We start from the raw sequence: 51,504 nt of genomic DNA on the forward strand, positions 1-51,504 counted from the left end.
GTGTGGATCCTTGGATTAGTCACCTCTTGTGAGGTGGATACCAAGTAAAATCCTAGTGTTAGCGTTTTGTGTTTGTTTCTGTATTTTCCGCTGCACATCCAAGAAGAAACAAGCAACGCCAAGCAACAAAGCGCACCGAGCGAACGCGACGAGCTATTCACCCCCCCTCTAGCTACTTTTGGTCCTAACAAGTGGTATCAGAGCGAGGCCGCTCTTCACCGGAATCATCGCCGGAAGGGTCAAGCATATCAAGAAAAGCTAGAGGGTGAAGAAGTTGGAGCAAATTCTTCAAGTTCAAGACTTTATCAAGCTCAACTTCAAGATGCAATTCCAAGATGGACTTGGATTTGACACAAGGGTGGCTCCACCATACACTTCTACGAGTTTCGATTCTTGGAAATCAAGAATCGAAAATTTTCTTATGATGGAGATAGAGCAATGGTTTGCTCTAATGGAAGGCTTCAAGGCTCCAAGAAATTCAAAGGGTAAAGTTCTCAAGAGGAGCAAGTGGAGCCAAGAGCAAGTCCAAAGGTGCGAGGCTAATGACAAAGTGACCAAGCTTTTGGTCAATTTACTGCCAAGCACCATCCTTTGCAAAATTGGAGAATTTGAATATGCAAAGGAATTATGGAGCAAATTGGACAAGCTTCATAAAGAGATCCCCTCCACTGTACAAGATCATGAAGAATCCAGAGAGGGTGACTCTTTGGAGCAAGATCAAGAGGAGGACTCCGAGGTTGAGAGATGCTCAACCTCCGAAGAAGAGGAAATCCAAGAAGCTTCATCCTCAAGGGAATGCAACGAAGGGAACAAGGAGGGAGCATACTCCTTGTTTCATATTCAAGATGATGAAGCCTCCACCTCTAGGATTGAGGGGGAGCAATCCTTGGTGACACCGGATCAAGAAGAAGGAGAAGCTTCTACATCCGGGTCAAGAGAAGAAGAGGAGGAAGAAGCTTATACCTCCACAAGTCAAGAAAAATCAAATGGAGGAGAATCAAGGTCCGATCAAGAGGAAGCTTCTACCTCCGGATCCAAAGAAAAAGATGCCGCCCCTACAAGCAAAGGTATAAATGTTTCAATTAATAATAAAAATCATATTATATGCTTTGAATGTAGGGAACATGGGCACTACAAGAGCAAGTGCCCTAAATTAGCCAAGAAGAAGGGCCAAGTGGCACAAAAGGGCAAGGTGAAGCCCAAGGAGACCATCCTGAACAAAGAAGAGCAAGGAGCATATTATATGCTTCTCTTGCAATAAAAAGGGGCATTACCGGAGTCAATGCCTCAAGGGGAAGAAGATGGTCAAGGCTCAAGGAGGCATTAGTCAAGGGGGAGTCTCCAAGGTAAAGAAGAAGGTAACATTTATTGAGCCTACTCCTTTAAATTATGGTAAAAAGCATGATAGTTCTAATTTTTATCATTTTAATGCGATTTACCATAAGAATAGGAAGCATGAGGGCTTTAAGGAAAAGCATGTGGCCCTACATGCCAAAACTACTACACCTAAGGCTAGGAATGTAGGTAAAAGTCTAGGCAAGAACTCTAAGGATTGTAGATACAAGCCTAGAAACAAAAATGCTCATGGACTTAATGAAAAACCAAATTCTAAGGATTTAATGATAGAAAATCAAGTCTTGAGATCAAGACTTGATAAAATTGAAAAGACCCTAAAAAGGATGGAAAATATCCTAAAAGGGCAAAATGAGCAAAACCTAGGGCTAGGAAAGTCAAAGCCATCAAATAGCCATAGAGGTTTGGGATACAAACCAAAGGCTAAGAAGGATGTGCCTAGTTATCATAGGGTTCCATATAGTTATGGAACAAACCCTAGGTTTAGTGGTCAAGTCAAGAATACTAGGGAAGTCATCCCTAAGAGTATTTTTGCAACCAAAGTGACTAAGACTTCTAAGAAGTCTAAGAAAGTCACTAACAAGGTCACAAGGGAGGCTATCCCTAGGGTTGACCTAGAAAATGTGACCAAGGCTTCTAAGAAGCCCAACAAGGTCACTAGGAAGGTATCTAGGGAAGTTATCCCTAGTGAGTACCTAGAGCACCCAAGGAGCACCAATAGGTGTTGGGTTCCTAGGAGCATTTTCTCTACCCCATAAATGGGTTAGAGAGTGTCAACTCCGATTAGAAGGGTAGTTAACCCAACTTTGAGGAAATTGACACTCAAGGAGCATTTTCAAGGTTTTTGTTAACCTTTGAAAATGAAATGGGACTATTATTTACTCCTTGAAAGAGTAAAATGTGCCTAGTGGTGAAAAAGTGATTTAATCTTTAAATGGCACATATTGGGAAATTCATAAGAACTACCAAGTTGGGATTTTGGTATGTTCTTAGAAAATTTAAGGCAATCCGGGCCTTAATATAAAAGTGCTACTCTTGTGGAAAAATGAAATATGCCAACATTTGAGGAATATGCTTAATTTCAATTGGCATAAATTAATCAAGGGAATTAGAAATGCCAATTTAGGTTTTGGCATTTTCTTGAAGCACTTTAGGGCAATCTAGGTTTAAGTTGTAAGTTTAGCTAATGGTTTAAGGATACTTAGATAGTTAATCTAGGTATATTTTATTTATGCTAAATCTTGCCATGATTGTTTGCCCATCATATGCCATGACATCATGTCTATTTTTGCATTCATGACTTATTATGAAAAAGACAAAAATACCATGTCATGACATTCATACATCATGTAGCTATAGGATATCTTTCTTTTGAAAGTTATTTTATTTTGATGTATGCCATAACATTATCATGCATTAAGTTTAATTCCTTGTAATTAAGGACAAATGGCATTTAACAACACTTATTAACAAGTGACATCCTTGGTGGATGTCTAATATATATCTAAAATGCCTAGATAGATATGCATGATCCCTAGATTAGGGCAAAACTAAAATCTACATCTCACAAGACCTATAAGATGACTTGTATGTGTTTTAGTGCACATTAGATACAAGTGAGATGTTAGGATGATGAACAAAACTCAAGATGTTGATTTAGTGCATTCTTTTGAGTTTTAGGTTCATCAAAACACATAGTTATGTGTTTTTCCCATCATTGGGAAAGCTAATGTACAAGTCATGTGCATTAAGCCCAAGGAATATGGTGGGATATTGGTTTTGAAAATGTTTTCAAAATGATTTTGGAAAACCTTGGTGAAGGCTATCTTTTGATAGTAATCACCATTGAATAGTTAGACACAAACTTGAAGAAAACACTAAAGTTTTTGGAAGTTTTCAAGTTTGTGTCAATCTTTGAAAATATGATGTATTTTCATAGAAAACTATTTTTCCTTGATAGTATATGCCCTAACTAAAGTCTACACGAAATTTCATAATTTTTGGATTTTTGTAGAATTTTCTAGGGGTTTCTGAAGTTGACTGAAATGGAATTTCAGCAACTATCAGAGCTCCGATCGATCCATGGATCGATTCAGAAGGCAGTTCTCGCGAGCAGTAGCTCGCTGGATCGATCAGTCGATCGATCCAGGGTAGTCTGAATCGATCCGTGGATCGATTCAGAAGGCATTTCCTGCGACCAGAAGCTCGCTGGATCGATCAGCCGGTCGATCCAGGTAGTTTGAATCGATCAGTGGATCGATTCAGCCAGGTTCAATCGATTGGAACCCAACTCCAATCGATCCAAGTTGCTGATTTTGGCTGGGAAAGCCTGATTTCAGCACTTTGAACCTATTTTAGTCAATGTAACCTTTCCAAACCCCTAAATATACATTTGTATACATAAGGAGGGTGTTTTCATGTGAAAACAAGGATGGATTGGTTAAGGAAGGCTAAGTTGAAGTTTAGGTTGAGGTTTGTTTCAAATTTTGAATATTTGAACCTCAAAACTTCTACAATTGGGTTTCCTAAAGATTTAGGGATTCCAAGTCATTGTTGGTGCAATGACAGAAGTTACCACCATGTCTTTAGGGGGAGGTACTCTTTAAAGACATGAAAAATTATTTTTCATGAACCTTGGAAGGTGGTTTACCTTCTGTTTAAAATATGCTCAAGGTTGAGCATGGGTTGAACTTGAATGAGGAGTGTATATCCTCATTGTTCAGTGATTTCATTGGATAATGCTCAAGGATGGGCATTTGCCTACATTTGGGGAGAATGTAGGGGTAAGAATAATGAAGGGTATGGGACCTTCAGTATTGAGTTGATCACAATGAGTGAAATTGTGATCACGATGAGCAACTCTTCAGGGGGAGAGTCTTCAACAAATGGAGTTGTTGAAGTGTGCCCAAAATTGGAGCATAGGTTGATGTGTGTCCAAAGACGGGTTGATGTGTTTTATTAGTAGGGGGTTGATGTGTGTCCAAAGACGGGTTGATGTGTTTTATTAGTAGGGGGTTGATGTGTGCCAATAGGGGGAGAATGAAAGGAAGTAAGTTAGGTTTTCATTACCTAGAGGGAGTTTGCCCTCTTAGGGGGAGAATGAAAAGCTTAACTTATGTGTTCATTACCTAGTGGCATGAAGAAGAAGGCTATAGGATTAGCCTAACTTACATGTGGGATTGTAAGTGTTATTGTGGTATTGTCAAACATAAAAAAGGGGGAGATTGTTGGTGCAAAATCCCTCAGGTCAAGGTTGACCTGATTAACCAAGCTGAGTCTTGGTTTGAGTTTAGATGTTTGACAATAAGATATTGATCGAAGAAGAGTCAAGTAGGTCAAGGTTGACCGGATACTTGACTAGGAAGTCCTAGTGAGTGAAGCTAGGCAGAAGGAAATCCTAGTGAGTGAAGCTAGGTGGAAATCCTGGTGAGTGAAGCCAGGTGAAAGTCCTAGTGAGTGAAGCTAGGCAGAAGGAAGTCCTAGTGAGTGAAGCTAGGCAGAAGGAAATCCTAGTGAGTGAAGCTAGGTGAAAGTCCTGGTGAGTGAAGCCAGGTGAAAGTCCTAGTGAGTGAAGCTAGGCAGATGGAAAACCCTAGTGAGTGAAGCTAGGTAAACGTCCTGGTGAGTGAAGCCAGGCAAGGAAGGAAATCCAGATGGATCAAGGATGATCGGACATCTGGTGTTGGGAAGTCCAAGTAGGTCAAAGGATTGACTGGATACTTGGCAAGGAAGGAAGTCCAGATGGGTCAAGGTTGACCAGACATCTGGTGGAAGTCCAAGTAGGTCAATGGAGTGACCGGATACTTGGCACGACGAGTAAAAGTCCAAGTAGGTCAATGGAGTAACCGGATACTTGGCACGACGAGTAAAAGTCCAAGTAGGTCAATGGAGTAACCGGATACTTGGCACGACGAGTAAAAGTCCAAGTGGGTCAAAGGGATTGACCGGACACTTGGTGGGGAGTCCTAGCAGGTCAAGGGAGTGACCAGATGCGAGGCATGATGTACCAACAGGTCAAGGTTGACCGGATGTTGGTTAGGGAGGTTTGGGACTTGGTTTTGGGCAAAAACCAAGTTCTGGATCGATCCGTGGATCGATCCAGGCTGTGGATCGATCAGTGGATCGATCCAGATTCTTCCCAGCGAACAGAAAGCTTCTGGATCGATCCGTGGATCGATCCAGAGGTCCCGATCGATCAGCCGATCGATCGGGACGATGCTGCTTCGCATGATAAGCGCTGGATCGATCCGTGGATCGATCCAGGCGCGTTTCCTGAGCACAGAGGCGCTCTGAATCGATCCGTGGATCGATTCAAAGCCTCCCCGATCGATTCGGAACATTCGAATCGATCGGGATCCGACCGTTGCGTCGGGTTTAAAGCCGCAGGCGAGCGTGGTCTTCGGCATCTCTTTTACGAGCTCTTCTCAGATTCATTCCAGCTCCTCCACAGCTCTCTACAAGCACGTGATCGCCAGTTCTTGAAGGTTCTTGGAGGCTTTCCAAGTCAAGAGGCGGATCTATTGCAAGAGGAAGAAGTTAGGGTTAGGGTTTTTACGGCACATCTTGTAAGCTTTTGCTTAACTTGTATTTCCCTTTCTTCTTCTTGTATTGAGAGTGTTGTAGGGCTTCTCCGCCTTTGGTAGTTACCATAAAGGAGTGTTATTCATAGTGGAGGGTGTGTGTGTTGGTGTGGATCCTTGGATTAGTCACCTCTTGTGAGGTGGATACCAAGTAAAATCCTAGTGTTAGCGTTTTGTGTTTGTTTCTGTATTTTCCGCTGCACATCCAAGAAGAAACAAGCAACGCCAAGCAACAAAGCGCACCGAGCGAACGCGACGAGCTATTCACCCCCCCTCTAGCTACTTTTGGTCCTAACAGAAAAAACAATTCATATGCATTGTGCTTAGTCAAATATTAGTGTTGATCTCGATTTTTTTTTTCTTTTTTCAATCGATTAAAACGAATTCAATCGATTAAGTTATTGTACATCTCGACAGTTAAAAACACATTCAATCGATTGATGAATCGATTAAGTCACTGTGCCATGAACTTAATCGATTTAATTTCCTTCTCAATCGATTCAAATGCATGAATCGATTGAGTTATCGATTAAAATGAAAAAAAACTGTGCACTGTTCATCTTCTATCTCACGACAAACGTGATTCTTCCCATGGCCGACTTTCACCGGTATTTAAACACGGTCGCCAACACTCCTCTACCGCGACTTTATGCCGCCGAGGACTATACGATTTCCATGTATCAAGGTGGAAATCACGATTCGGCATGTGATTCTGACATAGATCGCTGAAATCACAACGTCGCGATTTCTCCATGCTTTCAAACACAGTACTTTGATACCATTGTTGGTTCTTTTTGACAGCATAGAACAAACACAAAAACAAAGCGGTAACCACTCACAGTGATCTCCCGAAGAAATCGATGATGTTGTCGGGTGCCACTGTTGTCGGAAGCACGATCACAAGTAACTAGAAAGTACTTCAAGGTTCACGAGCCAAATCCCCAGCCTCTCGGATGTTCTTCTTTGCTTGATGCACCTCCGATCACCGTCGCCTCTGCCTTCACCTTATGCTCTTCCTCTTCCCATGGCTTGGACGCACCATTTATAAGAAGATTGAGGAAGACGAAGGGGAAAGGACGCCTCTTCGTTTCCTTGGTGTTTGTCACAAAGAGAGATGTTTGCAGCAATGATACAAATGAAGGGGAAACTCTGTGCCCCTTCATCTCCTGCAACACCCAACATAAAGTCCCAAGGGGCATAATGCTCAAAGTGTCGAAGAACATGGTGATCGAAGCCCTCAAAGACGTGGCAGTCAAACTTTTGAGGGTCGTGGTAGTCAAAGTCCTAAGGTGATTAACTTAAATGGTTGGGCGTGATTCTTAGAGGCTCAGTTGAATATTTGTAAAAAGCCTCTCGGAGAGACCCGGATTAGTTCTCTTGAAAGACTTCGAGCGGGCGTTTTCCGAGACTTCATAACCAAGAAGATGGATTAAATTGGTAAAAGTTAACTCAGCCACATAGATGCTTAGCCCCCGTGTATATCCGATCGAACTCGATTGGGACCGAGGTCTGATTGGATATCATTAAGTCTGCTATAGAAATATCATTAGGGCCCATCAAGGCTTGGAAGCCCTGGAAGACCTGTCATAATGAAATAATAATTCACAATCCGTTAATCCACTAATTCCTTTAATGTTATGTGTAATCGTTGTTAGGGAATTATTAGAAAAGTTATGTGCAACCTGTACAGTGGAGGTTTCTATCCTACAGATTTAGTTGGTACAATTGAGGAAAAATGACATATTGTTAATATTGTAGGTCTTCTCATTTGGCTTGAGTTTCTTGGAATTCGTCCTTTAGCTTATCTATTGACGTTATCCTTTTCCCTTATCCTCTCTACGTGGCTTCGAACTCACTTCCAAGATCTTCCTGTGATCAACAAATAAGTCACCTCATCAGCAATCCATCTACTACGAACAGAATCATTTATCAATTGTCTATTAAGCTCATATTGCTTCAACAAAAATGTGTGACTCCACCTTCACTTAAATCATTTAGAAATTATATGATCTGTTACACTATTTCTATCTATACTTTTCATTTGCATTCACTCAAAAGCCATAGAAAATGATTCCGAGCAAGCTAAGGGAATTCTTCTATTTTAATTCCTCTTCAAAAGGGTTTTATTGCTGTCGAAAATGATTCCGAGCAAGCTAAGGGAATTCTTCTATTTTAATTCCTATTCAAAAGGGTTTTATTGCTGTCGTCATCATAGAAAAAATGGAGACATATACATTTTTGAATGAATAAATAAATAAACTAATCTAAGTTACTTTTCGGAATAAATTAAGAACAATAAACTCCAGCTAAATACTAATTAAATTCCTTATGAATTTTCTGCGATCGTGTCAATTATTCTTCCGGAGATTGAAATTGACCTCGGGAACCCAGGCCGTGGAAGAGCGCATCCAGAGGGCGCATCGCCGGTGGAAGGCCGACGACGGAGGCAAGGCTGCAGGTTCCGAGGAGCTGCCGTCGCTGTTTCTGTTTCTGTTCCTGTTCCTGTTCCTGATCGAGGATCAACTTCTGACGTCGGAGCTCGAGCACCTTCCGGTGGGAGTTAGAGTGATGCGATCCCACGAAGGTGGGGCTGGAGGCCGGGCGGTACTCCGGCACCAAGCGGCCGGACTTGAACCGCATCCCGCAGGCGTTGCAGAGCGTTTTGGGGCCCTCCGGTCCGGAGCGCCACTGCGGTGTCTTGTCGGTCTGGCAGTGTAGGCACCTGCGCCCTTCTGACGCCGCCGCCGCTGCCCCGCATGCCGCTTTTCTTTTCTTTAGCGTCGTCATAATATTCGCTGCCTTGCTATTCTCATATTGGACACCGAGTTCCCAATCCAACGTCGATATGGGGGAGTCATCGTTGCGGCGCTTGCTGCCTGGTTTTCTAATGCCAAGTTCGGGGTGAGAGACCTCCGATTCGGCAGCTTGCGACCTGGAGTCTGAGTTTTCATCGACGCCGGCGGAGATGGTGGGAGTCTTTTGGATGTTTTCGCCACTGAAGAAGGAAGCTTCATCAAAGATACTAGAAATCCACTGCAAATCATCGTTAGGCACGTCGAGTCCACCGCTGATGGCATCCTGCTAAAGGTCTGAAGTTCATTATATGTCATTATAGGTCTGAAGGTCCTGCTAAAGGTATGAGTGTTTTATATGTCATTCAAAGGTTAAAGGTCTGAAGTTCATTATAAGTAGTTCATTATAATCCGACATATGAAGACAAGGGCGTAGCTCGACTGTTAGGGAAAGGTATTAGTGATATCATAGGGACGTGGATCAAATATAAGACTGAATGGGAAAGATCAAAATTAGTAGTGTCTTAAATTTCTTTCACTAAAAGAGAATATGATGAATCTATTAAAGCTTAAACTAGTTTACTCTCTATGTTTCTTGAAACTTTTTTAGACAGATATTAGCTATTATGAAAAGGAAAAAAACTACAAGAATTACTCATCCAACATGGATGAAACTTGACTTTTTATGATCTCATAGTGCTCAAAAGTCTTCGGTCATTAGAATTTACTTATTGAAAAGTCGGCACAAACATTTAGTTAAAATTAAATTATCTAAATCAAATTTGATAAAATCAAACTCCTTGAATTTTTTTGATCAATCAAACCGATCAATTCTTATTATTATAATTAAATAAATCCAACCAATACAAATCGATCAATTCAATTGGTACTGAACTAATTTAATTGAAATAATTGATATATTTTTTTTTAAAAAAATTAACCTTTTGAATTAATTCGGTTTCATTAGTTATTTGATCGAATTGAAAATTTACTTAGTTCAACTTAGATCTGTAGCTTACCCTAATCACAACTAGCAACTTCCTTTCCAAGCTCGGCCGTAGCACTAATAATTTGGTTCATTAGTTATTTTGATTGAATTAAAATTTTATTCAATCCTATTTAAAGCTCAACTTAGATTTGCAGCTTTCCTTAATCACAACTAGCAACACTTCCTTTCCAAGCTCGGCCGTAGCACTAATAATTCGATTCCATTAGTTATTTGGATTGAATCAAAATTTTACTCACCCCTATTTAAAGCTCAAAATATATCTGCAACTTGCCTTAATCACAACTAGCAACTTCCTTTCCAAGTTCGGCCACAACACTAATAATTCGGTTCCATTAGTTATTTGGATTGAATCAAAATTTTACTCATCCCTATTTAAAGCTCAACTTAGATCTGCAGTTTGCCTTAATCACAACTAACAACTTCCTTTCCAAATTCGATCTAGATCTAGTAGCACTAATAACTTCTATTAGAGTTGCCTTCATTTCTTTTGTAAGAAGTCACTCACTCATAACGGAGTAAAAGAAATAATAAATAATAAGAAGATAAGATTTAAATTTCAAATAGGACAAATATTTTAGAGATTGATTTCAATGTGCATAATATGTACTACTAATTTATCTATTAATTAATCACCTTCATAGATCTTAGCCATCTTAGCTTTAGCTCACTGAGACACCATCCATTTTCTCAATTGTGGCTGAACCTGATGGGTCCCGTATGCACCCATAGTTGTGACTAACTCAACACAAAAAATTAATGTTAGAAATATGTAGAGCTTGGATTAATATTGGATGGAAATATATGCATTCAGAGGCACACATACAAAATGTTAAGAAAAATAAATACACAAGAAAAAATTTAGATGTTGTTACCAAATGAAATTTAGTTAGGTAGATGGGATCATCGGAATATCTAGTTATTTAAATTAAAACAAAATTTTATTCATCCTTTTTAAAAGTTAAGAATCACCTTCATAGATAAATCAAAATGATCTCCAGAAAAATTAGCCTTGAGTGAGGCTCGACACTCTGCGGCGACCATCGACGAATAATCCATCTGATTATATAGCACTGAACTGGGTGGCGTGTAGTCGTCGGTCAAAAATGTCCCGACGTCGTCTAACAAGAAATCGCTGAAGCTGTCCTCGCCGGTGGCCGAGAAAAAGTCCGTCGAGTTGCAGGCGGCGGCGAGCCCCGGCGCCTTCTCTGCCTCCTCGTTCAAAAACTCGTCGAGCAGCTCATCGATGACGGAATTATCCCCTGCTTCTAACGCTCTGTCGCCGGCCAACATCCCCGGCTTAAATATAACGTGAATAAATAGCAATATTGCACTGAAATCATATCCTTAGGGTTTATATAGAAAAGGTGAATAAAGGAGATAACGAAGCAATATTAATTTAGTTTATAATTTTACAGTGCAACCTAAAAACTTGAGAACGTGTTCCCGTAAAATATTCAGAACGCTTGGTCAAATGGGAATTCTTAAATAATTATCACGCTATATTATTTTCAATAAAAAAACAATTGTTTATCACCAATTCTGACGTTAAGATATAATCATTTTGTAAAATGGAGAATAAATTAAAACTAAATAATATTTTTTTAATTTCCAAAGGCATAAAACAAATGTTAATTTATTTAGGTATATTTATATTTAATTCGACAATTTGATAAATACTACTGCAGCTGCACGCAGTTTTATATTTATAAATGGATATTCCTGAAAAATCGTATTGTGACCTCAAAGCAAAGCGCTGGACCAATTTTTGTGCGGAATCAAAATTAAAAAAAAAATCATCAAAGAATTTTCGTTTAAAAGTCATATCAAATTTATTTTTAATTATTTATTTAATTTTGTCTTTTTCATTGGTCCTTATCGTCGCTGCCCCTCTTTCGGCGATCCGTATAGCGAACACAAATTGCGCAGCCGCCACCGAAAATTCTGAGCAAAGTATGTCTCACAAGGTCGTCTCCGTCGCCGCCGGAGAAGCTCACACTCTCGTTCTTACTGGTATCCTCACCTCTCTCCCCCAAACATACAGTTCATCCCCTCGATCAGTAGTCTTGTATCTTCTATGTAATTTTCGTTTTGCTTCAGCGGATGGAAGCTTGTTCTCTTGGGGAAGGGGGACATTTGGGCGGCTCGGCACCAGTAAGGAAGACGACGAGCTCTTTCCGGTTCCAATTGCATCTTCTGATAGTTCCAACGTGTCACAAGCCAACTACATAGGGATTGCTACTGGGGCTTACCACAATCTTGGCTTACGAGGTCCGATCGATATCTCTTATGTTTAATTGTTTCAGCTCCTTTGAGATTAGGGTGCTTCTCAGTTTCCCCCTTTGTGTTGACACTTATTCTAGTGTTTGTACGACCATTATACTATGAAATCGGATTCTATTCTAGTGTTTGAGGGGGCGTTTTACTGTGATTCCTTTCTTGTTTTTGTCTGATACTAAGACATTGCATCAGAAGTTGTAGCTATGTATAAATGCAACAGCAGCTTTATTTATTATTTATATATTTTTCTACAGCATGAACACGGGCTACATTCGTTGAAGCTTCTGAATTATAACTTTGGTCCATTGATTTTTGAGCAAATTAAATATCTTCTCCATGTGCTTCAAGCTCCACCTACAGAAATTAATCCCGTGTGTTGTTTTTACTTCATTTTATTGTTAATATGGGACTTAGTTCCAGTTGTCTGGCAAGAAAAGGATGTTTGGTAATGAAGGTTGCCATAACATTTTGAGGGCCATTTTTTTTTCTAGCCGATAGTATATTTCGATATGTCTGTAACTACTAAGTGTGCAATATAATCAAAATGATTTCAAGCACAGAACCACACCTTTGTCTTGCAACCTATACAAATTGAATTAATCAAATGCTAAAGTAGATTGTTCCTTCACTATTTAAGATATTATTTATTCTTCTAACCTGTTTGTTGATTTCTGCATTCACTCGTTACTTTGTCAGTTACCCATAATTAAACATGGAAAATGTGAATATAGACGTTTAATTCTCTTCTGCAATTGTAATGTAAACTTAAAGTAGCAGGGCCCTTTTCCATCAAACATTATGGGTAATTCCAAACTACAGTCTTGTTAATAATCTTTTTCCCATTTCTAGATGACGGTTCTGTCTGGTCCTGGGGCTACAATGTCTGTATCCTTTGCAATGAAATCTTTTGATGGTGGATGTGAAGTCATATCCTTGTGGTTTCTGATTTGTCATATCCTTTGTGCCTTGACTATTTCATGGATGGTCAGCTTGGTCATGACAAGGAAAATTGCTCAATTCCTTGCTTGGTTGAACACTTCAAGGGACTTGACAGTCCGGATTCTTTGCCTGATGCATCAAATGCAGCTAGCACTGATGCTTCATTAAAGGTAGTTAACCTGGCTGATTTCAAATTCCAGTAAACTCAAATATTAGAAGCATTTTTTTGATTGTCTATGTTGTTTAACCAAATACATATGATGACTACTTGAATTTATTAGCTGTGGGTTCTAAAGTGAAGACCGAGTCATTTCATATTTAATTTTGGGGTTTAGTTTGATGGTGATGATGGCTGTTGAAGATAGTAAGTTGAGATTTGTCATTTTCATAATATTTATGTTCTACTAATGTTTGTCTGATCAGACTTAAGATGGTAATAGAGTTGAAGAGAACCTCCTGTATTTGAATCACAGTGTCTTTCCAATAACATACTCTTATTTAAGACAGTGTAAGGATTGGGCTTTTCAGTAATTAAGCCATCGGGTAATAGTCATTCATTCAAGATCAACATACATGATTGAGAAGCTTTTACTTACATAAAACCAAATGAAGAAGTGCCCACACTCTCCGACAATGGTTTCGGTTTGATTTCAGTTTCATTTGAATTTTCTTTCTAACCAATAAATTGAACTGTTTTAGTTTGATGCAGTGCGGATTTATCAAACCCAATTATACTCCTATTTGGTTTCGATTACTCTCATCAAACTATATACTTAACCATAATCACCCCTATATAAAAGAAATTACCAGGTAAATAAAAGGCATGGATGTCATCTAATTAAGTCGTATATATGACCACATGATATGTAATCATATTATCAGGCTACAGATTGGTTGCTGCTCACGGGAGCCAACACACATGCCTTAAAGGACGTAACACACTGATTTCCAGACTTCAGAATTTGAGATTGTGTATTGCCATATCATGCAGTAATAGTATGAGTATTTTGTTTGATCTAATTTGGTTGTCTTGGATGCAGATCTGTACTGTCAAGGCAGGAGGAATGATGTCTCTTGCAATAGACAATCATGGGTCTCTATGGATTTGGGGAAACTCTCCACAGGCCACCGAACATGGGCAGTTTTGCCTCTCAAACAGTGTTGTTCCTCTTCCTGTGTGGCACTTCCATGGTCATACTGTTGTCAAAGTAGCCTGCGGAAATGAACATGTTGTTGCTGTAGTAAGTACTGGAGAAACATACAACGGAGGCAATGGTGACCTTGTATGCTACGCTTGGGGCAACAATAAACATGGTCAACTGGGATTAGGTGACAAGGAAAGCCGGTCGCAACCCGAAATCGTATCAACATTTGATGAGGAATCACCTTGGGTTGTCTATGAAGTTGCTTGTGGAGCATACCATACAGCAATTCTTGCTAATAAGAAGTCATATGACCAGGAGATTGAATCCAAGTGTTGGACATGTGGTCTTGGTGAAAATGGTCAACTTGGTCACGGGACTACTCAAAGCTCATGTGTGCCGAGGCCTTTAGATTCTTTACCGCAAGATGCTTTCTTGATTTCTCTCGATTGCGGCTTGTTTCATACTTCCGTTGTGTCTTCGACTGGTGAAGTGTGGTCTTGGGGAATGGAGAAGGGCCTCGGACTGTGCCCAGATGCTAGTTTCACTGGAACTGATGCTGGGGATGCACACCTTCCTTTGAGAATACGGGCTCCTGAAGTGAATGGCATAAGGTTTACTGGCCCCGTACAAGTTGCTTGTGGTGCAGCCCATACGGTTCTTGTTTCGGACAATGGTTATAAACTCTGGGCATGGGGTAGAGGAAGAAGTGGTGTCCTCGGCACCGGCTTGACCACCGACAGTTATGCTCCTTCACCTGTATTATGGCCTCCTGTTGAAATGACAGCCAAGAAAGGAAGCAATAGTAGAGATTCAATGCCGAAAACCAGAGACAATGAAGTTGGAAAGCTCCAAGAAACAGACCAAAAGTTGTCTGCTGCGACGGAAGAATTGAACTTTTTAAGGACAAAACTGACTCTGATGGAGCGATACGCCAATCTCCTACACATATCAATATTCAGGAAGCCACTGGACGAGCGAAGGCTATCCCAGTCACTGCAAGAGTCTGGTGTTTTTGACATCAGAAAGGAATTGGAGGGTGTTCTTGAAAAGGCAGATGATGAGGAGCTCACTCGAATGGAGATGTTCTATCGTGGTATGCTTTCTACCGTGAAGGAGAAGCTGATGAAGAGAAGAGTGAAAGAACTTGTGAAGGAATGCCTCAGTGAACTGGCTACTGGCAGGCAACACTCTTCCTCGTGAATTAAATTTCCCCCATGCCTACCAAGATTACGGGCTAATCATTAGTTTGCTGTTTTCGGGGTGATATTTGTTGATTTGCTCATGGTATTTTATTTAGAATATGGGGTGTTTAAGTTGGATTTAGGGATGTAAAAGCTGAAGAAGAGCTTACTTATGTTGGTTTGAAACTGAAAATATAAAAATAAATAAATAAACTTGAGCATTAATGAATAATAACTTTTTTTTCTTCAGGGATACAATATGACTTATTAATATTCAATAAAAACCTTTAAATAATTCAAGAATTTATATTTTTTAATTATAATTGTGCTTGTTTAGTTTTGTTCATATAAATAATGTGTTATATTATGATATATCTATTGTTTTAAATTATCTATGATATATTGACTATTACATATAAATGTCACTTAATTGGATTAATATGGTATATATAGGTTAATCATAAAATCTTAAACCTAATAAGCCATAAAGTGCTATAGGTCTACACTTGTTAACTTTCTCTTTATTCTCTTCATGTGAATGAGGAGATGACTTAAGAATACTGATCATTTAGATGAATTTTTATTAAAGTTTTTTTGATTATTACGATGATTAATAAAATTTTTAAATCAGAATTAATCGGTTTAAAGAATTATCCTGGATTATTTTTTTTTTAAAAGGGGTTATCTGCCAACAAAAATACTACGCGAGGCCTCGACCAAAATCGATCTGCTCACCGCTCCACGCCCCAACCTTTCAATCCCAACGGATGGGAGTGATACTTTTATTTGATTACGTGTCGATCATCCGAACGCCTTGTTTGGAAGAGTCCGACGGCAATACCAACGGCGGAGATATATAAGAGGACTTTGGAGTGGGATCTCTTTCATGAATCCCAAACCCTGAAGAAGTCTTCGTTGGGGTCTCCAGTCTCCTCTTGCCTCCCACTGTCTGCCCCCGTGCTTGATCCAGCCATCAATGGTGGATCCCTCCGAAGCCAAAGGGGAAGGTTCCCTGCGGAAGGCCTTCGGGGGCGTTCTCGGATTCTTCATTCTACTCCTGATCGGAACCCTAGCCTTCTCGATCCGCCTCTTCTCGGTAAGACGTCCTTCTCATAGATCGATCACCTCCAATCTAGATCTGCAATGGGAATACAATACTGAACTGGAGGCATGCAGTTATTTTTGAGCTACTAATGGGTGATGATGTTTTCTTTCATCTTCTAGGTCATCAAGTACGAGAGTGTGATTCACGAGTTTGATCCATATTTCAACTATAGAGTCACTCAGGTTTGTTTCTTTTCATGTTTTGTTTATATTACTCTCATATCTCCTCTCGCTCGCATTATTTTGTTAAAAAAGAGATAATAATAGATCTCCTCTTTAACAATCCTATCGTGTTTATAGTCAGATATTTTTTTTTAATTTTTTTTTGTATAAGATTTTCTTGGTTGTCAGTCTTAAATATGACTGATCGTGAGATTAAAAATATCCAGTTAGAGTTCTATTATTTGACCACTGGAAGTTTGGACTTTATGACTACTATAATATATTTATATTCCCCTAGTACACTTTCTGAAATCTTGCTCATTTACTTTATGGAAATGACATCTTGTCAGGTTGCGACATTTGATATCAATATAATATTAGCTATTATATTTGCAAACTAGAAAGCATTGCAGTTGATGCACTAAGCATGTCGCCTTTTCTCCTGAATTGCTTGTCAAATTCTCTCTGTTTTAGAATATACATCTTATACACTCATCACATGAACCATTTTTCAGTTTCTCACAAAGAATGGAATATACGACTTTTGGAATTGGTTTGATGACCGAACCTGGTACTATCTCAGAGTACATGTCAACTTGTTTTAGAAACTTCAAGCTTGATATTGGTTTTGAACTAATGTTCCTAGTATGATTTGACAGGTATCCCCTTGGTCGTGTAATTGGTGGTACAGTTTACCCTGGTTTGACATTAACAGCAGGTTCCATATGGTGGTATGTCTGCCAGATATTGTTAATTGTGACAAGCTATAATCTGTCAGAATCTATTTAAATAATAGTTTAAATAGTGCATTTCTTGCTTCATGATCGCAGGCTGCTGAATAACTTGAACATCCCTCTGTCTGTGGAGACTGTCTGTGTATTCACAGCTCCTATTTTCTCAGCAAATGCAGCATGGGCTACATACCTTCTCACAAAGGCACCTGCTCATCTATTTGTTTCTTCTTGTTTTTCTTATTGATATTCATTGAAATTTTGATAATCAGTTGTTTTTCTATCCTTCTGGCATGAATTGCAGGAAGTTAAGGGAACTGGAGCTGGTTTGACTGCAGCAGTCTTATTGGCGATGGTAATCTTGTTCTTACTTGTGTTCCTGTTGATTAGTGATAACCAGAATGTATGTGTGAGAAGAATGCACAACTTATACCATGTGTTCTTATAGCCTTGCTGAAATAGATATGGTTCTTCATGTTTCAGATAATAGTGTCATGAATTCGTGGTCTCATTCATCATATTTTTTTTATATAAGAAAGAAAAGTTAGTCATCTTGTAAATTTTGCTTTCTGGTCAGGTTTTTGAAGGGCAATTTCTTCTATATGTTGCATTTTCACATGTATTCTTTATGTGACAGTTTCTTTTAATCTCAGAAAAACAATTATATCTTTCTCCTCTATGTACAGGTCCCTTCATACATTTCACGGTCTGTGGCTGGAAGCTATGACAATGAAGCTGTTGCAATATTTGCCTTAATTTTCACTTTTTATCTCTATATCAAGGTATAAATCTGGTTATGTTATGTGTTGTGAATTCATGTTCCTCTTGCTTTATGTAAAAAACAGATGGCTTAATTATCCAATTATTGGCCAAATGTTAGTTATTGTTTGCGACATTTTGTTTTACAAGTCTTCTGATCTCAAGAATTATACGCAGACACTGAATACTGGATCCCTCTTTTATGCTACTCTGAATGCTCTATCATATTTCTACATGGTAAAGCATGCTCTGTCTATTGTTCATCAACTCATCTTCCGAGTAGAAATTACAGTAGTATCTTGTTCTTTGCAGGTGTGCTCTTGGGGAGGCTATACATTTATTATCAACCTTATTCCAATGCATGTCCTTTTGTGCATTGTAACTGGTCGTTACTCGTCGCGTTTGTACATTGCCTATGCTCCTCTTGTAAGTGTTTGCAGTTGCATATAACTGTTTGCTTTAAGGCATCATCTAGTTCTAATACATCAAATGTTTTGTTTTTAATAAAGAAGTACCACTTTTGTCACATAAAATTTCTGTGCCTTTGCAGGTGGTTTTTGGAACACTGTTAGCTTCCTTGGTGCCTGTAGTTGGTTTCAACGCAGTGATGACATCTGAGCATTTTGCTTCCTTTTTGGTTTGTCATTCAATATCAAATCTCATGACATGCCATTTTTCTATGCTTTATGGGAGTTCTATGACTTGAGGACCAAAACTTTGTTGGTACTTGCTTCATTCTGCATGATGCATGTCTGATGTTAAGTTCCCTTAAGAAATTGCTACTATTTAGTATAAACAGTTACCGTCTACATTCTAATTGTATCATGTTTACATAACATAATCTATAATCTTGTTAAGGTAAATACCATAGGTAAGGGGAAAAGGCACACATAAATTTGGACCTTGGATATTTTTATATATTTTGAATTCTAGTACCTTCAAGATTGGATTTCATTAGTTTTGTCATAGTATGGTAGAAAACCTTAAAGTATGTCTGCATTTCTTAGTAACACCGAACCTATTGCTAGTGGCTAGAATCCAATATGCTTTTATATTGACTCACCCTCAAATTTGCAGGTTTTCATAATCATTCACGTGGTTGCTCTAGTTTATTATATCAAAGGAATATTATCTCCTAAGATGTTTAAAGTGGCTATGACACTTATCGTTACAATTGGCATGTAAGCTTTCATTATGTTTATGGCAACTCATTTTTTTGTACTATAGTTTTATGTATGTTTAGTTGCATGAATGTGTTTTCCATTTACTGTTTCTTTCCCTTCAGTGCTGTTTGTGGTGCAGTTTTAGCTATTCTTATAGCACTGGTTGCTTCTAGCCCAACAAAAGGTTGGAGTGGACGTAGCTTAAGTCTTCTTGATCCGTAAGCATCTTCTCATGAAGTTAATTGATAATAATGTTAATAATATTCTCTTTGGTATCAATGTTTGGTAAATCCTTAAATAGTTTGAACTTGTTGCTTGCTTGTAATTGTTAAATCCTTAAGATCATCGTTATGAGGAACTATACAGCACAAGCATTTGGTAATCTTATTGAGATATATTTTTCATAATCAAGAAAGAAAAAACCAAAGAAGACTTAATTGGCAACAATAAAACAGGATAAATTTTATTTAAATATACATGATGATATAGTAGGGGATCGAGCCCAATATTGTAAGAGGATCCATATAGTCGACTCCACTTAATTGGATAAAGATTTGGTTGTTATATTTGTGCTAAATATTTAAATGGTTGCTATTTGTGATATAGTTCTGAAAGTACAAATATGATTTATTGCAGAAGTTAGTGATGAATGCTAGTTGTCTAGGCCTAAATCATGATAAAATGTTCCTTAACTAAGGACAATTTTTTTTTTGAGGCACCACTGAATGTAATAAAGTTTATAGACTGTTAGAGCTTATTGCTATCTATCCTTTTTTTTGGGAAAGGTAAATGTTTTATAAATGTCTCAAGAGAGTACCATTAAGAGTTTACAATCAAAACCATATTATCATGAGCTACAATCGCCCACAAGTCGATACACATGTATCTGTAGCTTGTGGAACATCCTATCAACATTGGGAGCAAGATCCTCAAAACGATATCTATTAGTGTCTTCTCACAATACATAGATCATGCTCGAAACAACAAGATGCCTTGCTTTTATGATGTTGCTTCTGCTTTTGTAGTGTTGGCCGAAAATCTGGAATAACTCTTCAATTGTTTGGATCTCATATCTGATGTTTATCCATCTCTTTATCTTGTCCCATAGAGCCCGAGTGATGGGGCAATCAAACAAGATGTGCGCATTTGATTCATCTTGCAGTCGACATAGCACAAACCTTATTTGTCTCATATGGTAACCCGTCGTCCGTAGCTTCCCATGTGCAAGTATCCACATAAAAAACGGGTGCTTTGGCATGAGTTCTAGCTTCCAAACCACCGATGTCCAAGCTGCCATAGGCCCCCTTGGCTTGAAAAATTCACAAGCATTGGCAGCCCCACTTTTGCCCATGCAAACCACTCCAGCAGTGCCATATTCGCTGCCCCTTGCCTGTGTAGCCTCTGAACTCTCTGATCTCTAATGTCCACCAACTGCTTGATCAAAGGGGAGTCCAAGGCCTTGACCTTCCATTGCCAAAGGTTAACTCCCTTGATGTAATGTTGATGAACCCATCTTATCCATAGAGAATCCGTCTTGGATTGAATATTCCATAGCGTCTTACTTAGTAGAGCATTATTTCATGTATGGAGGTCCCAAAGTCCATAGCCTTCCTCTTGTTTGGAAAGACAAATCGTGGCCCATGATATCAGGGGATGCTTGGAGGACCAACCAAACATCCGGCATATAGCATGAATCTTCTCAATCACTCCACTGGGTATGGGAAGCATGGATAACCAATAGCATTCAACTCCTTGGAGTACTAATTGCGGAAGAGGTTTTGGTCCACCAATAACATGGAATGGAGCATCAAGTTTGGAGGTCATTGAGAGGATAGTCCTGGTGATTATGGAGGCAGTACCAATAGATCATAGTTCCAGCAAACAACCACTTGTGGGTAGCACACCAGAAACCGAACAGAACCAAGGAGAGGTCAGAGTAGGCTCCTCCAGCTGGTAACAAAAAGGAATCAAGACAGTTGCTGCAGTGCCAGAATAATCTGATTGCAATTTGTCTCTTATGGTCACCTTGGGTATGGAGGACACGGCTGATATAAGCACGGGAAGTTCAGTCTCGGCATCAACATATTCTGGAAGTCAAACAAGCAATTCAGAGGGTATTTCCAGGCCTACACAATCACATGGAGGTGGCCATCAAAGTGTCCAGCAAAGTGTTCAAAGTGTACAACAAAGTGGTCAACAATTAAGGGTCCGAGCAGCCCGTACATCATGTGGTCAATGAAGATAACCTCATGGAATATTAGGGGTTTTCATAAGTCCCTTAAACATAAGGGGTTCAACACCTTCTCAAGCACAAAAATCTGCAAGTATTGGTGCTTTTAGAAACTAAACTCGATGAAGCTGCTCTTGACCTGATATTACGCTGGAAATTCACATTTATGGGCACTGCAAATAATTTCAGCTATTCTAATCATAGACGTATATTGCTTCTTTGGGATCTACAGCGGGTTGTCGTGGACATTATTATGGCTACGGATCCGTGCATGCACTGCCATATTAAATGTCGAATTGCTGGGAGGGGTTTCTTGGTTACGTTCATTTATGAATTTCATGCTATAGTCACTCGAAGATCGTTATGGGAGGGACTACTTAGCTTGGCGAGAACATAAGGAGCCGTGGTTTCTCATGGGGGATTTCAACGCATTGATATCTATTCATGAAAACGAAGGGGGGCTTCCGATCACAAACGATGAAATGAGAGATCTTCAACATTTTGTTCAAATGTGTGATTTGGTGGATCTTCGGTCTATAGGTTGTAGGCTCACTTGGACTAATGGTACGGTCTCGTGTAAATTGGATAGAGCTTTGGTAAATTCACATTGGATGTTGGCCACTCATGCAGCATTGTGCACACCCTAGTCCGAGATCGAGCCCCTAACCGACCCTTAAGTTCTTCAATATGTGGGCACTACATGGGGATTTCCAAAAATGGTGGCAGACTCGTGGGTAGACCCGACTATAGGGAATGCACAGTTTGTGCTAAGGCGAAACTTTCTCGGTTGAAGGAAATGAATAAAGAGCATTTTGAGCACATCTTGGAGAAGGCGCGGCGGGCAAAAACAGATTTGGAGGAAGTACAACAGGAATTCTAGCAAGAGGTGCTATTCCTAAGGATTATAGGCATACGGAAGCATGCCACTCTACTTGCTAAGGCAGAAAAGTAATTCTATAAACAAAGAGTGAATATTGCCTATCTTAAGAACTCGGATAGATGCACCAGATTTTTTTTATGATGTGGTGAAGAGGAACAACAAAATGAATGCTACAGTTACACTCACCAAATGAAATGGAGGCCAAACAACAAGCTTGGATTAGGTGGCAGAGGATTTTGTGGGTTTCTTTCACTTTTTGCTTGGACAAACGACCCATGGACAGTGCTCAGATAGGATAGCGACTAACTAATGGTCAAGCAATGAATTTAATCAAGCCAATAGACAAAGAAGAGATCCGGGCAGTCCTAAATGGCAGTGGGAGTGGTAAGGCCCCGGGACCGGATGGATATGATGCCAAATTCTTTATCTCCACTTGGGATACAACTGGAATAAATTTTATAACAGCAGCTCAAGAGTTCTTTCAGTCTGGGAAGTTGCTAAAGCAATGAAATTACTCCTTGATTGTCTTAATTCTAAAGACGGATCATACTTCGGGAGTAGTGGACTACCAGCCAATCTCTTGCTGTAACATTTTCTATAAGGTAATAGCCAAGGTGTTGGCCTGCCAGTTAACACCAGTTTTGGGCAGCTTGTTGGATCTGGCACAAGCGGCCTTCATGTAAGGGCGTTCGATAGGAGACAACGTTAATCTAGCACCAAAACTGCTTTGGAAGTATGCACGCAAATTTTTTTTGCCAAGATGTATGATTAAGGTGGATTTACAGAAGACATTTGATATGGTTGACTAGGGCTTCCTCAAATCGACACTTGTTGGTTTTGGGTTTTCCTAATAATTCCGAGAATGGATCCAGGAGTGTGTCGCCACGGTCACATATTCTGTCTCTCTGAATGGCGGGATTCATGGATTTTTCAGTGGGAGGCGTGGTTTAAGGCAAGTGACCACTTATCACCCCTATTATTTGGTTTGTGCCTTGAGGGATTATCAAGAAGGATTCAGGTAGCCTCATTGTTGCCCACTGTTCATTTTCATCCCAAGTATAAGGAAATTCGGATCACACATCTTGCATATGCCGATGACTTATTGTTATTTGCTTGAGTGGATGAAACCTCCATTTCGGTAATACCGGACTATCAAGCAATTTGGAGATAAAGTTGGGCTTAAGGAAAATCCTTTGAAGTCCAACATGTATATGACTGGAAGAGTTGATAGAATATGTCACGCCCCCTGAGGAGTCCTTGCCAGAAGAAATTTCGGCAGCATCTTCCCTGTACGAGTGACAATCTGAAGCATTACTACATACAAAAATATACATCAGCCACACTCGGCTGGAATATATATACCATGGAAACAACATAACCACGCAGTTTAATATACTCAGCCTACTCGGCTGGACAAAAGATAAAATAAGCACAGCGGAAAGAAAATGAAGAGAAAACCCACAAATTGCAAGGTTATCAAAACATCACTAATACCAAGTCCACACAACAAGTATCAAAACATAGTTCTCACAACACCAAATCCAACGAATACGAAAAGTAAAGAGAAACAGAACCAAAAATCAATTTTCGAATATGACGCGGGTCCCAGGACTGGCAGCCGGCATCTCTCTAAGCATCCATGACTCATCTATCTGTTACCTGGCGAAAGAAAATCATTTTACAGGGTGGTGAGTATTGGAACTCAGCGGGTAAGGAAAGAGATAGTGCATGAACATAATCAACCAATAAAGAATACCCAAAAGGAATACAGTCTCATAAGAGAATAGCAGATACAAAAAATAAAACCATGATAAAGGTTCCTACTTGTAACGATATCCTAGGCTAGATATAGAAAGTCAGAAATGGTACTAATCTGCTACAGTACTGCTCATAACTACAGAGGTAATGGGTAAGGTATATAAACATTTCCAATTACTAAACCAAGGTTTAACCACCTACAACGTGAGCATATCTTAACATAAGACAGCATGTCAGCATAAGTGAACAACAGCAAGAAGCAACGGCAACATAAATATACCACAGCAGCATAAGTAAACAATAACAACATAAGTAAACAGCAGCAGCCAAAGCAGGCATAATAACAGCGTATGCACGGATGGTCACCCCGCCCACCTCTCTGCACCATGACCCCTGTATGGTCGAGAGGCCGGATCAATGACAACTGTACCACCCAAAGGCCGCCACTCCCGCGAGTGACCGGATGGACAGGTGCTGAGTAGCTAACTAGCTACACAGCGAAGGGGGTCCCTGCTGCTCGTACTCCAGCTACCACTCACACGAGTGGCCGAGTGCGGCACGACAGGACAAGCGACATCAACTCCAGCTACCACTCTCTCGAGTGGCCGAGGATGCGGCATGCATGCAATGACATGATGCAAACAATGCAACAGTCATCATATATATACATAAGCAGAAACAGGTATGCTACATGAAGCCAGCATGCTCAATACGGTACATGAACAAATAATAGTTAAAGTATACAAATATGATATTTAGTATCTGCTACGGATCATGGACAACAAGAAGAGACTGTAGGGATATAGAAACGAATTTCTCAAAGATTGCGTGGAAGTATCAAGTGCAGGAAAGTAAGAGTGGAGTCAAGGTAAACAGTCATTTTCCAAAATAATTCATGCACTTAGGTCAAAGTACTAAAAGAAAACAAAGCAAGAAGTACCCGCCTCAATAGAAGATCAAATCAAGAAATCCTCCGTCGAGATGCCCGACTTGAATCAAAGTCCTGTAACGCATAATATACAGATTTAGCTAATTACATAAATTAATTAGCTAAACAAATCGCCAGTTAAAATCTACATCCATTGATTATCTAGGGTTAACTTCGGTAAACCCAAATTGTTCCACTAATCGATTAGATTAAAATCCAACCTAACCTTAAATCAAATTAAAACAACCTATCCCTAACTTAACCACAAGTTAACCTAACTACATATGCACAACCAACTACTTAAAGAAGCAAACATATCCAAACAAACTCACCCAAATTGATATCCTAGCCTGCGCTTCACCACCGCAGAAAAAATCGTTGCCAAAATCTGGTGGCCAAAATTACATTGAAGTTGCTGCCGGAACACAATGGAGCTGCTGGAACCTGTGGCTTATGTGGCAGCAACACAGACAATTGCCAATCTCCAGAACATCCAAGCACCAAGAACTAGGGCACGAGAGGAAGAAGGTTACCTGAGCTAGGGCAGAATGAACAACTGTTGCCGGCGGTCTCTCTGTGGCGATCAGCGTCGAGGACAACTAGGGTTTGGTTGGCCGGCGCTAGGGCAGAGGGAAGGGTCGGCTGTTGGCGCGGTGAGGACCTCCCTTCCAGCGACGGTTGGACCCAGCGATGTTAGGGCGACGCCGTGAGATAAAGAGGAGACGGCCGGCGGAGGAGGAGAAGAGTTCAGGCGACGCGACTCGGGAGAGAAGGGAAGAAGCTCCGAAGGAAGGAAGCGGCGTCGAGCTCAACGAAGAGGGAAGAGGGGTCGGCGGTGTTTTGGGCAGGGGATCGCGAGCGGGAGAGGGAGAGGGGCGCGTGTGAGGATGCTAGGGCACGACTATTTAGGTTTTTATAATATAAACTTAGGTTTAGATAAATTAAAACCTAAGTTTATTCCTCAATCAACCGCCATAATTAGGTATTCCAAACGGACCTTTTCCAAAACTTATAATTTTATCCCCTCAAAATACGCCCTACGGGCTCTGATTAAATCCCAGAAAATTTCTAAAATTTCCTAAAAATTCTAATAAGATTATTTGGCAAAAAAAAACTTATTATTTAAATATTATTTGGGTACTATATTTTACAGAAGACACAATTACTTCAGATTATTGGATTCGAGGAGGGTTTCCCTTTCGGTATTTGGGTATTCCTCTTTCGGTGGAGAAGTTGCAGATTGCAAACTATGGGCCCCTACATGATGCGATAACAAGAAAGATAAATACATGGCCAAAACAAACCTTATCATATTGTTATCTATCTTTATGTCTATGCTAAGTATTCACACTCCATGCACTAGATGATGAATGATTTTGGTTTCATTTTGCATAGCCTTTGAACTTGTCAATTTTGTTTCTGGTTAGGTTCATTTAGCTTCCTGTAAATTGACCTTCTTGATCCTCCTTTTCACATGAACAGAACTTATGCAAGCAAGTACATACCCATCATTGCTAGTGTTAGCGAACATCAGCCACCAACATGGCCTTCTTATTTCATGGACATCAATGTGTTGGCGTTCTTGGTTCCAGCTGGCATTGTTGTAAGTTTCTTCCTATTATTTTATTTTTCTTTTATCTTCAGCTATATTGTTATTTTGGAATGTCTACTAGGCCATTTCTAGTTCGTTTTAATTATATATTTTATCCATTTTTACATCTAAGTGATATGTCTTTCTGGAAAAATATTTTATATTGCACTGTCCATGTTTGTTATTGTTTTTCAACCACTTAATGAATTCTTGTATACTTGCAAAGTTGTGATTCGCTGTCTAAAATTAAAACAGTTCATAAAGAAATTTCATTGGTTCAATTGATTCAAGTGAATTGTGATAAGATCTTGCTCTATCCGACAATTTGTCGTTATATCTTTTAGAGCAATCAGACTTATTAAGTTAATGAACCATCTCAATTTTACTTCCACCATTTTTATCGGCTAGGTAGAACCTACAAAGTTTCACTAGCTATCAACTGCAAATTTAATTATATAATTATATGGTATTATTGGCAATCTTCACCTTTTTTCTATTAATTTTTCTAAACAACTCCGCTTTATTTAATGTCTTGCAGGCTTGCTTTTTACCTCTTTCTGATGCTAGCTCATTTGTGATTTTGTATATAACGACATCAGTATATTTTTCTGGAGTTATGGTACGTGGCACAATTTCTTCTTGTCAATGATACTTGTAGAATTTTGCCACCTTTCTTATTATTTGCAAATCTTTCATCAGGTACGTCTTATGCTTGTTTTGGCTCCTGCTGCATGCATAATGTCTGGCATTGCTCTGTCTGAAGCCTTTGATGTCTTCACACGATCTATTAAATTTCAACTTCCTAAATTATTTGAAACTCCACCTTCTGATGTATGGCAACTAATTGGTCTCTTCTTTTGATTAATCAAAAATTACTTATGTCTGTTTTACTATAATGTGTCAATTATGGTACAAATTTGAAGGCAGGGGATACTAACAATGGAACTCAAGATGAACTAGCAAAGGTTGATAGCAAGATTCCAACAGAAAAATCTGAAACTACAGTCAAAGAAAGACCTTCAAAGAAGAATAGGAAGAAGGAAAAGGAAATCTTGGAGAAAGGAAAAGAAATCAAGGAGAAAGGAAAAGAAAACGTGGAGAAGGTGTCTGATAAACGTCAAAATGCAAAAAAACTTCTTGTATTGCCTTTGGAGGCATCTGCAGTTGCCATTCTCTTACTCATCATTCTTGGAGCCTTTTATGTGGTATGAAAATCGCTTGTTTTATTTGTAATATGATGAATAAGGACACGAACCTCACCCTGAGAAACAATTGCCACAAGGTTAATACAAATTGAAAATTGTATCAATTAAAAGATTAAAAAATTATAAGATTTTGGACTTCTTTTATAGATTCAGCAATAAGCAGGAGAAATAAATATTTTTAATTAGGAAAGTTAGCTTAGGCTTACTTGGGATTATAAATATTCCTTGATTATTACGGAAATAGAAGTGCTAATTCACTCCAAATTATTAAACGACAAAAAATGAATTTAAGATTTGTGCTGAACATACCATATCATGGATGTGCCTATCTCAAATCACTGTCCAATTATTCTCTTCAACTATTTTCTTTTCGGTGACAATTTATTTCCTCCTATGCTTTACTATCACGAAGGATCTAAATTTACATCAGAAGTTTTGGATGACTGTTATGTTAAACAACTTGCCGTTGCACTATTCTTTCAGAAGTGAGGAAACAAGTTAGTGATCGCCGACAATATAAAATCTAGTGCTTTATTTGTGAATTCTATTGTTTATTTCTCGGTTTGAAAAGCAAGAAGTCGATGAAATTGAAATGAATAGTGACACTTAATCTAAGTGGTATACAGCCATTGAAGAATATGTTGTGTTGGATATTTCATCTATTTTGTATGTATACATTGTACTCTATTTCTGGTGCTGTCTTATTTGGGTGTTTCAACTTGACTGAATCTTTTTGTTGGCTATTGCAGGTTCATTGTGTCTGGGCAGCAGCAGAAGCCTACTCTGCACCATCGATTGTCCTAACATCTCATTCCCATGATGGCTTGCATGTTTTTGATGATTTTCGTGAAGCATATGCGTGGCTGAAGCATAATACTGATGTAGATGATAAGGTTATTTCTCATTTTCTCCTTTCTATTTCCTTGCACAATTTCTGGGATGTTTATGCCTTATTGCTTAAGATAATCTTATAAAAGGAATTTGGTTGTGGTTTTTGATTGAAACAGAATTGCATAATTGTTTTTTTTTAATTTTATCTTTTTATAATTGTTTGTAAATCAAATGTGTTACTTCACATCAGTGTCTGGTTTTGTATCATTTAGAATCTAAAGGGAGATGGAGAGACATGTTTATAGAGTTAATTAGAAAAAGGAGGTGATGGATAGACAGAAGTCACTTGTGATCCTGATAATGAATGTGGTGGACTTGAAGTAGTCACTTGTTTCTATATGGAGCCATACTTATGTCTTATTGATGGATAGACAGAAGTTGATATGCACTTAATTTAGCCTGATAAAATTTGAACTGCAATAGTCAGTGTGGTTAATATATTATTATATCCTTCAGTAGCTTACAGTTTAGCTTCGTACATAAGTATTTTGATTGACTTCTATTGAGGTAAGATTTGCTATATTTATTTGAAATTTTAATATCATAGTATCATTCTAACTTATCTTTTATGCACAATATTATGCAAACTTCTTGTTCCTTTTTATGCTCGAGGGAAAAAAATTTTGTCGATAATATTTTGTTTATTTCTGTGTTTTTTTTTAAAACCCGAGAGATTCTTGTGTTACTGATAGAGATGCATTGCACAAAAGAAATACTAAGAAATTCAGATTATGATAAAAACTGTGTTAAATACACAAGATATGGCTGTGGTCAAGGATTCTTTCTCTGGTATTGAAGTCAGGATGTTCTCAGCAGCCAAGCTGTTCCATTTTTACACCTTTTGTTTATATTTTTTATTCAGTCTTGATTTTGAGAGCAAGATTAAAAGGCTACCTAAAACTAGATTGATGAAATGAAATACAGGGAAAATGACAACTATATACTCTTGGAATGGCACGATGGCAGTATGAAGAATCTTTGAAAGCAATTTCACTTTTACCCTTTATTTTATTTTTTTAGTTACTTTTGTTTTTTAGTGGAAGGGCAAATACCTACCTACAATTTGATCCAATTAAAAGAGAAACACGAAAAATGTTATGGCTTAATCAAGAGTTGGTCAAACCATAAAGCAAGCATTTCAACAAAGCCAATTACACAACTATACACCAGATAAAGATTGGCAACTGTTTCAAAGATCTTGTTGTTTTGCTCTGTTCAAATGGCTCAAGCCCAGCCCAGGATTGAAGCTCCCTTCAATCTTTTCTCAGTTCTATATTTTATTTGATTATATGACTTAAAAAAAGAACAGCCAATTCATTTGGTACGGAAGAAGCAAAGAGACTTCTGTGTTTGTATACCTAATTTCTAGAAAGTTAGGGATGCATTCTGATGTAGATCTAATTCTAAATGATAACATAGATGATATTTGAGCTCCATAATTTTTGAAGCCATCTGAGTATCTTATTTATCAACCATCTGAAAGTTGTGCTACTTTGTAGTGCATGCCCAATGTGTGTTCTTGAGCTTTCATATATATTAACAGCAATTGGCTGTGGAGAGGATCTAGATAATGGTTAAACAACTATGATAGCAAATTGTACCGTCATTGTTGACAATGTACCCGGAATAATACTCAGTGAAACTTTTGAGATTGCACATTTCAAAAGTTCCTAAGTTTTTAAAAATTACATTATTTTACAGGTAGCTTCTTGGTGGGACTATGGTTATCAAACCACTGCGATGGCAAATCGAACTGTCATTGTTGACAATAATACCTGGAATAACACTCACATTGCAACTGTTGGTACTGCTATGTCTTCACCTGAGAAGCCAGCTTGGGAAATCTTCAATTCCCTGGATGTCAAATATGTTCTTGTTGTATTTGGAGGTTTGTGCTCTCAAGTGAGATCCCCTTGATCATTTCAAACTTGCGTCTTTAAATTTCTAAATTTTCTAGCTTTTTGTTTAAATGAACAGGTTTTGTGGGCTACCCAAGTGATGACATCAACAAATTCTTGTGGATGGTTCGAATTGGAGGAGGTGTCTTTCCACATATCAGGGAGCCTGATTATCTTGTGAGTGTCTGACTTCTATCTTGCACTGTCATGCAGTACATCACTTATTGTTCTCTTAGAGCATCCACACCAGCTTCCTTAAACACAGAATTTATTTAAATTTTACATTTTACGTAAAAAAAATATTTACATCAACTATCCTATCCATTCTCTAAATTTTAGATTTCATGAATAGTATTTTTCTAAATTTAGAGAATGAAATTCATTCCTTATCATTTAATTTGGGAGAGAAGAAAAAATAAAGGGAATGGATTGGGTAATGGAAAGTAGATATTATATAGGGAGAGAGAGAAAATAATAAAAAAGTGAAAGAGAGAAGAAAGTAATAAAAAAATAAAGATAATGGAAATTTTTGGATAGCTGATATAGCGTGTAATGAAAAATGATTGTCTAAATTTAATAAAGTGGATGATTTATTCTAAATTTTAGAGATTATAGAGAAATTGATATGAATGTTCTTACATTATTTTTGAAAAGATTGAGAGATTATGCATAAGATATATTACTATATTGTAACCGAGTCATAGCAGGTGAAATGTAAATTTATCAATTTCAATAATGAGTGTTACCTCTAAATTCCCTACCTTCGCTCTCAAAAGTGTGGTACATCATATAAGGCGTCAATCCATTGAACTTCAATAACTGTCTATGCTATGTATTCTTATAGATAGTTAAAGTTGGTTCAGAAATATATGAGCTACTTTTTTCTTGAAGAGAAACTTTATTAAGTGTTTATTTTGTCAATCTAGAGGGATGGCCAGTATCGTATTGATGCACAAGCTACCCCAACTATGCTCAATTGCCTAATGTACAAGTTGTCATACTACAGGTTTGCAAATCCTTTCTTATCTAGGAACCTGATGCTGTTATAGTTAGAGTATCCTTTCATACTATTTTATTTTTTTAGGTTTGTGGAAACAGATGGTAAAGGCTTTGATAGAGTCAGGAGGACAGAAATAGGGAAAAAACATTTCAAGCTAACACACTTCGAGGAGGTAAAACATTTTTTTTATTAATTCTCTGTTGTAGTGTTTCAGTGTAATAGTTATATTTTCCTATTCTATTTAGTTTATTGTTTGAGTTTTGTGGAGGATAGGTCTACTTTTTTGTTGAGCATAATGAATGCGTTAAGAATCATACTATATTTTTTTTCCACACTTTTTTGATCAGGTGTTTACTACACACCACTGGATGGTGCGAATATACAAATTGAAACCACCCAAGAATATGACACGTGGAAAATCGAAGAAAAAAATAGTAAGTCAAATTGCACTCGTGTTGGAGTTTGAGCAAATCCTTTTCTCATCACTCGGTTGATTATTGCAGAATCCTAAAACGAGAACCAAGATCAGTTACCAAAAGAAGAGGAACAAGAATCCTTGGCAGTGAAGTAGAATACTTTTAGCAAATGCATGCCTTGACGTTCTTTTTAAGTTTTTATTTTTATATCAAGAGGAGAAGACTGCAATTTTTGTTAGGAGATACCGTTTATATTTAATCAATTTTATGTCTTGTATTAACTTTGTACAATATGGTGGATTCAGAAATGCAATTTCGAATTTTCCTGGTTACATTACGAATTTGCATTCTTTATCCGTAACTTGCCTCGGAAGCTTTTCCATAGAAATTTAAGATTACTTGATCTGTAAATTTACAAAGGGACCTCCCTCGGGGTATTGTTATAAAATAAACCTATAAGGCATTCGCTTTCTTGCGATTTCCAAAATTAAATATATTCGATGGCGTGAAAACAAAAAACTGCTCGAGCGAAATCCATGTAAATAATCAATTTTCGCAGACGATTTATTCATGAATTTGTTATTTACAACGAATAATTAAATTGTCAATATTCCCTCACGAAATTAATAGAACATTGCAATTTGCACTCGAGAATAATTGGTCCTGCCTAGCTTTTAAGAACTTTCGAAAATATAAGAATAAATCGAAACAAAAATTGTCATAAATTTCCACCGATGACTCTCGGATGGCGTCGTCGTGAACTGGATCTCTTATCCCTACCACGCCTCGCGGGCGTTTTCCCAGGCAGCTTCCTCAACGGCGGTGCTTTTGTGTCTTTGTCACGTGTCACTGCAGCAGGAGGCGGGTGGACCGGGTGGTGCATCGCGGCAAGTGCTTTTCGCTGTTCCAACAGGTCTCTGTGGTATGCCTGCACAATCATCATCATGATTCAAACTAAATAAGCACAACGAAATTAAGTCATTCGATTTGATGGATAACAAAGTTAGAGAGATCATGATGAAACGTTGATTTACCTGGACAACAAAGTTGCGCCTTTCGCAGTCCATAAACATGTTAATCGTCCAATCTACTTGGGACATGATTTTATCCCTTACAGTACTGAAACTGATTTGGTCCCTGGAGGTAAAACGATCGACTTCATTGAACCACAGACAAGTGAATAGATCAGTAATCGGTATGTGTTCTCTGATGATCACGCATCCCTCTGGTACGTCTGGCGTACAAAAAAACATACAAATTTAATACATGTGTTGTAAGAGCAATCTATTCACAAATGAATCAACTCGTAAAACCTAGCACTCACCACTTGTAATTGGAAGCTTAGATAAAGAATAAGGTATCAGCCCCTCTTTCTTGTAAAATTCAATTTGATAATCTATGGACGCATTGTCGTATTTTCCAGCAGCTTTGTTAGCCTCTGCTTCCTCAAATACATCAAAGCGCCTGTAGTGCCTAGATATTGCAAATGTGTAGTTTTCCCTCCACAAGAATCTGATGGTGGATATAAACGCATGTCAGCGTATATGAACTAATTTTACAGACAATGAAGTAGAGTTTCAAGGATCAGATTTGAACACAAATGCTTTGCTTGGTCATTCGTATATAAAATATATAAACCATGTAGATGATTGACTATTCATACAAAAAAAAGCTAAGGTCAGTTACTACTAACTACCACACAACAACTATACCTTCAGCAACGCTAGTTAAATATATCGATATTTCTTGAAATAAAGTCGCAACATTTGATATAAGAGTGTACCTGGTTGTGCAACTAAATGTTCACTTCAAACAATTCCATTGAATCAAAAAGAAGAAAGGGGTAAATTATAAGAATAAATTAAACGACTCCAATTATATAGGAGAAACATTGTCTTCAAAGAGACTATTTTGACAATTTGAGTTAAGAACAACATTATTTTGCCACAAAAAGTTCAACTATCTACTAAAGTAATATAAATACGCAAATAATTTGCTACGCTATTTAATAGCAAAGAACTACATTCAGCATAGAGATAAAAGTGTACCCACTCAAAAAAATTGGGGGCAAGACCTTCATCCAAGTATACCTCTCAAGAATTTGGTAGGGATCCACAACGAGTTGCAGTTTTCCATCAATCCAAATAGAAAATTGAGCGTTTGGGAAAAGCCTATGGAGCAAAAGTTTGGGAACCTGCTAATGTTATTAAAAAAAACTCTTGTTTAATAGATCGCCTCAAATAGAAAAGGGATTACTGCTAAAAGAATTTTAAAAATAAAAACAATAATAATATAAATGCAAACTAGAAATGACATACAAATTACAAAAGAATATGGAGAGACATGACTGCAGGAAGTGTAAATGTGTATCACAGTAAGCTTATTCACAAAATCATGAGAGCGTACAGCCATTTACTTCATACAAATGCATTTTAAATTGGTTCGAGAGCTAAGCTTACATAAATACTGATTTCAAGTAATAATCTAATTTTATTATTTCTCCCATACTCTTTTATCACTGTGCTTAAGTTACCCCTTTCAGAACCTATTCTATGAACAACTATACTCATCAAACTTGGTTATTTCTTCTTACTATTCATTTTCATATTTTTGTAAGTTGTTCAATTTCTATTTTATACGTTACGAAGTTGTTATTCTTGTTAAATGTTGCATTCAACAATAACCTTAATGCCAAGCTTGTTGTCTTCTAGCATTTTTTCCATGGAACATGAAGAGAAATACTATTGATAAATGTTACACTCTAAAGATATATCCTTCTAGGCAAACAAACAAAGCATACAATAGTAGGCATTAGATATATAACATATATCAAAGATGAAAATGCCTTCCACAAAATTCCAAAAGCTGAAACACATTCATTTGGATAATCAAAAGTGAATCATGTGTGAAGAAATCAAGAATCTTGGATGGGAGTTGAGGTCACCTCTTTAATGCTTTTGATATTGAAGAAGATCAATTTGTTTTTGGTAGTCTTATATGCCCTTTCAGTGAATGTAATTTAATTGATAGCTTTAAGAGCTTATTATGCCAATATACAGTCAGGAAGGTAACATTATTTAGAAACAAGTTCAAGATAAAGAATATGTTCAAAAAATCCGATGATGAAGCAATGAGCTAGGTGTAATGGTATAGAAGGTGAAAAAAATATGCATGTTTATTTTACATTTACTTTTCTTCCATTATGAAATGCTAATAGAATATGATGAACAGTTACAGAACTGAAACGGAGAATTGACTTGGCCTAGTTGTTGTGCATATTGCAAGGTCATATCTAAATGTAAAATGTTACTAATTGTAGCTAATATGAATCAATAGTAGTGTAGAGTAAACTGTACCTTCCCATTGCGCCTTGAATCCTCGTATGGAAGATTTCGAACCAGCACCACTCTCCAGAGACCAACTCTTTTGGAATCATCTAGACCACTAGAATTTCTCATATAGGCTTCAGTTTTTTCATCAATAAACATGTAAAAGCATGCATTCTTCTTCGTATGGTCACTAATGTTCTTGGGTTGTTGCATTAAATCATAATTTCCTAGTTAACAAGACAAACAACAAATCAATCTAAATGGGCAAAGAGAACATGGAGAAGCAACAAGGAATGAGAGGGGAAAAAAATAAGTAGAAAAAAACAAAGGAATTAGCATTATATTCATACCAAATATAGCAGAGGCTACTACAACATTATAGCATTCTTCCATTTCGAGAAGGATATCATCATCAATATTGAATCCAGTTCCTTGACCAGGTTTCCTTCCATTTGCAAAGCTGATGGCAGAGTAGAAAGACTAATTAAACTGTGACTTAGAAATCATACACATTGAAGACTGCAGATTTATGCTATTACAAATGCATTTGTAATTTATCCAATAATATTTATGGATTAGTAGGAAGGATGATGAAAAATACCCACAGTGCACAGTCATTGATTCTTTTATGGTGAAAGATTCATTTCTCTGCATCAAAGACGGATGCCCGCCAAAAATAGAGCCCCCATTTGGCTCATAAGAGATTAAACTAGCTTCTGAAAAATAATGTAGATTCTTAAGGACAGGTGATGGAGATGGTGAATATGGCATGTGAAACAGAGCCTGCTCTACGGGAATGTAACAAACAGGACATGCTGCAAAACACACATGAGATAGTCAGTGTGATAGAGAAGTCAGTATAATAGATAATCCAAAAGTTGTTAAGCATATAGCTAAGAGATCATCACTTACGACGTGGACCAGTGTGCCTCTTATCCATTGGTGGAGAAGGAATAGGGAACTTTTCACATGGATGTTGTGTTCCATGATGAGAGGGAAGAGAAATATGATTTGTACTATGTCTAGTTGAGGACTCTTCAAGTGGAACAATAAATGGGGAGTTGAAACTTTTTCTTGAAGGATTTTCCGAATGCATATGTGTTGTAGCACCTAATAACGAATCTTCATCTAAAATAGCAACAGAAGTTTATCATATACCATGATGATGCATAATGAAAAAACTAATATATCAAAGCTGCAGACAAGAAGGTTTACTAGGGGTATAAAGGAAACATATTTAGAGCTACAAGGATGATCCATGAAGGAAAACTGCACCCAAAAAAGCAATATTTTTTTTACAATATCCAAGATTTGGATTTTGTAAAAGGATGGAAGGGTTGATGGAGATGTTTCACATAGGATATAAGGAGGATGGCTGAAATGGAGAAGGGCGTCAAATGTTTTTTTTGTGACCGTAAGATACCTCTAAAATTTAAAGGGAAGTTTTACAAAACGACGATTAGACATGCTTTGTTGCATGGATCTAAATGTTGGGTTATGAATTGTGCACATGAGTAGAAGATGAGAGTCGTATAGATGATAATGTTAAGGTGGAAATGAGAATATACGAGAATCAACATGATAAGAAATAAGACCATTAGAGAAAAAGTAGGAGTTACGCCTGAGGAAAAACTCCAAGAGATGCGTTTAAGATGGTCTAAACAAGTACTTTGGTGACCAATAAATTCCCTACTTAGGCGATGAGAGATTATAGCAAACACACACATTAATCGAGAAAGAGGGACCAAATAAGATTTGGTTAGCAATAATAATATATGATAAAATTCATTTAAATATAGATAAGGATATAATAGAGTAACGAGTCCAATGAAACAGGATGATCTATGTAGCCGACCCAACTTAGTGGGATAAAAGGCTTGGTTATTGTTATTATTATTGTATTGGGGTTATGGGATTTGTTGGTACTTTAAATTAGCATGATGGAAAATCTTATTCATCTGATAGAAACTCATGATAAAGAAATTTTATCAGGATACACAACCCACAACTCATACTGATACCGCCGCCGATGACTATAGCTCCTGAAAAATATAAATTTAGTGCAAACTTCTACAACAATCAAGAGTACACTGCTCCAAATGGAACACTACCTTATATGACACACCTAACAAAACTGTTGAGCTCTCTGTCAAGTCTTGATCTAAAATTCAGTCGGGTTATGCCTCTAAAATTAGTACAAGCAAATTTGTATTGGTCAACTTGTCTAATACTAAATTTTCACCCATAAATGATCAAAAGAGAACGGGAAATTAGAATATGGCATAACAAAAGATTGAAAAGATTAGACTGTTCCTACTAGGACAATAAGAATCCATCCAAAGTTCCAAACTTATAGAAGTATAATTTACTAGATATTAATCATGATTGAAATAACATACCTTCAATTCACTAGAAAATTCATAAACTCATAGAAGCATATTCACTATATATTACTCACGAATGAAATAACCTAGTACAATTCAGCATCAAATTCACGGAAGTGTGGTGTAATTGATATTATTTATGAATGAAATGACCTACCTACAATTCAATAACAAATCCATGCCTGGAAATACCGAAAATAGTAACTAACCTCTACTAATAACCGAAACAAACGACAGTAATGCAGCTGAAATCATGAGCATCAGTAGAATTCCGACCTTCCTCCTCCCAACAAACTTGTAAATCCTAGGCAAGACCTTCTCCCTTTCTCGTACTCCGGAAAAGGATCTTGCAGCCCTTCGAAGTAGGATTGGTTGAGTTGCCGGAAAAGCACCATCCTGTAGCTGTTGATGCAATGATCCGTAGCTTCCCGACCGAAGACCCAATGACGCTGCAGCCATCGTCCCTCCCTCCGGAAGGTAGACCCACTCATCTCCCCGACCCTTTACAAAATCCTATCATCAAATGAATCAAAATCTGCAAATCCTCACTTCCTGAAACCAGCGGACCTAAATCCAAGACGAGATCTACTTGTTCTAGCACGGAAAATCTCCAGACTTCTCCGGAATATATCCCTTACATGAAATTCTTATCTCCAGAAAAAGATGACGATTAGTCTCCTTCGTCACCGGTCCAGGGGAGCGATTACAATGCAAGTAAATAATAATAATAATAACAAAAAGAGGAATAGATTGGGAATGGTGCGAAGGATCTCTTCTCTTCTGACTCTGCAATTGTTCGCGATCAATCCGTCGATTATGTCCTCGGCTGCAGATTGCTCCGGTGAATCCGTGTATTAGGGTTTCGGCGGAAGGATTCGCCGATCGAAACCCACGCGGAGGTGTTCGAGCGTCGGGCTCGAAGAAGTTGAAAATACGAAAGAGGCGAGGAAAACAAACATCAATTAAGCCGACGCGTCTCGTTAAAAGTTAGAACTGAGAAGATATAGACAAATTTATATTTTTAAAAAATAAAAATAAAAAACACCAATTTTGTTTTAGAAGTAATTAAAAAATGTAAGCGAGCGAAGAAAAAAAAAACACGGTTTGTCATTCTGTATCAAAAATAATTTTAATTTTATATTTTAAGAAAACTCCAATTGCATAATTAAAAGCAAAATTTTGAAATCCAAAATAAAATTTATTATATATATATTAATTAGCCCAAAGTCTAATTGCATAACTGCAGTCTCTCAGACGTATAAAATGGTTGCATAACAGAGGTCTCGTGGATGAGCAGAGGTCCTCTGATTTGTAATTTGATTGGTGAGTTATGATGAAACTCATCTGTTTAACAGATGAGATCTATTAAAATGGACCAATATATATCATGGATCATCCTCTTATCCATAAATTAGGAACTAGAAGATCCGTGTTCACGAGGTCCACAAATTGCGGACGCATTTATATCATGGACATCCTCTGATATTTATCGTTGTGTAGCTTGGGATGGCTGAGAACACTGATGGTGCCAAGGCCACTCTGTCTAACATTGATAGTCTTTGAAGCTCAACTGGGCTTCTTTCCTTCTACAGTCCTTTTTAAAATTTCTCAGATTGCAATCTCTCTTGTTCAGATTATAGCACAAAGCACAAACTGCATAATCGATCGATCTGAATCCAGATATTCTCATTAGTTCTCTCTTTGCTCGTTTAGGACAAGCCAAGAATAAAATCTGAACAAGAGGCAGAATTCAGTCAGAAAACTTCTTGGCAGAGAGGCAGAATTCCTCCATCAGCATTGGTCTTGGAATGACATAGTCGTTCTGTGCAGACCTGCACATGACTGACTCTTCGACACCTATACAGGTATACTCATAAGCACCTTAAGCGATTAGTGCCTGCTCAGATTTTGGAGGTATGATCATTGTCGCTTTAATTAGTACGTAATTATGTTTAACAACATCTTCTATATACCGGCAATCCATTTCTCTATAGCTAGAGTCATCTGTATTACGTCTCGCAAAGCAGTAACATGGCTTTGTTCCTGGAACATTCATAAAGCCAATGCTCCAGTCAACTGATTCCTCCTCCTGTCTCTTTTCCACAGTCCTAGTTAATGTAAAATGGTTGCCTCCTAATTTAAAAAAGAGACAACTTAAACACTAGCTCGAATATTATGCATGTGATGCATGTGGATCTAGACGATGAGATTGAATTAATAATGATACAACAAATCACAAGCATCACCCCATGCAAAAAATGATTTGAGCGGGCACATGTATTACTGAACGAATAGATTTCACGTCTTCCAGCCAACCATGTGGCCATTGACTATTCGATTAATTTGATTCTTCCGTGTCTCATAAAGGTGCTTTAATTTTATCTATTCTTTTCACAAGGCATGCCGTGTGACTACTTGACTTGGTCACGCAAGGTCTACCTAATTTAGATATTCCTGTGGTTTAAAAAAAGGCTTCAATTATAGGCGTAGTTTTTTCCCCCTCTAATGCGACGTATGTTCATGGGGTCAGTAAGATAATATGGTTAGAAGTCAAGATCACAGGATGGTCAGAAGTCAAGTCTCCGTGGCTGGTCAGAAGTTAGGCTCACGTGGAGGTCAGAAGTCCAGCCTCCGTGGCTGGTCAAAAGTCAAGTTTACATGACCAGGGTCAAAGTCTTAGCTGACGGGGCGGTCAAAGTATAGGATTATAAGTCGGACAAGTGCCAGCCCTGATAGCGGTCAAGGACCGGGCCCACGGGCCAGGTACAGCTGAGGACTGAGCCCACAAGCCAGGTAAAGGTAAAGGAAAGAGGGCCCCTGACATAGAACAAACTGGGCGTACAGGTCGGAACGTACAGGTCATGGATAATAGCGGACAGATGCAGGTTGGGATACAGACCTGGCGTACAGGTCGGAACGTACAGGCCATGGATAATAGCGGACAGATGCAGGTCGGGATACAGACCTGGCGTACACAAGTCGGAACGCACAAGCCATGGAGAATAGCGGACAAAAGCAGGTCAGGATACAGATCTAGGCATGTAGGTCAGAATGTACAAACCATGGATAACAACATACAGAGACAGGTTGGAATACAGACCGCGGAGTATAAACCTAGCGTCCAAGCACTACAGGACAAACAAGTCAGGGAATCGCAACTGCCTGTTAGAGAATGCCAGAGAATAATCAGTGTGTCAGGGAATATGCGAATAGTTGGGGCTCATTACCCCTTTTTGATTCCATTGCCAGCCTATAAGAAGGTGCCACGTGTCATTCACCGCCAGACAAAGTCTGACAACCGACATTCCCTGACACCCGTCAGACCCAGAAACTTCCGTTGCAGTATAAAAAGGGATGCTTTGTCCCTTATGCAGGTACGCTCACTCGTCATTTCTCACTAGTCTTTATTTTTCGTCCTTTTTATGTGTTTTCTGGGGAAAAAGTACTTGACTTGAGCGTCGGAGAGCCTGACCCGGGGACTTTTTTCATGGTTTTTGGTCTCTAACGACTCGTGGGCTCGTCTGAGTGTGCACAGAGCCGCAGTGTCATCGTCCTGGTCATCTTCTTTCGTCAGCCACCCGTGCGAACCTTTCCAGGAGGTGCCAGGTAGATCAGACGCCTCAGCGACTTTCCGTCAATTTCCAGTACATCGAGGCTTGCCTTCATCCGACTCAGCTTCCGGACGGGATCACCCTCCATTTAATAGAACATTTGGTAAGGTGATATACAACATGTTGTTGGAGATTTATGAATAGAGAAGAGGTAGAGGAGATATGGAACTTTATTATTAATGAGATTTTAGTCTCATATTGGGAGCTCTAAGGTAATGAGGTTGGTTTATATTGATTCATATGTATTGAGGATGTAAATAAATATATGGGGAGAGACTCTCTCTCATGCATGCGTGGGTGCACAGGGGGTGCAAATCCAGAGCTCGGATTGCACTGAACCATGTTGACTCATATGCAGGCACGACCCGCGTACGCCGAATGCCAGACCAATCAAGACAAAATTTGTCCAAGTGATAAAGAAAGAGTAATGCAACCGAGTGAAATGGATGCATTAAAGAAAGATTAATGCAGTCGACTAAAACGTTGGTGTTACATAACTGGTAAATAATGATCATTAACACTGTCATTAGTCTGAGCTCTTACATAAGGAGACTGCGACTACAAACAAAAGGTTACGCACATAGAAAAGTAGTAGGAGCTCTCCGCCTACTCTCCCTCCTTCTCTGTTGTGCAACTTTTACTTGGTGGAGTGCCCGTGATAGTTTGGGTATCGCTCAATTTGTCGTGACCAGTACTTGGTAGAATCATGGTTCATTATTGTATTTTATGAAACAGACGTCTTAAGTTCATATTGAGCGTTGTAAGATGCTTCATAGGTTGCATGGATAGATACCTAGTCATTTATGTCAAAGTTCATATTGACTTTAGAAATGGATGAATTTGATGGTGTAGAAGGAATATAATAAAAGTCATGGTGTTTGTTACCTCTCTAAATCAATCATCTTCTTTGTTGACAAGTCTTGTCATGTAAAAGACAAAAATCAAGAAATAAATTGATCAAGTAATTTAAAGACTTAGTTATTTTACTAACGGATAATAAGTTGACATGAAAGGATGGAACAACAAAAGACATATGTGATAGTAAGATTTTAACTAAGTTTTGCATATGCAATGGAAGTAACTTGTACTTAATTTCTATTAGGTAATCTAACATATGAATATAAAGGTATGTTTGTATCTAGTAATAACTTAGATGATAGCATCACTATCAACAAACCAATTCCTAGGAGTTTTCAAATTAATATAGCATGAAGAACAAAATGGAATGATTGAACCTATAACATTTGCCTTGGGTTGAGTTTCACCATTGTTTAAAAGAGTAAAGAGTTATTGATATTGTTCATGTGTGAAGCTTGGAGTATCTGACTGATAATTATTTGCAAAAGATTTTTTTTTCCCTGCATTCTTCTTATATCTCACAGGAAAATCATGCTAATAGTAAAAGTTGATAATCTTAATTTCATTTACTATTCCTAGGATGGTCAATATGATCCTATAAAAGTTTTCGATTGACCATCAAGATAAATCGGAAAGTGTATGCGGTGATCAGTCGAGAAACCCAGTATCCTTTGGTTGTACCCTCCATTTGAAGGAAAAATTTATACAAATACGTCATAGCTGGAGATCAAATTAAACCGTGGATACCTATGTGACAATCTGGATGTCCTACCGCCGTGTCGTAACCCTGAGGAAAAAAAATTGATAAATCAAGTTAGCCTCATTGACTATCCCTGGGGTTACCTGTAGAAAATATGTTCTAAATGCATGATAGACGAATTAATTAAATGCGATAAAAACTTACAGCGATCTCCCGCAGATCCGCAATCGGCAATGACGAAGCTCGCTATCGGAAGAGCGATCACAGGATCGGAAAGCCCTCCGCAATTCCACAAACCAAATCCCGCCGCTTTGGATGTTCTCCTCTTACTCTCGTCACACGATCGCGATTTCACACACCACCTGAGTCTTGGACGGACCCCCTTTATATAGGGAAATACACTAGGGGCATAATGGACTTTTCCATTATGGGTAGTGGGGAACATGGGCCACGTTCCCCACTATCCCCATTTCCAACATCTCCCACTCGTCCAAGGTAAGTCACTAAGACTAGTTCATTCAGGTAAGTCACAAAGACTTAATAAGTCACATAGACTATTAGAGAGTTTAGTCACATAGACCATATGAGAACATCCAATACATACTTAGAGAAAATGGTTCGTGCGACAGCAAGCACACTGAGCGATAGTTGCTAAGAAGATTGTTACACCTTGACTTAGCCGCTCGTTGAGCAATCAATGCTAATAAAGTTGTTACACTTTGCTTAGCTGCTCAAATAAATTAGAGACACACTCTTTATGGCACTTAGCCACTTTCCTGGTGGCACATAACCTTTATCCAGGATTCATCCAATCTTCAAATGACACACAGCCATTATCTTGAAGATATCCATGTCTTGCTATTTACCCAGATTAAATAATTTTTCATTTACATCGATATGAACATCTCTAATCTCTTATAATGACCATTATGTCAAGAGCATGTTCCATATCCAATATTCACATTCATTTCTATACAAAACAGAAACGGGTCGACTAGTGAATAACAACAAAAGATGTAAATATATTTAATCTTCCTTTTTAGCTAGAATCAATTCATTTTAATCAGTCGCTTTCCTAGTTATGCTCCATAGACCGAATCATCCATAACCATAGGATACACGCTAAAGTAGCAGTCACTGATTAAAACTTCAAGTAAACAGCTAAATAGTCACTAAGGCAAAAATTGAGATTAACATATAATCTCAAAGGTCTCACATAGTAAAGAAACAGGGATTCATTCTCCTACTACCTTTATTGTCGCAATAGCACATGTGGTATGAATCACATGCTACTATGTTATTCTCTTTACTAAAAAGAGTGCATGTTGTCTTCAAATTTAACATCGTACAGATTTCGATCTAGACATACCTAACGTCTAATCCTGAATTCAACATATGAATTCTAATCTGGCTTTCAACAGGTTCAGTAAATGGTGGGTTCATTTACTTCGATCATTATTTATACATAAATGATCTCATCTTGACACAATTATCAAGGCGACCTCAACTTATGAATCTGTCTCTAATTTCATAATTTCAGCTACGTAAGCTGTTTCATAAGTAACGGTCTTATCCCTATTTGTACTTAACAAACAGAGATGATTGTCCATGTGAGTGGACCAATCTCCACCTGCCAACATGCTCACCGAGATCTTACATGAATGTAACAAATACAACATATACACTGAATAAATTATGGCAAATGACACAATCATAACACAAAATCTGATTGTTCTTTCAATATTGTTACATTCTACGAAGTCCCAAAGACTTTACATGTTCTTTAAATGACTCTTTAGTCATTGGCTTAGTAAAAGGATCTGCAAGCATAACATGTGTGGGGACATACTCAAGAATGACTTTTCTTTTAGCCACAATATCCCTTACAAAATTATATTTAATTTCTATATGCTTGCCTTTGCTATGATATTTGAGATCCTTGGAAAAAGCTATTGCAGCTTGACTGTCACAGTAGACAGTTACTGGACTCCCACTATCCTCAGTAATTTTCAGATGCTTCAGAAACCTTTTCAACCAGACTGCTTCTTGCACAGCTGCTGAACATGCCACATATTCAGCGTCCATAGTCGACAAAGCTACACAAGCTTGTTTCTTGCTGTTCCAGGAGATAACGCCACCATTCAGCAAGAATGCATAGCCTGATGTGGATTTTCTATCATCCAGGTCTCCAGCCCAATCTGCATCTGAATAACCTTTCAGACTCATATCTGATCCTTGAAAACAGAGACAATAATCTGTTGTCGCATTCAGATATCTGAATATCCTTTTTACTGCCTTCCAGTGTCTCGGTCCTGGGTTTGACTGGAAGCGACTGACCAAGCCCACAACATAGCTGATATCGGGACGTGTACACAACATAGTGTACATCAAACTACCAATAGCACTGGCATATGATTTTTTATTCATCTCAGCTATTTCCTCTGGAGTTTTAGGACACATACTCTTGCTCAACACAGTACCTTTCACAATAGGTGTATGTTCTATGTTGCAATTAGACATGCTGAAGTGATGTAACATTTTATTTATATAAGACTCTTGTGACAGACCCAAAAGTCTTTTAGGACGATCTCTTATGATCTTCACCCTTAAGATGTATTCAGCTTCTCCCATATCTGTTGTATCAAATTGTGATGACAGCCACTTCTTGACTTCATTCACATATCCTATGTCATTTCCAGCTATCAGCATATCATCAACATATAATGATAAAATGACATACTTTCCTTTTTCCTGTTTCAGGAAAACACAATGATCCTCATTGATTATTTCAAAACCATAAGATAAAACGACTTCATTAAATCTTATGTTCCATTGTCTTGACGTTTGCTTTAGCCCATATATAGACTTTCTAAGTCTACATACTTTTTGCTCTTGGCCTTCAGCAATGAAACATTCTGGTTGAACCATATAGATTTCTTCGTCAAGATCACCGTTAAGGAAAGCGGTTTTTATATCCATTTGATGTAATTCAAAGTCATAATGTGCCACCAAGGTCAAAATAACTCTTATTGATACAAATTTCACTACGGGAGAAAATGTCTCTTCAAAGTCAATACCCTCCATTTGGGTATATCCTTTTGCAACTAAACGAGCTTTGTATCTGTTAATCGATCCATCTGCTTTCCTCTTTATTTTGAGAATCCATTTATTCCCAATAGCCCTTCGGCCCGGAGGAAGATCGACTAAGTCCCAAACATGATTTTGAATCATGGACTCCATCTCTTCAACCATTGCAGCTTTCCATTTTTCTCTAACTCTACATCCCAATGCATCCTCAATGGATTGAGGCTCGTCGTCGTCAATTGGAAGTGTAACCAATGCCTCATTCTCAATATCAAACCTCTTCTTAGGTTTGATCTTACGAACACTTCTCCGTAAGTTGGGTTGTTGAGAAGTCAACTCATGACTCGACATATCACTCCCACTCGGTTGACTAGACTCAGGTATCCCTTTTGACACCTCTCTTGTTGATAATATCTCATCCTCCTCAAATAGAGGAACATTTTTATCAACATCACCTCTGATTGAGAACTCTGTTTCGAGAAAAGTCGCATCTCTCGAGTCTATTTCGGAGATGGTTCCATCTAGTTGCTCACCTATGAAAACATAACCTTTGGAGGTCTCATGATATCTTATAAAGATACATTTCTTACCTCTAGGCCCCAGTTTTCCATACTTGTGAGAACAATCATGAACATAAGCAGCTGACCTCAGATTACTCAAATCTGGTTTTCTGCCTGTCCAACGTTCATATGGGGTAGATGGAACTGACTTTGAAGGCACTTTGTTAAGTATATAGGCTGCAGTTAATAATGCATCTCCCCAATAGGAAATTGGCAAATTAGCTTGCGCCATCATAGACCTAACCATTTCAAGAAGAGTCCTATTTCTTCTTTCAGCTACCCCATTTTGCTGTGGAGTTCCAGGGATTGTCAGCTGTCTAATAATCCCTCTATCATTACATATTGTCTTGAACATATCAGACAAATACTCCCCACCACGGTCAGTGCGTAAAGTCTTAACTTTACGTTCCGTTTGATTTTCAACTTCGTTCATATAACGAATGAAGCAATCTAATGCTTCGGATTTGTGAGAAATCAAATACACATGACCGAACCTAGAGAAATCATCAATAAATGTAATGAAATAGGAAGCTCCATGTCTAGCCTTCACATTCATTGGACCACAAATGTCCGAATGAATTAACTGCAATGTTGATTCAGATCTAATAGCCTTACCAAATGGTTTCCTAGTTGCTTTTCCAGCAAGACAATGCTCACATATAGACAATTGAATCTTAGCTCGAGTGCCCAATAGACCCTCTTTAGCTAATCGATTCATACGTTCTTGTCCTATGTGTCCTAATCTAGCATGCCAAACCTCATCAGTTATATCTGCATCACTAGTTAAAGCAATGTTTGAAAAACAACCATCAATAGCATAATTGACATCTGGTTCTACATCAAGAACCATAAAACCATTTGTTAAAAAACCATATCCGATTGACATCGAGTCAATCTTAAGTTCAACAGACCACCATAAAAATTAAAACAATACCCAAATCAAGAAGACATGTTACAAAAATCAAATTCTGTTGAATTTTAGTAGCATAAAGGATATCATATAGAAACAAAGTATATTCACCACATAGTTTGCATGTGTCAACTCCTTTGATTTCAATTCTTACATTATTTCCCACATATATCCACTTATTATCAATCGGTATCGGATAGTATTCCACGAATGTAGCTCGTAAATGAGCTACATAGTTTGTTGCTCTGAATTTATAGTTCATAAAGAATAAGAATCAATTAACAACACTATACTAGCAACATAATGTTCATAAATAGAAGATAAACATGGATTTACCTTTTTCGGCTCAATACATTTACAAGCAAAGTGACTCTTCTTGCCCTAATTATAGCAAGTTAATTTTCTTTTAGGTTTCTGTCCATACTTCTTCCCTTTGAATTTCTTCTTGTTTGGGCCCAACCCAGTAGCAACAGTATCAACTTTCTTTCCCCTTCCCTTCTTGAACCATTTCTTCTTACTCTTGGATCCTGCAGAACCTACAGCCACATAGGCTTGTCCAGAAATCCTTGCGGATTCAACTCTCTCCGCCTCCAATTCTACATGGCGTGATACGTCAGCGAAAGTCTTGATACTCTCACTGTGAGTTAAGGTCTGCTTCATGGTCTCCCAAGAATCTGGAAGTGAACGAATAACTGCTTGAACCTGTTGTTCATCAGTCAACTCATGACCAGCAGTTTTAAGCTCCCGAATCATGTTCGACATCTCCCTGAGGTGTTGAACCATTGACACATTTGGACGCTTTTTATAGCTGTCAAATTTAATTGTCAGCTGTCGAAGCTTGCTCAGACTTACTCCACTGTATTTTTCTTTAAGGGCAACCCAGACTTCATGAGTCGTCAGATATGACTCATATTCAAAAACTAGATCATCTACCATTGAACTAATCAATATACCCTTTGCAGTGGAGTCCTTTTTCTTCCATGCCTTATAGGCATCAAGATCTCGTCTGTGTTGTGCAGTGGGACCATCAACAGGTACTTCCATAACCTGATTTACAGCCTCTAGAACTTCTTGTTCCTCAAGTACATATTGTATCTTGAGGTGCCAGATCTTGTAGTTATCCCCATTAAGTTTTTCACCTTTGTTGAGTTCAGTTATTATGTTTTTGGTTGCCATAATCTATCATAAATAAACAAATTATTTAGTATTCAGTGTATATCATATGTATGCAATTTATGATTGACTTAATATTACTTTGAGTTGGTTTACAAAATCAAGTGACAACTATGTTTTCACTCATCATCCGTATGATCAATCAAATTAATATTAATCAATTCTATTACATACATCCCAACAAATGAACTAATCATTTATAATATCATGAATTCATTAATTAAATGAACTAATCATTTAATATATCATGTTTTTTTTTAAATTAAATGAACTAATCATTTAATACATCATGAACTAATCATGCATCATGTCAAGCAAACAGCATAAATAAATGAACATATCATTAATATAAAATTATGCTGCAAATTGTTAACATATAACCAACTGACATGAATGAAATGGACTAACTATTGTTCATACAAAACGACAATAAAAATAACAGAACTCTAATAAACTAGATAGGCAACTACCACTCCCACTAGGACAGACACTAGTGCAGTGGCTAATATAATCTCTCTCAGCCTGGACTCATTTGGGGTAATCCCAGGCAAGACAGCTTCAAGATTTTCAATTGGATCCCACACACACTCTCCCAGATCCTCTTCAGATTCATCTGGATCTTCAGGCTCTTCTGAATGCTCTTCAGATTCTTCTGGATCCTCCTCTAGAGGATCTTCAGGATCTTCTGAATCCTCTTCAGATTCATCTGGATCCTCCTCTGGGTCTTCAGGACCCCAATAGAGATGAAGCAACTGTCTGCACATCTCTGAGTACGAGATGTGTCCATCATAATCATCCCAAAGTTAGAATGCTATCTGCCTAAGGTTTTCTAGCAGTGAATAGACTAGAGCAAATCTTCTGTGTGTGTCTTCTACTGGAAATTCTTCTCGCTCGAGTTTCCAGAACAACCGATCGAGCCGACCAATAAGCCATCCGAGTCCTAGAACAGGGTCGAAATCAAGCTCCTTAATCTCCTCCCAAAGCTCATGTTGTCGTAAATCATGACTAGCCATCTGAAAAATTAAAAATAAATAAGTCAGTACAAAACCGACTAACCAGTACAAAACCGGCTTATTTCAATTTATACAGGCATAGTACCAACATAATAAATCAAGAAAAACAAATCTTCTCGATTTTCAGGAGTTAAGTCGACAATTAGAACTAATCTAATTGGCCAGACCCATCGGATTAGGGATCCAGATCCTAAGCTTGGTCCAATGTCCTTAATTAGAACTAATCTAATTGGACAAGGATTTTGTGCCTATGTTCTGTTATTTTTTCTCTAAGTCCATTTCTACCAATTTCATACTTATTGATCAAACTCAGATCCGTTTGATCAAACCAATGTCCATTGGTTTAAGTCTGACCAATTAGAACAAATCTAATTGTTTTGATCAAATCTGACCCATTAGAACAAATCTGGTCATTTGATCATATTTGGTCCAAGTCTAATTAATCAACCCAAATTAATTTGGGATTGGATCAAATTGATTTAATTAAACCCAATGATTTAATCTAAACCGGGTCTAATTGGACCAACCAATTTAAACCCACCTAATTAATTAAAATTAGACTAACAATCATAATTTTAATTAATTTTAACATGCATAAAAAAAAATTTTAAACACAGAAGCTTAAAATTTTTTTTTTTTTGCATGAAGAGCAATTCGAAATCAAAAGGTTTGGCTTTTTTTTTTTTTTAATTGCATGCAACATCTTTTTATATATATATATATATATATTTGATTTATTTAAATCAAACTTTTCCTCATGTTCCTCACGAACGCTGCCCACGCCCGCTACTGCCTTTGGTTTTTTTCGTTTTTGTTTTGAGAAAAATTCAAAACAGAAAAAACTTCATGTTTATCTTTGTCCGTTTTCATCGCCACCACGTCCCCATACACGCACGCACGCACGCACGCCACGCATTCTGTGAACATTGTGCACGCTGCCACGCTGCCTTTTTCAATCACACCGTGGAAACCGCCCACGCCGCGACGGACACGGTCGCCGGTCATGCCTACCTTCTGCCGGTGGCAATCGATCCTTTCCGGTACCATAAATCAGTCATCTTTAGGCCCGACGAGATCGCCGACAGTGGTTCTGCCTGTCCTAGCCACCAACACATAGCCGGCCAGCCAGGACGCCAACCATGGCCATAGACTGCCATTGCCGGCAAATCCAGCGATCTCGATTTTATAAATTTGGCACAACGTGCATGCTACGACACATTAGTCGTGCAAAACAGCGACGGAAAATGACAAATCGAGAAAACATCCGAACAACGATTTTATAATTCGTCTCTAAGCATTTAGAAATAACTACGCGCTCTGATACCAATGTAGAAAATATGTTCTAAATGCATGATAGACGAATTAATTAAATGCGATAAAAACTTACAGCGATCTCCCGCAGATCCGCAATCGGCAATGACGAAGCTCGCTATCGGAAGAGCGATCACAGGATCGGAAAGCCCTCCGCAATTCCACAAACCAAATCCCGCCGCTTTGGATGTTCTCCTCTTACTCTCGTCACACGATCGCGATTTCACACACCACCTGAGCCTTGGACGGACCCCCTTTATATAGGGAAATACACTAGGGGCATAATGGACTTTTCCATTATGGGTAGTGGGGAACATGGGCCACGTTCCCCACTATCCCCATTTCCAACATTACCGACCCTACCTCATAGGAATTTTCCGCCGACCATTAGGGTAAATTGGGAAGTATTTGCAATGAGCGGTCAAGAAGTCTAACATCCTTGGTTGCACGTCCTATTTAGAGGAATACTTTCTATAAATTTATCATAGCTGAGGATCAAACTATGAATATCTAAGTAATAACTTAGATATCCTACTACTATACCATAATTTCGAAGGTAAAATCATATGAGTAGTAGCA

At 38.2% G+C, this 51,504-nt stretch overlaps 4 protein-coding genes across 6 annotated transcripts; 2 read left to right on the forward strand and 2 right to left on the reverse strand.

The window, feature by feature from the left end:
- Positions 1–8,285: 8,285 nt before the first annotated feature.
- LOC122034162 (GATA transcription factor 9-like) lies at positions 8,286–11,024 on the reverse strand. Its single transcript, XM_042593286.1, has 2 exons — positions 10,704–11,024; positions 8,286–9,011 (listed from the first exon to the last, which is right to left on the reverse strand). Exons 1-2 carry the CDS (start codon positions 11,022–11,024, stop codon positions 8,286–8,288), a joined length of 1,047 nt encoding a protein of 348 aa, XP_042449220.1.
- Positions 11,025–11,582: 558 nt separating this feature from the next.
- Positions 11,583–15,508, forward strand: LOC122034265 (ultraviolet-B receptor UVR8-like). The gene is made up of 5 exons (XM_042593442.1): positions 11,583–11,744; positions 11,832–12,002; positions 12,861–12,896; positions 12,993–13,120; positions 13,991–15,508. Exons 1-5 carry the CDS (start codon positions 11,687–11,689, stop codon positions 15,293–15,295), a joined length of 1,698 nt encoding a protein of 565 aa, XP_042449376.1. The 5' UTR covers positions 11,583–11,686; the 3' UTR covers positions 15,296–15,508.
- Positions 15,509–16,153: 645 nt separating this feature from the next.
- LOC122034216 (dolichyl-diphosphooligosaccharide--protein glycosyltransferase subunit STT3A-like) lies at positions 16,154–32,324 on the forward strand. The gene is made up of 23 exons (XM_042593363.1): positions 16,154–16,372; positions 16,501–16,563; positions 17,058–17,113; positions 17,202–17,273; positions 17,373–17,478; positions 17,578–17,628; positions 17,960–18,055; positions 18,210–18,269; positions 18,345–18,458; positions 18,583–18,669; positions 19,110–19,213; positions 19,318–19,413; positions 26,474–26,594; positions 27,121–27,201; positions 27,282–27,413; positions 27,506–27,787; positions 28,537–28,680; positions 30,380–30,566; positions 30,656–30,753; positions 31,503–31,582; positions 31,661–31,748; positions 31,924–32,010; positions 32,080–32,324. The coding sequence occupies exons 1-23, from the start codon at positions 16,253–16,255 to the stop codon at positions 32,140–32,142; spliced, it is 2,388 nt and encodes a 795-aa protein (XP_042449297.1). The 5' UTR covers positions 16,154–16,252; the 3' UTR covers positions 32,143–32,324.
- Positions 32,325–32,531: 207 nt separating this feature from the next.
- On the reverse strand, positions 32,532–38,673 carry LOC122034317 (probable hexosyltransferase MUCI70). 3 transcript variants are annotated; one of them, XM_042593516.1, is made up of 10 exons: positions 37,915–38,046; positions 37,319–37,363; positions 36,234–36,337; positions 35,923–36,136; positions 35,672–35,781; positions 35,349–35,548; positions 34,041–34,186; positions 33,317–33,504; positions 33,027–33,226; positions 32,532–32,920 (listed from the first exon to the last, which is right to left on the reverse strand). In XM_042593516.1, the coding sequence occupies exons 3-10, from the start codon at positions 36,259–36,261 to the stop codon at positions 32,711–32,713; spliced, it is 1,296 nt and encodes a 431-aa protein (XP_042449450.1). In that variant the 5' UTR covers positions 36,262–36,337; positions 37,319–37,363; positions 37,915–38,046; the 3' UTR covers positions 32,532–32,710. The 3 variants fall into 3 exon arrangements, with proteins under 3 accessions (XP_042449450.1, XP_042449449.1, XP_042449448.1); XM_042593515.1 differs by lacking the exon at positions 37,319–37,363 and having other exon boundaries at positions 34,083–34,186; positions 36,234–36,449; positions 37,915–38,673; XM_042593514.1 differs by lacking the exon at positions 37,319–37,363 and having other exon boundaries at positions 36,234–36,449; positions 37,915–38,673.
- Between the last annotated feature and the right edge of the window lie 12,831 nt (positions 38,674–51,504).

The sequence above is a fragment of the Zingiber officinale genome, chromosome 11B (genome assembly GCF_018446385.1).
Source record: "Zingiber officinale cultivar Zhangliang chromosome 11B, Zo_v1.1, whole genome shotgun sequence".
Lineage (NCBI taxonomy): Eukaryota > Viridiplantae > Streptophyta > Magnoliopsida > Zingiberales > Zingiberaceae > Zingiber > Zingiber officinale.

What these genes read in the sequence shown, in the direction of transcription:
- LOC122034162 (XM_042593286.1), bottom strand. Translation starts at nt 11,024, where the DNA reads ATGTTGGCCGGCGACAGAGCGTTAGAAGCAGGGGATAATTCCGTCATC. An exon ending in ATTTTGATTTATCTATGAAG is followed by an intron (nt 9,012 to 10,703) that starts GTGATTCTTAAC and finishes GACCTTTAGCAG; the next exon opens with GATGCCATCAGCGGTGGACT.
- LOC122034265 (XM_042593442.1), top strand. Translation starts at nt 11,687, where the DNA reads ATGTCTCACAAGGTCGTCTCCGTCGCCGCCGGAGAAGCTCACACTCTC. An exon ending in GTCCTGGGGCTACAATGTCT is followed by an intron (nt 12,897 to 12,992) that starts GTATCCTTTGCA and finishes ACTATTTCATGG; the next exon opens with ATGGTCAGCTTGGTCATGAC. An exon ending in GCACTGATGCTTCATTAAAG is followed by an intron (nt 13,121 to 13,990) that starts GTAGTTAACCTG and finishes TCTTGGATGCAG; the next exon opens with ATCTGTACTGTCAAGGCAGG.
- LOC122034216 (XM_042593363.1), top strand. Translation starts at nt 16,253, where the DNA reads ATGGTGGATCCCTCCGAAGCCAAAGGGGAAGGTTCCCTGCGGAAGGCC. An exon ending in ATACTGATGTAGATGATAAG is followed by an intron (nt 28,681 to 30,379) that starts GTTATTTCTCAT and finishes ATTATTTTACAG; the next exon opens with GTAGCTTCTTGGTGGGACTA. An exon ending in TACAAGTTGTCATACTACAG is followed by an intron (nt 31,583 to 31,660) that starts GTTTGCAAATCC and finishes TTATTTTTTTAG; the next exon opens with GTTTGTGGAAACAGATGGTA.
- LOC122034317 (XM_042593514.1), bottom strand. Translation starts at nt 38,164, where the DNA reads ATGGCTGCAGCGTCATTGGGTCTTCGGTCGGGAAGCTACGGATCATTG. An exon ending in GAGGCACACTGGTCCACGTC is followed by an intron (nt 36,137 to 36,233) that starts GTAAGTGATGAT and finishes TGTGTTTTGCAG; the next exon opens with CATGTCCTGTTTGTTACATT. An exon ending in TAAGCTTCCAATTACAAGTG is followed by an intron (nt 33,227 to 33,316) that starts GTGAGTGCTAGG and finishes TTTGTACGCCAG; the next exon opens with ACGTACCAGAGGGATGCGTG.